At 42.8% G+C, this 72,089-nt stretch overlaps 2 protein-coding genes across 3 annotated transcripts in view; one reads left to right on the forward strand and one right to left on the reverse strand.

Moving 5' to 3' along the window:
- Window positions 1-15,211: 15,211 nt before the first annotated feature.
- vopp1 (VOPP1 WW domain binding protein) lies at window positions 15,212-56,457 on the forward strand. Of its 2 annotated transcripts, XM_042068612.1 has the most exons (6): window positions 15,212-15,624; window positions 27,379-27,437; window positions 43,858-43,935; window positions 46,210-46,343; window positions 53,551-53,708; window positions 54,265-56,457. In XM_042068612.1, exons 1-6 carry the CDS (start codon window positions 15,562-15,564, stop codon window positions 54,277-54,279), a joined length of 507 nt encoding a protein of 168 aa, XP_041924546.1. In that variant the 5' UTR covers window positions 15,212-15,561; the 3' UTR covers window positions 54,280-56,457. The 2 variants fall into 2 exon arrangements, with proteins under 2 accessions (XP_041924546.1, XP_041924545.1); XM_042068611.1 differs by having other exon boundaries at window positions 53,551-56,457.
- Window positions 56,458-62,767: 6,310 nt separating this feature from the next.
- The window catches only part of lancl2 (LanC lantibiotic synthetase component C-like 2 (bacterial)), a 41,258-nt gene continuing 31,936 nt past the window's right edge, over window positions 62,768-72,089 (reverse strand). The window contains exons 5-8 of the mRNA XM_042068827.1: window positions 71,844-72,026; window positions 67,803-67,979; window positions 64,535-64,607; window positions 62,768-62,991 (exon numbers count right to left, since the gene is read on the reverse strand). Coding sequence (XP_041924761.1) covers window positions 62,915-62,991; window positions 64,535-64,607; window positions 67,803-67,979; window positions 71,844-72,026 — 510 coding nt within the window. The 3' untranslated portion in view covers window positions 62,768-62,914. The remainder of the gene's footprint in view (window positions 62,992-64,534; window positions 64,608-67,802; window positions 67,980-71,843; window positions 72,027-72,089) is intronic.

Genomic DNA, 72,089 nt, shown 5'->3' on the forward strand with positions numbered 1-72,089 from the left:
GTTTTTTTTAAAGCAATTTCTCCAGTAATTTTTTTTTTCTATTTCCTTTCATTTTGTTGCTACATTTTCCTATTCCTACATTTCCTATTTTCCTTTATTTCTGCTGTTTGTTTTTTGTAAAAACTTTTGTTGCAAAAAATGTCAGCTGCATAAATTCTACTTTTGAGTTTCACAGAAGACTTGAGTCTGAGCGCATCAGTGTGTTGCTGTTGATTTGAAAGAGTAATTCAAATGGTGCATGTGTGTATGGTTTTGTTGCAATAGTTACATTTTTAGAAAGGATTGTTGGGTTTTGATTGCAGTGTTTTCATTTTATATGTGAGTTGTTTATCTCCAAGTGGAGATATTTGGCTGTGTGAGTTTTGACATAAATAGCCCAATTTTGCAAAAAATGTGTAAGCAATGGGCAAAAACTGTAACCTCCACAACTGGGCAGGTCTGCCTGTCCGGGAGTAAGGGGTAGAGATATTGTGAGTTAAGTCTCTCTCGGTCTTTGTGGAAGGAAATGACAAAGATTGAGCTTTCTCTTCTAGATGATTAGCATTTTTTCCCTCAACAATACTAACACCTAATCTCATGATGTGTGTGTGTGTGTGCGCGCGCACACACGCATTTGGTTGAGAGTTTCATCTGCCTTGCCACGTTATTCAGTCAAGGCTAATGCTACTGTTGTTCCCTCTGCCACTCACAACACCCTTCTGAGATACAAGTGGGTGGCTTGTTGATAGAAATAGCATATAGCAATAGACATAAGTCACCCAGTCCATGTGCTTCAGACAGCCCTTTATTCAGTTCAGTCTGATAAAAGAAGCCCTAATTTCAGAGTTCCCTCTGTGAAATTGCTTCTGTTGTGTACCAGTATCATGGTACATTTTTGGGCCTGTTGTTGTTATTCACTGGTGTAATCCCACCAGCTGGAATACTAATGATCTGACTCCGTCTGCTTTTTTGTCCACAGTGGCCAAAGACGAATGGCTCTTTGAATGGATAGTGACATTTGCATAACAAGCGTCGATTTGCAGCCCACATATCCCGTCGGCATTTAAAGTGCTATGAAGGAAAGAATACATTGACTTGATTTTAGGATAGAAGTGAAGTGTTCAGATTTGAAACTGGACTACTTCTTTTTGTTCAGAGACTCTCTGTTAGGCCACCATGTATACAATAAATATATTCCACTGCTTGTTCAAATACCCAGGATTATAATGCAGAATTATATGTTGGTCTGTGCATGTTCTCATCTTTCCCACCATTTGTAGCTATTGCCATGACAACAAGTGAATCCCAGTGAATGTGATTTGGGTTGTAAAGGTCTTCTCCTGTTGCTGAAAAATCCAGCTCACAATCCACTTACAGGTATGTTAGCTGTCCGTATAGTCCACCGACTTTATCTGTCTTTCTCCCAGTCAGCCTTACACATATTCTCATTCACTTCCTCTTTTATGTACTTGCATTGCAACCATAGATATTAGAAAGCTAGATTCCGCATTGGGCTCCAGAACGTAAATAGCGACGCCAACTTGGTGGGGGCAACAATCACTGGAGGCCAATGAAGGAACATGTGACTCTGACTGGAAATCAGACAGGTGTCTCTGATTGCCTGCAAGTGTTGCCCATAGACAATAAACAAAACAAACATAGACAGTGCCCCCAGCAATATGGCGGCCGCATTTACGATGCTACCTAATAGGACTCTACGGACAATGCGGTATCTAGCTTTATAATATCTATGCTTACCCCCCCCCACACACACACACACACAAACACACATGTCCTTGCTCTCTCCTTGTCCTCCTTTGTCCTTTACTCACACCCTCAGGATCTCATCCTTCGCATCTGACTTCTTTCATCTGTCACTTTCCCTCTCTTTCGTCTGACTTTCTCTTCCAATTTTTTTCCCTCCCACCGTTCTTGCAGTAAATTCAGTTTTGTTCTAATGGAGGACATGAGAGCTTCCCAACTGAGTTAAAGCATACTGTTCCCCGAGCTGCCTCTGATCAAGACAGAAGGACTTCATTGGCATCACCATGGGGTGGTAATCACAGCTTTTGATCGCACTGCAGTCAGTGCTACAGCATCCGGTGTGACTTCCAGCCGAGGACTCAGCATTGCGCAGCCAGGGACAGCATGCCGGTCCAGACTGCTCAATATCGGAGAGAACCTCTGCTAATACACAGTATTAACTGAAACAGTATTTCAGGCAGGGACAAATCTGGACCACAACTGGTTCAGAATCAGACAATATTTTGCTGTTACTCACAGTCTGGAAAACCACTCAAATGCACATAAATCAACAGATGTGTTTTTTTTGTGTGTTTCTTATACTAAGAATTCTTCATCAATCCTCTATTTCTTTATCACTTAGTCTCCGAACTGACAATAAAATGACTATTTCTCTAATTTATGCCAAAGATGAATGGCAAACATGACAATTTGACAAGTTGAATCCGAAATGTAATGTGATCCACACTATGTGCTCTGTCTGTGTGCCTGCTAGCTGAGGATCTGTTAATGGCCCTGACGAGAGAACAGCCTCCCTGTGATGACCGTGTGCAGAGTGGAGCCTCCAGGCTAGTTTGACTAAAGTGATTTTAAATCAGCAAATAGTCATTCTGTGGCTGAGTCCTTTGGTCGCACATATTTTGTTTGTTCCCAGTACTAAATTCTATTATTTATGCATATGTTCGTGTTATTTTCCTTGCCCATTTTCTTTCTCTGCCAAATCTCAGTCAGCCTGAGCTGCACCCCTGGAGCCAGGAGCTGTTCATGGTGCTGAAACGGGGTGTTCAGTCACTGGCTCCTGTGATGAATGTCTCTCTAACTGATCCAGTGATGCTGGCTCTGATGCAGTGCTCAGGAGAAACCGAAATCTCTCTTTCAGGACTGGAATCAGTGGCTGCTGTCCATGGTACTGAGAGATGATGTCAGCCGTTGGTGTTCATAGATTGTATCTAAAGATACTATTGTATGTAGGATTTCGGGGAGTGATTAGAAGAAATTGAATAATATACATCATTATTTTTTTCATTAGTGTGTGTAATCATATTCAATACGTAGTACGGATAATTGGGTTTCCGTAATCTAAGAGTCCTTCTATGAGCCCCTCACATCTACGTAAAGGGTGGGTCTATTTCCACAGAGTCTGCTACGTTGTGCTGCCATGTATATGCAGTTATCCAGAATGGGCAAATCATAACACTGGCTAAAGAGAGGGCCTTTCATGTTGCATAGGTGCTGAGAACCACTGTAGATTATTTGAATGGAGGGCGGTGAACGGAAAGAGGTCTTTAGTTACTTGCAATCTGCAATCTCACAGCTAGATGCCACTAAATCCACAAATCCACCTTTAACTATCACACCTGGGTCTCATGCATTATAGAGGACTGATACTTACGATGGTCATGTAAAATGTTCATGAACGATGTGCTTTTCAGTCTTTGCCTGGTTTTTAAGAACGTAGAGATCTGGTCTATGGCGGGAACACACTGACCAGTGGCCAGTGGTAGATTTTCGGCAGCGAAACGGCTGGCACCACTATTACTCCAGCAGCATGCTGAGCATCCAACTTGGTTCAACTTCAGAGCGTAACCCTAGGCTCATCAATGTGAGTTTAACATATCCTAGGGATATTCCAAATCAATCCAGAGTCCATGCACAACCCGGTTAGGTGCAGGTAGATTGCAGGAACAAACTTAAATAGCAATAATAAGAACACACTACTGCACACTATTGACTTTACTCTATTTTATTTAGAGCAAATAATGCGTTTCTCATACAGCGTCCTCAGATTTGCTCAGGTCTGGTATAAAATAGAGTTAAGTCAATAGTGTGTGGTAGAGTGTTCCTATTATATCCTAGGGACATATCGGGCAATCAGTAAAGTTCTTTGTAGGGGCCGGGCATTTATTTCCGTTGTACTTAAGCTTCAGTTTCAAGTTGACTGACAATTGTAACGGACTGGAAGTGCATGTTTAGGATTATCCATAGGATTCTAACAAGTTTCACCGAGAACACACACACATTAGCCTATTAGGTAATTTACTAAACCACTTTCAACATCTCCCCGTGTGAGCAGGGCATTCACACAACTGCGCGCACACACACACTCTCACACACACACACACACACACACACACACACAGTCATACACACACACACACACACACACGTACACACACACATACACAGACATTGTGCATCAATGTCAGCCCCCTCTGCAATATCCCTGCCTGCTCCAGGGGTGGGTCCTATTTCTGCTGCATCAGCACAGATTTTATGAATGACTATCAAACACACACACACTCGCACGCACGCACACACACACACACATTCAAAGGGATTACAGGACTTGCATATGCAAGCTCACTATAAACACTATTGCATGCAAATATTGCACACACACACAGTGGTGAATGCAATCACACTTTTATCATGAACACTCTTTTGATACACACAAACAAAGAGTCTGTTTTAAATTAGAGTGAAAGAGGAGATTGCAGCAGCCTTGCAGTCATACACACACATACACACACACCTAACAGACATTGCAGCAGGATATGCCCTGCGGTGAGTGTAGTTATTCTCAAAAAGCACACACACACACACACACCCTATCTCTCTCACACACACACATACACACTCTGTCTCTTTCTCTCACACACACTCTCTTTCTCTCTCTCTCTGGAGTGCTGCAGTGTAAGTGGCCTGCAGTGTGAGTAATTCATGAAACATGCAGGGCTGTTCTAGCAGCTCTCTAATGATCTGATGGAGGGACAGTAGAACCTTTTGTACCCAATCAATGCAACCGCACACACATCTACACAAACACACACACACACACACACACGTTAACACCCCTGACCACTCACTGACAAACACGTTAAGCTGAGAGATGAACTGCTGAATGGTGAAGGTTAGGGTTGAGGTTGATCCAATTGTTGACCAATTCTAACTGCTCATTTCTGACCTCAGCACAGCATGGCTTTGCACATCTGCTATTTTACAAATCCATTTACAACACTGTACTTAGGCTAGGAAATAAAATATCACCCCTCATGCTTATCTGGTACCAAGACAAAGTGAAGATCCGCACACTGTCTTATCTGGTGGTACCCACATGAATAATTAAGCAAACCTGGCTGGTTGACTCGTCTTATTCAACAAAGCCAAGTAAAACAGTTTTCCATTCTATGTCTGTTTCAAATAATGTTGCTCTAAAGTCGTATATGCACCGAAGCAAAACCATCTTTTGACAACATCTGTTTCTTCTGCTTTGACATCTTTTTCACTGGAAGTGCAAGGAGGTAGCAACAGGACAGCACTACAGAGACTGACCGGTCCGGTGGTGGGGCTAATTTTATGAAAAATATTAGAATATGGGATATTTACAGCAAAATATTAAAATGGGAAGACAGCAGGAAAAAAGCCAAAATATGTGAGATTCCCTGAAAAATGGGAAGGTTGACAGGCATGTGCACATACACATACACTCTCCTCATAGGCACACGCACACGCTTTCTCACTCTCTTTCTCTTTCACACACACACACACACACACCACACATTAAGAACCCACTCTGCAGTCTGTGTCAGGCTCTGAATTGCTCTGATGGATGCTGTGGTGGGAGAGTGGGTGCGCATCACCTTCAGCGCAGACCCCAGGCTCCGTCTCCGTCTCTCCAGTTGCCAGGCAATCCCGCAGCGCTGTCGCTCCACACCTGGACCCCCGCAGTGACCAGAGGCTCCAATCCTCTGATCAGATCCGACAGGCTCCGTGGAATTAAGCCTTTAAGGAGCCGAGTGTGTGTTTGTGTGTAATTGTGCATGTTTGAATGAGTGTGTGTTTGTAAATGTTAATGTGTGTGTGTGTGTGTGTAACGATGCTAATGGGCTATATGCCCCAACCACTTTCATCACAGTCAGAATATGGCAGGAGAGAAAAGGCCAGGTCTCACACACTGCTGTGATTCAAATGGCTGGTCATTTAATTTATTCGACTGGATTGCTTTTCCACATTTCCCCAAACACATGGGGCTCCATACGAACCCTAGGATGGTTGATCATTTTGTTCAGTAGATTGTGCTATTTATTTTCAGAAAGCAGATGGAAACATCTTGAAAATATATGTCAAAAATGTATAAAATGCAGCAAATTTAGAATGAATAAGCCTCTAAACATATGCATTGAATCCACCACCGCTCATCAATACCAATGGGCAAAATTGATTTTCTTGTTTTCTGAATTGCTTTTGTCTGTGGATGATAGGACCTTGTTCATCATTTACCACATGAGGTCAATGCTCAAACAGCTATAAATGATGGTTCTGTTCCACAGTCTAAATCAATTCACATTTGGTCCATTGACCGCATGAGGGAGGTAAAAACCAGGCACCTTGCTTCGCTTTTCATTTGAGCAGTTAAATTATCTTGATTATCTCCATATCCTCTCCATATTCAGCTTTGTATTTATTACATAGAAATGCATACTATTAGCTCCTCACTTTTGCTATGTGGTATGACTTCTTAATGCAGTATATCTACAGATTAACACATTATCAGACTTACTCCAGAAACAGGCTTTTTATGAGGACATTTATCTTTGAGCAAATTGCAACCCTTACACAAAACAAGTTGTGACGTGGTGTAAACTATAAACAAAAACAGAATGTTATGATTGGCAAATAAACCCTCTATTTAATTGAGAATAGTTCAAGAACAACATATCAAAGTGTCTACGGTGTAGAAATTGAAATTGTCGACCAGGCCAATCACATCGTGTATAGAGTCGGTAGGCGGGCTTAACATAGGGCTAATGATGGCAAAGTCAGACGGTTTGGCGTGAATTCCCTGCTATTTGAAAACAAAGAAGATGGATGCTGCTGCTGGCGAACAGTATGACATGAGTTAAGCTTTGTTTACGTTGGCAAAAGTTTGAACAACTAGCCAGCTAGCTCCGCTGGTGGGAAACGCATAGGACTCATGAGTTGTAGCTATCCTATTGCGTGCAGAGGGAATTTGAAAGACAACCGTTTATCCCACCCCTCGGACTGAGCACTGCGAATGGTGAGTCCCCAGACCCTACATCTTGATGTGGGTCTGGCTCGTCAGGCTAAGATAAGACAGTTTCTGGATCATGCCTATGGTTTCTTTTTTTAACCAACATTTGTTTTTTTGTTCTTTTTTCAATATTTTTTGGAGCTTTTATGCCTTTAATTCGACAGGACAGCGCAACGCAAAACAGGAAGCGAGTGGAGGAGAGAGATGGGGCGGGTTTGGACCAGACCAGACCAGACCCGAACCCGGGTCCATGGGCACATGGACCCAAATATGGTACAAGTGCTGTAGCCATGTGCGCCACAGCACCACCCCCACCCCCCAACCAACTTTTTGTGGATGGAGCATCAAAAGGAAATTCTTCATGCATCATTACTTCTGAGAGATTCAGGAGTTCAGGAATACTCCTCTAATGCCCAATCATGGTGCCAGTTTTAATCTAATTAATTGTGAAATGTTCCTCCTTGTTCCCCTCAACAACCCAACTTTTTTTGAGACATGTTGTTGGCATCAAATTCAAAATGAATATCAAATTTGTCGATTTGATATGTTGTCTATGTCTTTTTGCTACTGAATTTGATTTTACGATATTTGCAGTTTATCACATGGTGTTTTTGTTTGCATTTTACACAGCGTCCCATCTTTTTTTAAATGGGGTTCTATTTTCCCATCAAATTATAATTAGGTTTAAGGTCTACGTAATTTTAGAGATGCCACAAAGAATGGAGAAACTAGATGTACCGCAGAGCGGTACAAAATATGACCACCGCCCAGTCCAGCACATGTTTTCCACAAAAATAAGTCACGCTGAAAGGCATATATGATTCTAACTGTCTCACTGAATTGCATTATGCACACTCAATTCTCACTGGTATCTGCTAGACAACAAGTACCAAAACATGATTAGTTCATAGATTTCACATGTAATATACATTTTATACAACCCCACCCCCATCTTGCCTGTTCATAATTCTGAGAAATTCTTGAATTGTGTGCATGTACATGTTTATGTTTATATGTGTGTGGGTGTGTGGGTGGGTGTGTGTGCGTGCATGTGCATGTGCTTGTGTGTTTGCCTGTTTATGTGCCCGTGTGTGTGCATGTGCATGCATGCGTATATGTCTACTGTGTGAGTATGTGTCATACGTAGGATTACTGTGAATGTTTGTGTGTGCATGTGTATCAGTTTATGCACATGTGTGCATATGGAATGGGTTTACATGACCCCTGGAGGCAAACATACGCAAAAAATGGGTCATCCTAGGCCCTACGGTTCTCAAGATATTCACAGAAAACTGTGTCTGCCCTACCCTCCTTTCGGGGGGTCCAGTCCAGCGGGGGGGGGGCTACAGATCAAAACGAAAAGCGATGGTTCCATGCTATCCATGTGGGGTTACATGCCCACCAAGTTTCGTGTACCCCGGTCTTTCAGTGTCCCGGGAATCCTTGTTGGTGTACGGTCACTAAATGTACACATAAATTATTTTATTGTAAGGCCCCCCATGAACGAATGCATTCGGAGGGTGTCATAATGATCCTACACTTTCAATTTCGTGCAGTTTTGACCATGTTACCAGAGATATTGTGATGAAAACACCTAATGTTTTGCTTTTTAATTTTTAACTAGGTGGCGCTATACATGAAATAAGTGGTAATGGGATAGGTTGACATGCCCCCTTAAGACCAACATACAAAAAAAAGGTGGACCTCCTAGGCCCTACTAGGCCCTACGGTTCTCGAGATATTCACAGAAAACTGTCTCCGGCCACCTACAGGCCAGTTGGTGTATAGTAACATAAATTAATTTATTGTGTGGGCCCCCATGAACGGAATTCCACGAAACTTGGCGTGCATTCAGAGGGTGTCATAATGATCCTACACTTCCAATTTCATGCAGTTTTGACTATGTTAGGTCACAGATACCTGTGATTACAACACAGGAATGGGTTGACATGGTCCTTTGAGATTAACATACAAAAAAAAAATGGTCCTCCTAAACCCTACGGTTCTCGAGATATTCACAGAAAACTGTGTCTGCCCTACCCTCCTTTCGGGGGGTCCAGTCCAGCAGGGGGGCTACAGATCAAAACGAAAACAGGAGGTTCCATGCGATCCATGTGGGGTTACATGCCCACCAAGTTTCGTGTACCCCGGTCTTACAGTGTCCCGGGAATCCTTGACGGAAATTTGGACATGCGAAAAAGAAAAAAAACAAAAAAAATCTGACTAAACCTAGTTTATTATGACCGCTTCGCTGCGCGGCGGTCATAATAATACCAGGTTCATGTGAATATTTTGTGAGAGTGCTTATGAGCTGGTCTACTACTGTTCCTGCGGCACTCGGCCTGTATACGTTCTCTTGACTTCGGCCGAACCACAGCCGTGGTTTTTTAGTATGAGGTGTGGTATTGTGACTAATCCTGTATAATATTTGTTTTAAAAAACACGTTTTACATTTGTACAATATACTAGTAGTGATACAGTAACAATCTTGTTAGTTAGTATACAAAAAGCATAATTCAATTCTAACAGGCTAACCATAAAATGAAACAGGTAGAGCTTTACGCCTCTTTACACACTTCAGAACACCCCATCTGACTGCAGATGCCAATGCAGGATTGTGAAATCAATGTTCCTGTAGTTATGAATGGATCATTGGTTTACATGTAAGCCTCGGCTATGATGTCAGATTTGGGCTCGTTGTTGGCTGTGAAACTGCAGAGTCAGCATATTCCAGCTGTTTCCAGTGTGGGCAGAAAGTGCTACATCATGGCACGGCTGAAAATAGTCCTCGCATGCACACAAGGAGATAGATAAGAAATAGTCTGTATCTGGTCGACAAGCATGGTGGAACTCATTGGGAGTGACAGCTGTGTTTGCTTGAATAATTCAGGAGACATCAAAGTTCGCAGGGTTCTCCTGAATGACTGGGGACTCTAATGCAGTTAGCTTTAGGGATTCTTTCTTCTTCTTCCTAGTCCTCATCGCACTAGATGGACTAATCCTGAACCTTTCAGAATTCATACTTACAACGTACTCTCATACAGAAAAACACATTTGTTTTGTTAAGAGAATAAAACCTAATGAGAAAATGACTCATGTAGCAGTTAGATTAGGTCACAGATTCTACTCTTTTTAGGTATTTGTATACATAACTTCACAGATTAGCAGCTTTTAGTGCTCTCCCCATCCCGATAGCTTTGGACATGCTATTTGTGTTCATTTGACTATAGGAGTGTTTGGAGGTGTGTTGCTCTCTGCACCGTTCTGTTTCATTGAGCTTTGCAGTAAAACACTGGGATCCCATATGGTCCCGTTGTTCAGAGCAATTTAGACAAGAACAACATTAATCAGTGCTGGAGATGGGAATTTAGAGTTTTTAAGTTCCACAGCATGATGACTTTGCATACAGCCTGTGCTGTTGATTAGGCCAACAACATTTCTGGGTTGTGTATTGATAGATTTATGCTAATTTAAATGCACTCTACTAATTTTACATCTATAAAATACATAATTGTGCTTAGTGTGTATTTTTCTTTATATACTGAGAAATATAATTAATTCTCATCATATCAAAAATATCTGTTGTAAATCCAGACACACATAGCTTTGATTATCATTAAATTCATTATTCATTAATATTTGGTTGTAAGATTGGGGGCATGACCCCCTCTGCCAAACTCCCACCCTAAGTAAGCAGAAAGGGAAGTGGAAAACATTTGGCAAGGTATTGGTACAGTATATTTCTCCGCAGTTATGTTGGTCTGTTTAAATTGTAAAGTGGACCACCATGCTGACAAGATCATATCCAAATTAGGGGTAGTAAATAAATAGCCCTGGGCTTCAAATGAAAAGGCTCTCATTGCAAACCACTTGGACCCCTTCCAAGTATAAGTATAAGTACATATACTTTTTTGATCCCGTGAGGGAAATTTGGTCTCTGCATTTATCCCAATCCGTGAATTAGTGAAACACACTCGGCACACAGTGAACACACAGTGAGGTGAAGCACAAACTAACCTGCAACAACAGCAGCGCTCGGGGAGCAGTGAGGGTTTAGGTGCCTTGCTCAAGGGCACTTCAGCCATTCACACTGGTTGGGGCTCAAACCGGCAACCCTCCAGTTACAGGTCCAGAGTGCTAACCAGTGGGCCATAGCTGCTCCAAAGGTTGTCATGGCAAAAGCTTTTAGATAAGTTATCTTGTCCATATTTAGAAAATGAAAGAATAAGAAAGAGTCTGTTGAATGCCGTGGCCTAGGTTAGCGCTTCGGACTTGTAGCCGGAGGGTTGCCGGTTTGAACCCCGACCAGTAGACCACGGCTGAAGTGCCCTTGAGCAAAGCACCCAACCCCTCACTGCTCCCCGAGCGCCGCTGTTGTTGCAGGCAGCTCACTGCGCCGGGATTAGTGTGTGCTTCACCTCACTGTGTGTTCACTGTGTGCTGAGTGTGTTTCACTAATTCACGGATTGGGATAAATGCAGAGACCAAATTTCCCTCACGGGATCAAAAGAGTATATATACTTATACATTGAGTGTTTTTTCATCATAGGTATTTTGCATTCTTCTCGTGGCTTATTCCCCCTGTACACAATGAAAATGCTTTTGTTGTGGAGGTGAAGGATTAACAACAGGCAAAAACTATCTCCAAAGGTACTGACAAGGTAATGTTTCACAATTCTCGCGAGATGTCTTCAGGTCGACTATTCTTGAAGTTGCATGGCTAGTTCTCTCGTTAGTGACTCACTGCGGTTATGCTGTATGGCTATGCTAGTTGAACGATTTGCCGTTTGGCTTCGTAAAGGTTATATTAAAGAAGCCCTATGCAGGTCTGGTTATTCCTTCGCTGTTTCTGGATTTTCGCCGGATTTGGGCTCGCATTTTTCACGACACAGCTCCCCCTGCAGCTTCGGTAGCAAGTGACTGCTATGTTAAACCCCCACTAGCTACCGAGCTAGCCATCAAGAAACCAAGCTAAACACATACAGGGCTCACAATAAAACGGTCGAGCAAACACATTGCAAAACAGATGCCGAACAGTCTTCTTCGAAACTACAATCTGACTACATTTTCGAGGCGTGATTGGATACTTCTGCTGAGTCACATCCGGATTTCCTCGGACCGGGAACAGAAAGTTGCATATTCGTTTTTTCCGATAAGCGATAGGGGGAGACTAAGCACCCACCAAACGACCCAGAAAGTGTTGTAGAACCATCAGTTCTTGCATAGTGTACCTTTAACATAACATTTCCGAAATCATTTTGATGGCATATAACCTCATAAAATGACGAACGGTACTTCTGCCATTGTCTGAGCAGCCCTCGGTAGGTGATTACTGACTTTCTAGTTTTGGGTAGTAAACTAAACCCCCCTCCGAAATTTAATCGAAAAAGAGCTGCTAGCTACAGGAATTCGGAGATCTTTTTCTACAGACTACTACGGTGCATTCCCCCTATAATATCGGAGTTATGTTCATACTTTGCAAAAGACACATAGTTAGTTTATTATTGCGCTTCTCAACTGTAGGGGGACCCCGAGAACGAATCTTGTTAAGGATGCCTTTAAATGCCGGGCTGACTAAAGTTAAAACCTGATCCCGTACACCAGGTCTTGCACAACCCACCTCCTGTGAGGATATTGGTGTCTCCGGAACTTCTCAAAATTAAAAACTAGAGAACTCTAGTGCATCGGACCGCTGATGCATTCACAAGGTCAAAATACTTCATATGCAAAAATGGGGAGCAAGTCACTATTTATTAGTGCACATGCAAGAGATGCACTTTTAACATAGGGACCATACCTGTCAACACTCCCGTTTTCAATGGTATCCCATTGCTGTGGATACCTCTGCTGCCCTTGAGCATCTTTATAAATATATTCATTTCCTAAACAAATATTGATCAGAACCATTTAAAGACCTCCAAGGATACACCAGTTTACATATAAATGCTAAACAAGTGTGAAATAAAGTGTCCTTTCCAAGATGGTTGGCAGCTTTTATTGGGCATGGGCTCATATGACACATACGTTTCCACTAGATCCATTAGAGGTCTTTAGAGCAGTAATATCAGACAGAGGAGACAAATAAGTAACAATTACCCACATGGCAAAGAGGACACTTATGGAGGGAGATACACATGGATGCGATAAAAAAACGCCTTTTGTAATGGTGAGGCAGTCTGCTCATAACCTGACTCTCGCCAGATGAATTTCCTTCAGCCTAGCTCCACTCACATCCATCTGGGATCACTTCCGTTGAGAGTGATTTCGGCACCAGATTTTATGGTAGAGCCAATCAGGAGCTGTTCTCAGCGTCACGGGTTGGCTTCGATGTGAGTGGTTGAAGTAGCACGTCAATAGATGACGGACAAGTGGCTTATCCAATCATATGCAAGGATTTTTGATAAGGCCCAGCCTTCTGAAACATCTCTCCAATGGATCATTCCCAGATGGATGAGTGGAGCTAGGCGGAACGAAATTCATCTGGCGAGAGTCAGGTTAGTCTGCTCATGGATTCAGCTCCATTTGCGAGAGGCCTGTGATTTCCCCCTTGTGCTGTTAGATGCAGGACAGATGTCTTGATGTGAGCTGCGTGATGCATTCAGGAAAAATATTGTCCCAATATTTGTCCCGACATGACCTTCCAGCAACTACAACAACAACCACAACAACCAAAAAAAAAAAAAAAAACAGAAACTAAAACTTTGCCAAATGTGTGGTGTTTATCTTCATGCAGTCCAGATGGTCAAGTGTTGCAGTGTGTTTGTGAGGACCTGCTTTTTGGTTCCCATATGTTCTCTGCAATGACTCTCAATCTCAGTTTACATTCATAACAGAGGTCTGACAAGGGGCGTGTGTCTCTTCTCTCGTCTGTCTCTCTGCGCGACGCCTCCACATCTCACTGCCATGGCCACCATGTCATCGAAGCCGACATGCCCTTGCCAGGTTAAATTGCATCCATTGCCAAGCCCGTTTGGTGCGTGGGCATGAGACATGCTAGCATCTACCCTCCCGGTGGCATTGTTCTAGGTTGTCTGCTGCGGATCCTTGCGTTCATGTTCGTGCGAGCGCTCTCTGGCTGCCTGGGCTGTCACAAACGCTGAAGATATTTAGGGCGAGCTCCTCAGATCAGGGAAAACTAATTGGGCCCCGCCATTGTTGCCTTGGCGCTTGCTCTCCCTTTCGGCCTGTCTCGGCCCGAGACGAGTGAAGTGCAGTCAGGTGATGGAAAAGCTGGGCTACTCATTCATCAGTGCAAATTATCGCATCTCGTTAGTGGTCCGTCATTGTAACAGCGGGCCAATTAATGAGAACACGGCACCAAGACACCGAACAGTCCCTCTTTATTTCTCCCCGTGGTTTTCCTTTTGTTTTTGTCTCTCTGCCCATTGTGCCTGGACTCCTCTTCCAGACTCATCTCTTGTTCATTTTCTCTATTTCACAGCTTCCCTCTCTCTCCTGACCCGCTTGTTTCCATTTCTCTTTTCCACTTTCCTATCTTCATCACTTTCTCCCTCTATGTTGATGATATGCTGCTGCTGCTATGGAAACATTTACAGGCCAGGGTGGGGGATGTCCACCCCACCCCCCTCTGGTAGTCTACTTTGTTTATCATTTCAGCACAGTAAAGCTAGTGTATGAAACATTAGTTGGCCTATCAATATGAACTAATATTTGTTATAATAGATTAATTAGGTGTACTCTCCAAGACAAACCAGTGAATAAAATCATCAAGACAATTTAATCCTTTTGGCAAATAAAAGTAGGCCTATATTAAGACGAACACACATTCAAGTGCACAAGTAGGCTACTTCCTCCAAATGGGCTGTGCTAAGCCTATTCTATTCTATTATATTCCCACAGATCATTTCATTTTGACTGACTTGAGTGCTTGCAGTGATTTCCTTCAGTTTCCATTGGTCTAATTGTAGACTATTGTCTACTACTGATATTTCAATTTAATAGGCTATTTTATGGGACAATATTGACATAACGTCTAGATTTACAAATAAAAATCTAAATAGGGTTGTGGTAGCCTAATGTAGTGCTGTGTGCTAGCTGCAAGTTTTGAGATGGGCCGTTCAGCCTTCCAACCTGACTTGACCTGATACAGCTACTTTCCTAGACTGTCATCTTAGCGAGCTAACTGAAAAAGGGGCGTGGATTACATCTCCTGTACCGTCTTCTCTCTGTGTCCTGACGGCAAGCTTTTGACTTCATGAGGCTTTGTGTCTAGAAAAAGAGCATGTTCATCTCGTTACGAACGTCTTTTTTGGCGAAGATACCAATCTACAAAGGACTTTAACAAAGACGCGGTCCACGTCAGACAGGGTGCTATCCCGCATCGAAAGCGGACTAGGCAAGCAAGCACTCGCACTGCTGGATGTTTGTGGCGGCTATTAACAACGAATTATGAGGAGAGCTGCTTGTCCCGCTGACTGTGTTTATAAACCTACCGTGGCATGAAACTGATATCGTGATTGAGAAACTACATTTGTGCTCAGTCGCTAATGCAAGGAAAGATGGGAAACCAACTACTTGGAATTGTCCTGACGTTGGGGTTTGTTTTAGAGGTGAGCCGTTTGTTGTTTTCAGCAACCTGCACCCACCCAGCGGGATCTTTGTAAGTGTCCTGAGCAACTAACACAATATGATGTCAGACAATACAGTTTCACCCTGAAGATGGACTGTAGTTAAAAGACAATACTCACTTTGAGTGGTATCTCTCTAGATTTCTATCGCTAATGGTGCTCATCACATCACATCCTTGTAAGCGAAGGCAGGCGTACAGTAGCTATCTCTCTTGTGCAATTGTCCTTTGTCTCCTTACTATTAATCAAAGTATAACTCAAGGCATTTTACTGTAAACTGCGAATTATACATCTTAAGCTTAATGTAGTTCTGTTATGCGATCAGGTTAGTATAGTCTACGTTGATATGAAAAGAATGAGAAGAATCGCACACACAAAAAAACTTAACGGTTCAGTACATCCTGGGAACTCTTTGTTTGGAAGAACGTGCGTTACCTTAATGTTAGACGATTTCTAGCCTACCGGAAATTAAAAGGACAAGACAGTTCAATTAGCATGTGAATGAGCTTTTATGGGCATACTATATGCAATATTACGTGGATAAAACATCAAGATGAAGCTTATGACTGTTTTGCACAATATAACTGACCTCTTGCCAAGACTGTTTATTCCAACCGTGCAATCCAACAAGCATAAACATCACCATCTGCCCAGATAGTCCCATAACTGAAGCAGCCATATCTGTGGACCTAATGGTAATGATTATTTCAGATGGCTGCAGGGCACTAATGTAGGATAGAGCTGATAATGCAATGCCAATGCAATGTGGTCCACTGGATGTGCAATTCCAGTGCTGTCTTTGAAGGCCAAGGCAAAAAAGCTTAGATTGTTTTCACACCTCTTAGAGTGTTATAACCTGACTGATTTGCGCCAATTGCTCCAAACACTCCTAAAGCAATGGCCTGTTCAGCGGTTTGCGTGTTTCAGGACAGGACTCTCCTGCTTTCCTCTGATTTATCTGGCTCCAGCGTGCTGAGGAGTTCAGGCCTCTCCTTCCTGCAGCTCTTCCACACCCATTGAATAATGCAAGGACATTGTCTGCTTGTAGGCTCACAACCCGGTGAGTTATGCAGTGCCTGGGAAGTTGTTAGCCAGTGCTTGTTTTGTGACAGAAGCAAACTTGAGTCACTCTTTAGCTAATTATAGAATACGGTGTAATGTAGGCCTGCTGGCAATTAGGCATTAAGCTAATTGAAAAGGGATAGTTGTTGCCATTGCTTAATTTAGCTCTGACTCCTTTAGTGAACCTCTCTACCTTTCACTCCCTCATCCTTACTCTTTCTCCCCGTGTCTTCTCCAGTTATTTTCCTCTGATGTGCTGATATGAGTGACTGTTAAAAATTACAAGGGTTTCAGTGTTTCCCAGAGAATTTAATTCAATTTGTGGTGGTTGGTTTGCAGAATTAACTTGAATGCAACAGCTTTTAACAAATTAGCACACCTTGGTTATGATGCTAACCAGATTTAAGCACAATTTAGTACAACCTGGAAAATCATTGTGTGGTGGTCAATGTTGATATTGTGGTGGGCCGCCACAAATAAGTCAATGTATGGGAAACACTGGGTGTATTTCATCAGACCAAGCAAATGTAACTTCTGCGTTTCCACTGTTGTAAATTGGCAGTGCACCAAAATGAATGTGCTCACCTGTTTACATCTCTCGTGTTTGCAACGGCAGAACAGCAAACATTAAATTAATCTGACGTGTGTGTGTGTTCGTGAGTGTGTTCGACGACAAGAGTGCAGTGAAGAAATTAAGTGACTTTTAGGCATTAAATAAAACATTGGAGGCCATAAATAAATAAACAAGCCCGCCCACAGAGCTCTCCATCTCTCTCTCTCTCTCTCTCTCTCTTTCTCTCTCTCTTTCTCCATCTCTCTCAGGCTGGGGCCTGGGCTCTAGGCCTCTGTGTCGTGATGTTTCTTCCACATCCAGAGACACCTCACAGGAGAGCCTCTGCAGCAGACCAGAGCTTCATGGCAGGGGAGACAGAGAGCAATGATGAGGAATGTAGAAAAGGACATACAGTCCTCACAGGCAGCTGCTTAGAGCATGTATTCTTGGCATGTATTGAGATGTTCCAACTCCCAATTCAGGAACAGAGAGACAAAGACAAGGTATAAGTTCAGTACAAAAGTGTGATCAGGTGTGGTGTTGCCAAAATTGTCTTCCTATTAAAACACAGGTGACAAAAGGTCCCAGTTTGTTTATTTTCAGTTCGAAAGGAGGTGTCGCATTCATACGTATAGCCACATGCTCCTGATGGTCTCCATGCAATCGGAGGCAGCATTTCTATGTGGTTCATAAATGTCAGAAAGGGAGAGTTGACCAATCAAAGTGAGAACAAACGCCTGTGCTATGCAGGCCTAATCAAAGTGGCAAAATTCTGTTCTGAACAGTGAAGCACTAATGAGACAAGAGGATTTTTGTGGGGGGAGGATGGGTTGGGGGGGAGGGGTACATAAACAGAAATGACTGTGTAAACTGGAAATAACCCAATTAAAATGAAGGTTGAGGTGTCAAAAGTGTGGTGAAATGACCTATAACAGGAGGTGGTTGTCCCTGTTTGTTTGTGGTCTGGTTCACTAGCTAGGACCCAATGAGCATGTGACTTTGGCCTGGATCTGGTCCAGCTTATGCTTAACCCATTGGCGGCATGCACTTTTATTTAGCTTAGTTTGAAATCATGGATTACTTTTAGGGCACCATAACTCAAGCAGCTCAGCACATTCCTCTAAATTGTCCTTGAAGTGTGTAATGTGTGAGCCATCCCCTTCACTGTCACTCTATTAACCATGGAAATATAAAGTTTGAAGCATTAGTTGTCTATTCAGGTGTGGTTAAAAGTAGTTCATTAAGGGGTCATTTAACTTATGTAAGAGGAATGAATCACCCATATCATTGCACCGTAAAACCATATTTCCACTAAAGGATCTTGTGCTGTTGTATAAGTATAGCTGACTAAATCAGATTCATTCTCTGGTGAATGGCCCTTCTGTATTGAACTCCCAGCGGCAGGATTTTCATGACAAAGAAGTTATTTGGGAAAAGTCTTAGAACATTTCTAAGGGGAAACAAAGAAACAACTCAAGTTTTCAGCAAAGGATTGGGTGTGTCTTGTAGCATTAGTTTTGGGATTACTTCAAGTCTCTTTTGGACCAGTCCCCCCCACAACCCCCCCCCCCCCCCCCCCCCCTCTTTGGCGCGCACACACTTTCACATAAATTTACTCTCTCTCATATCAGCAACAGATGTATAAGACTAATGCTAGAGGTCAGTGCTTAGTTAACTCCCAGTTCGGTACCAGTGTCACTCTTACACCTCTCTGGCTCTCCTGTCTTTGAACAGGGTTCAGCCTCTTACAAGGACACTTCTGAGGCAGCAGACGTGACAGCCATGTTGAATGCTCTCTCCACTGTGCGTGTGTGTGTGGGTGTGTGAGTGAGTGAGTGATGAGACTTGGCCTTTACTGGGACTGTGCACACACAACAAAAACAAAGGCATCCTGTTTGAGGTCTAGCTGAAGTTGTGATGGGTAGTTTACAGTTTGTGTTTAAAGTTGAGATGAAATTCTGAAGGCAAGACAAAACTGCATCATATTTTGTCTCTCCTAGGTAGCCTACTAGATCTTTTTACATTTCCATGTCCCTAAAATGGATTCATAAAAATGCACAGAGGATTCACAGAATAACATTTGAACAACATTTGTCTCTGGAAGGATTACACTGAGCAAGCTAGGCGTGTTTATTGATTGACGTTGTGTGTTTTTGCTTGTTGTTTACATACAAAGCAAAGACGGGTCTTTCATGCAATGTATGCGGACCTCTATGGTATCTTCAAGCTTTCATCATACTTGTGTAGTCAGCCAGTAAATAAAAATTTAATCAAAAGGCTGGTAGTATGAACCAATCCTAATGCAATCAGCTTTTAATTATGTCAACCGTGAAGTGACATGGGTAAGATAAACAATGACCTTTTTTATTTCGATTTATAATTCATTTTCCAAAATTGGAAAATAAGTGGTTGACTGAGCTGATAATAGAATTTGAAATGACTATAGAGCTTGCCGGTTATTTCTGTATCAGTGTGTAATTGTATTGTTCTCACACTGTATGTTTTTAGTGGCCTTTCGATCCAGGCAAGCAATAAAGCTCTGCTCACAGTCACTCTATAAAAAGAGACTTTTGACTCACAGTAGTAGAGATATGGACTGAAATAAAGAGACCTGGTGAATGCGGTTCAAATGATCAATGAAAAATATTTTTTTAACGGATCCTGAGTTTTGGAATATGAGGTAGCCTTTGGCTGTGCAAAGCATCACCCAAGCATCATTTTTACATCCCAGCAGATTGAAATGTTTAACATCTTGCTCATGATAAAAACCTCTAGCTATAAAGATATTTTTTACGTGGCTCACTGCAGGGTTTCCAGTGTGAGTTTTCGACTCTCTGAACAGGCCATACAGACTCCATCTTAGTGAGTCTTGTTCACACATACAGCACTTTTCCCATGAAGTGCGAATGCGACACCAACGTAGCATGTGTAGCACCTTCTCTCCACTCTGTGAACATTGATATTGTGGATCTTACTGGGTAGAAGTGTGTTAGCCACTGCATGTGCCCATTCTGCTCTGAAAGATAGTAGATACTGTATAAGAAAGTGAAAACGTTTTTATTACCTTCGTCAAGGTTATGTTTTCCTACTTGAAACTTGGTGAAAAGGTGTAGCATGGATTAAATTAAATTATGGATCAGCTCTGACGCACAGGGAGTCCTTCTCTGATATTGTGAGATACAGCTTTTGACCTTGGTGGAGGTCTGCACTCTCCAAATGCACTTCTTGTTACTCCTTTATCTAACAGAATAGAGTACAGTAGATAGTGTATTTTCACCATATGCATCATCCATGGTTATCAAACCTGTAACTTTGGTGTTCATAGCACTTTGTTGAGCTAGTGAAGTGCATTTAAAATGCAACCATGGCTAAAATATCCCTAAGCAGTAAGATTAACAATAAGTGCCTTATGGCCTAGAGAGTGCCGGATGGCCTTTACTTGCAAGTTATTGAAGAAAGGAGACAACGTTTGCTAGAGACGCTAGCTCAAACACACTCTTGATCAAGTTCATAGACTTGTGTCTGAAGCTGAAGGAGGGAAAGCTCAAAGTTAAACACGAGGCTGTGAGGAGAGGAGGGGGAGACAACACTAATCCATCGCCGAAATTCTTTTCAGGGATTACTGGCTAGCCCACCAATAAGTGGCAACATAAAACACTGCAAAACGATCCTCAAGGGCTTGTTTGTGTTTGCCGGCAGCGACGCTGACACCTAAGCGCACAGAAATGATCCATGTTACATTGGTGAACAAGGAGGTGGACAGCAACACACACACACACACACACACACACACACACACACACACACTACCACAAAGAGATAAATGTGTTTTCGGGGGCTCTGCAGTGTTATATTCTCTGTGTCTCTCACCTCGATTGTAATAAGAATTTTTCTCCCCGAGTGAAGCAGTGGCTAAACAATGTTATCGCTTCCGCAGCCATTCTCCTAATTCTATTTTCTTCCGCAGCCAGGGGGAAGAAAATAGAATTGGGAGAATCTGCCAGTGATCAGATTTCTCCCCAGCTGTAATATCTGTCAGTTTGTTACAGCAGACTCCAACAATTACCCCCATTCATCCTGGGCAGACTAATGAAGGATGTTAATGGCCAAAGACTTTCCAAAGATACACTGCCTTCTCTGGCTTCGTGCTGTGCTGGTGGGAAGTGTGCCGAAAGCTAGCTAGTCTAGTTGTGTTTAATGAGGATTTGCTGCCCTGTTTTGCCATCATAGGTCAGGTTCAGTAAGTGACCTGTCTATTTGCACACTGTACCCTGGCTTTGTGACAGTTTAGAGAGATCAAGTTGACATGGCATCTCAAGGCATTTAAATTACTTTGATATTAGGGCTGCAACAATGAATTAGTGAATTGATTAGTTGTCAACAAGTTTTAGTCATCTTTCAAGGAAAATACATACACATTCTCTGATTACAGCTTCTTAAACTTAATCCAGGACATAATCCTGGGCTTTAGGAAACACTGATCAACATTTTTGTATGATTTTCTGATATTTTATCGATCAAAAAGATAATCAGCAGATTAATCGACTATGAAAATAATCATCAGTTGCAGCCCTAGTTGGTATTCTTACAAAAGAGCAGAAGTCAGGACACCAGCACTTTCCTAAATCAGAATATGAACCTAATTGAAATGATAGGTGTTGGTTATACAATTTGGTTTGTGTGGATTCAAATTTGGTGTGATTCCCTTGTAGGGACGTTTATACAGTAATGTAATTTACATTGTTGTTTCCACCACTGCAAGGCAACATAATGTTGCATGTATAGCCACTGGCTGTGTGGTTTCTGAGAGAAAGCAAAGAGCATTTAAACCTAATTGCAATTCCTTGCATGTACCACATTATCTCCTTCCACAGTCGCTTTAGCTCTGTGGATAAAGAGAGAGATCTGTGTGTATGTGTGTGTGTGTGTGAGAGAGAGAGAGAGAGAGAGAGAGTGTGTGTGTGTGTTTGTCTTTCTTCTGTGTTGCTCGAATAAGGATGGTCTCTCGGTGCCTGGCTCAGGAAATGTGCTTTTAGACCAGGAAGCTGGCATCAGCACAGGAGAATTTGAGTACACAGTGGGTGTATCGCTGGTACCCGCCTTTCCAGTGTCTGCCAGCAGTCTTCTGCCATGGCTGGCTGTTAGTGTGCACTCTGCTGCCCGTTTGGTTGCCCAGTCTGTTGCCCATTCTCCTGTTGCCCACCTCGATGACAAACAGCCCATTGTGCCCCCTGCTTTGTGCCCCTGTTTGTTTGCCCCAGAGCTGGAGTCCCTGTTCGTGGGCACCTTAGGAGGTGCTGGTGCTTAGGAGTATGGACAGGCCCTATTCTGTTCCAGTTTTCACGGGAGAAATTTCTGGAACAAATTGGGAAAGAACAACCTGTTTTCTTCTACTCATGCCAATGATCTGTAGTGTCATGCTCTGTCACTCTTCCATTCTCTCTCTCTCCATTTCCCTATGCTCTTTCATTTCCTCTCTCTCTCTCTCCATTTCATAATGCTGTTTCACCCCCCTCTCCTTAATTCAGTCTTTATGTCTATCTATCTATCTATCTATCTATCTATCTATCTATATGTCTATGTATCACTCTCTTGCTTATTCTTGTTTATTCCTCTGTTGCTCTTTCATTCTTTCTTTCTTTCTCTCTCTCTGTCTTTCTCTCTTTCTATCTCTATTCCCTTTGTCTTCCTGTGTGTCCCACACGTGTATGTTGTTAGGTAGAGATTTCTGCGTGTCAGGAGGTATTTGTCTGTGTGAGTGCTAAAGGAGCAGTCGGCGCTAAAAGATCGCACCTGACACTCTGTGTTAATTGAACATCGCTGACCTTTCCCATTCTGTCCACTTGCGTCTGCCCCTGCACAGAGTGGGAGGACCATCTCTGCAAACGTCTGATGCTGCCCTTATAAAAACACTAGGGACAACAGCAGTCTCACAGCAGCTTTGCGTTTGCAGAAATACAGTAATTAAGAAATTCAAGTAAAAGCTAAAGTAACATTTGGAAAGGTAAAGTAATGTTTTGGCATGAGACTGCCGCGGTGGGAATATTTTCAGACACGACAGCAGCACGTCTGGGAAGCACAAGAGAACCAGAGAATAAACCAGAAACAGATTGAACGTTAGATAAGTCTAACACTGCCTCTCATCCTCATAACCCCTCTCAGTCTCCTCTTGTCTATGTCAGAGTGATATATTCAGGGAATCAGACACACTGTGTCCATTGAGATGAAAAGAGAGAACATTGAGCGAGCATGGTCAGGGACCCCAGCAGGCATACAGTGTGCGGCCCACACAGTGCGGACGTCTCTGAACGCAAACATTGTCCATAGGCCGACCTCTCTGTACATCCCTGTCCTCCCCCGCAGCCGTGTAGGCCGAGGGGACGTGCCAGCGAGAGGGAGACGCAGGGCATGCAGAGTTATTTAAATCAGGGGCATTTATATTCAAGGGCATCAATGAGCCTGTCTTGTTTGGGCGCAGTGAATGGATGGGGTGTCGGAGGGAGGGGGGTGGCGAGCAGAGTTGGGCATAATTGAGGGTGACACCAGATCCAGCGGCGGGGATCCAGGTTGTTGTCACATAAATCACCACTTGGCTGATTGTAATACACACCTGCGCCCCCACTCCCTCTCCCACGCCGCCACCCACCCCCCCCAGCGGATGTCTCGATAAATTCTTGTAATACCATCGGGTTGCTGATGTTTCACTGGTGACGTTGGCCACTTTGATCTGTGGAGGACTTCTGAATGAGTATAGATTGGAACTGCTCTGGATATCCGATGGGAATTGCCATTTTTGATTTGTATCCCTGCTTTGAAGCACTTCGACAACTGTTTCCTTTTTTAAACTGGATTTTAGAATCAGTTCAGATGTTGATGCCAATGTCAGACTTTTAAACTCTCTCTCTGAATATTTGATGTTGTGGGTGCAATGCTTTTTCTTAATTCATTGTTGCTTCTGCACTAGTCTCATTCATGTTCTTTTAAACTGAATTTTGGCAAAGGTCCAGTCACCTATGCCAACTCTAGACTCATTTAGATGGGTTCTAAAGTGTGTTTCTCTGTTTAATATTCTATATTCGGCATTGTTTTCACTTGTTCCTCAAGCCTACATCTCATAATTCCTGCTATATAAGTCTATTGTATCCTGTGAGTATGCATAGCCTAATGCTTGATTGAACTCATGTGCTGTTTGTGTGTAACTCATGTAACTCCTAGCGTCAGCTAAATGACAAAATGTAAATGTAACTCATGTGTATTGAATTTCCATATGGCAACTGTGGTGTAATTGGGATAATAGACTTCACTGCATTGAAGGTTGTAAAAAAAATCAACATTTACATAATATTATTTTATAAAAATATGAAATAAATATAAATATTTATTATGCACTTCGAGGTGTCCCAGCCACTCAACTTTGTGTCATGGCTGCATTGCCATCTTGGCATAGACTATTTTCAGCTACCCAAATGTGATGCAATGTCATCCATTATCCCTTACCTGTCCTTCATATCTCCTACGGAGTCCTATCCCATCCTGTCTGTTGGCATCATGTCTGTCTTTCTGTCTGAATATTTAGACGTTTAGGATTCGCTGTGAAAGCTTAAGAACTATTGTCTCCCTGATGACCCATCAGATACTGTAACACGCCGGTAAGAGTCTTGGCATCATGGCAGCATATGTTCAGCAGAGGCCGCATGGAGCATGTTGTGCAGCTCGTAGTCTTATTGAGCTGACAGGCAGGCCAAAACACTGTCAGCATGAATGATAGGACTTAAGAAACAGAATTTACGTAAGAGAAGGAAAATGGTTAATTAGGTGCTTCCACACAGCTTGCAATCTCCACTTGGCCCCTGATACTATTATTATTGTTATTATGCAAGCTACAGAAAATGGCTTCATCACTGAGGAAGTCAGTTGGTTAGACTTACACACAGCAGCAAATAGATTAATGTCCATTAGCAGAGGAGAATTAATCTGAATAGCGCAGTTCAAAGTACAAGTTGCACTGACAGAACGCTCAGGCTACCTCTCAGGGTGTTTACTGCAAGTAATGAATAATGAATAAAAAAGGATACGAGATAAATAGCAGATAAGGCACACTGAGATAAAAAATTATGGCTTCAGACCTTCAGAGTAATGATCTTGCCTAATAGGGCCCTGTGTCAGTGTCTTGATGTAGAGTATGTTAAATGCTTGGGTAGCTCGGATATTGTATTTTTTCCCCCTTCACGTTGATTGTTAAAACTTTGATTCATCATCAGTTTTCACAGTTGTATTTTCTGCACCACTTCACATCACATCATCCAGCTCAAATCTGTGCCTTTTAAATACATCTACCTTGATGTGTGTGAGAGCTTAAAAGTGAGTAGGCTACCGTTTGTTTTAAGTCTGAAGTAAAGAGATTGAGTATATTGGATTGTAGGAGATGATAGGCTGTTGGGGTGGGTAAATACAGGCTGGCTCCTGGAAGAGGTGTGTGGTAGCTGTGTGTAGTTTGCACTGACAGTTATGCACCATCCTTGTCAACAGACCTCAGAGAATGGAAACTATGCCTGCCTATTTAGGATGGAATGTCTCTCTCTCTCTCTCTCTCTCTCTCTCTCTCTCTCTCTCTCTCTTTCTCTCTCTCTCATTCCTTTCTCCTCCGCCCACCACTATACTGACAGACCTCTGTGCACAGGAGCATATTTTAGGAAGGAAAAAGGTATGGTGTTTTCTATAGAGCTGCACTATGTGCTCAAGGTAGATACAAATAAGTATCTTTCTTTCTCCGAGATATTTTTTACCTCAGCTTGCCTCGTTCCTCATTTTTTCTGGATGTGTTTTCCTTGCAGTAGCATGCAGAGGGAAGTGTTTGGTGTTAGCCCCCTAAATGATCAAACACAGCCTTCCTGCTGCTCTGAGTTACCGGGTGCTGGAGGGTTTGTGTTGTTAGTGGGGCCCAGGCCTGACAGCTTTTGACACTTTTCCAGAAGTTTGTTGTCTTGTGAAACGATTGTTTGAGAGCCATTAACAGCGTCTATTTGCTGCACATCGATTTTCAAGAGCAAGGGAGAGATCCTCACTTACCCATCCTGAGAATGATGCACCTTGACAGGTACTTTTACTCCATACAGAGAGATGGAAAGAGAGAGAGAGAAAGAGGGAGGGAGAGAGAGAGAAAGAGGGAGGGAGAGAGAAATAAAGTGAGAAAGAGAGATGGACAGCACTACGGATGGTCAAACTGGGTTCATGTCACAGGCCATAGCTGTGTATGGCTCAAGTCATCCTCATCCTTAACTAAATACAGACTGAAAGAAAGGTTCTCTATTTCCTTTATAAAGGGAGGTAGAGATGTCTACAGACAGTCCAGTCTGTTTTAAATGTCACCTACATAAAGCTCTTTTGCAAATGTCTGTTAGATAAATTATTCTCAGCAGACCACTATAGAATTGATTATTCAGACCATGGACAATGATGTTTTATTTTTTCAGAGAATGTATAATAAATCCAGTACATAATAACAGTTCAGATAGTATCATCGGTTCCTAAAGGAAAATGTTTTGTCTCAAAAATGTGTTTTCTTTGTCTCACAAGAAATACATTTTGTAATCATAAAGCCCCCCTAGGAGAAATACAAAGAAATATGCATAGATTGAGAGGAAAAACTGGGTATTTTGAAATGAAATTGGACTTAAACTGACCCTGACTTGAACTGACTACTTATTTCTCCTATTTCACTTTAGAAGAAACAGATGAGCTTGAGCATCTCAACATCTCAGTTATATTGTTGCTTTCCTATGGGTTATATGTATGGGTTGTATTAAAGCAAATTAAATGAAGATAATAATGAAATAAAAAATAATATAATTTTATGAAAACATTAAATAGCTCACCCATGCATTCAAATACCTTGTAACTGGTTTGTGCTTCAGTGTTTTTACCCTCTTTCATAGAGCCTATTCATTTTAGTCCCTTTATTTTCCTACAGTGACTAATTATTTTGTTTAAATACATTCCACCCCACCCTGCAGTTGTCTTTGTAACAGTACCCACATTTTTAGTCCACAAAGTAGTACCGGTAATGATAAACTCAAATTAAATAATGGAAAGCTAACTTTTTTCTTTATCCTACATTGCAGTGTATCGAGGCCAAGAAATACTGCTGGTATTTTGAAGGCGGATACCCCATCTACTTCATGTGAGTAAAGAGTCTGCATAGCCAATGCTGCACTGTTTGGCTCTGTATTGTTGAGGGTATAATTATCTCCCAATCCATGAATAATAGTAATCACTCGTCTCAGCCACTATCACTAACATAATTGGCTCTTTCCCTTGTGCAAGACTTGCTGTGTTGTCTCATACAGTATGTCTAGGGCCTTGGATCATAATGGCTCAACCTGTGGGAGAGGAATCCCTAATGGTAAGGTCTGTGATCCAGTACACTTTTTGTAAAATTCAATGAATTGCTCCTCACAGTCCTCTAGCTGGCCATTTAAAAAATACATACAATGTGCACAGAGCTGGCTCGGTAAATGGGAAGCAAGTGGCTTAGATCAAGCTCTTTGCCAATCAGAATGTTTCTTGAGGAGTGTGAAAAGGAGCATTGTAATTTGATTGCCTGTCTACCTCAACTATCAACAACCTCTTAACAGAAATGGAGACTGCACCTTTAAGTCCATTACACGCTTCTGATGCCCACAGGGCCCTCTTATGCAGCCTCTCCAGCCGGCAAGTGTCCTTGTTGCACTGGTGCAGTTGGCATGAGGTGCCCAAGGTGGCGAGGAGAGAGACGGCCCTTGTAATGAGAGAATGCTGCCTCCCAGAAACGGCAGCACCAGCGACTGGCTGCCAGCCAAATGGAATTGCTTTGTAGCTATTGTTAGTGTGGAAGGTGATGTAGATGGGAGTTTGACATTGAGGAGGAAGATGAGGAAGAGGAGGAGGGCGTAGCTTTAAAATCCTGGAGATGCAGAAATATGTGGCAGTCAGGCTAATGACTAGGTAGTGTCATTCTCTGATTTTCATTGAAGAGATAGTGGTGAGGTGAGTGTCTGGTTCTTCTGTATGTAAACCTCAGTGTTTACAAACATTGTACTCCAAGTTACGCTTCCCTGCACAAATCTTTGTGTGTGTTGAGATTTGGTGCAATAACCGTTTCTCCTCTTCATAAACGTTGTGTTTGCGCTGAGATTTAGCTCAGTGACTCAGTCCTCTCTCTTCACGCACTGCAGTGCTGTTGAGGGATAGAACAACGACTGCATTGCCTCGCCATAAACTTGAGCAGCTACAGCCAGACAGAAGCAGCCTTGACTTTTTTCACGTGGCTGTAATGAAACATGTAGCATCCGCATTAATCTTTTGGAAGCCAAATCCCAGCATTTGCAGGATTTTCTGCTCTCGTTATTTTCCATGCCATTAACTCCCCCACCTCCCCGTGGCGAGACCTCAGACATGGGAAGGGAAGAGGGAAGCCGAGTGGTGTAGAGAGGAGAGGAGAGAGGGGAGGAGGAGGAGAGGAGAGTGCGCACTCTTCATTTTCCTGCCAGATCAGAGTCATCCAACAGTTCTTTCTTCCTTTATTCATTCATTTACTCACACAACTCCTCATGCAGAGAGCCCAGATTAGATAGACAGGCCTGAGGAGGAGTCTGCGAGGGGGGAAGGAGACAGAGAGGGAGGCAGAGAAGAGGGCACCTTGCACTACTCTTCTTAATAAGAAGCCTCTGTGTTGTTTTCATTTACTCACTAATCCTAATTTTCTCTCATTTGTGTTTTCGGCAAATGAACAATATATTAATAGCATAAGTAGCTTTAGATAAAGGCGTCTGCTAAATAAATAAATTACAGGTTTGTAAAGCACCTACAGCATCTGAGGGGCCTTAGAATGTCTGATGTAGAATGTCTTAGAATGTCTGTGTAGAGAGATAACAGTGTTTGTTAATGTCATCCCTATCCCTACATCTTTTCCCACTGTCTCTCTCCTTATCAACTTACCTGTGTGGTACATTTGAAATTCTGCCTTCTGACTCTCAGAGATCAGTTTTGCCTGACTGAATCACCTCGAGATAATCCCCTGCTTCACTCGGTCTGACTGTAGCAAGGGTATGATCATCTAAATCTAAGCTCCCTTTTTTTTCCAGCATGGGATTGGCTCTGTTTTTTTTTTTTTTTAAAGCCATAGACCAATGACATAGAGCTTATGGCTCACAGAGTCATTTCTGTCTTACAGTGCAATTCACACATACTGCAGCCTATTCTAATCACTGATTAGGGTCAGAAATGCAGTGAATAATGTTCTTTGATTCTTTCTCCAAGAGTCTCCAAGGAAGTTATAGCTAGTTTGTAACTGGCAGGCAAACATTTTAATCACAGTTAGGATGTTCTCCGACTAACCAAACCTCCAAGAGGCTCACTCTGTCACATGAGCTGGTAAAAATGGAGAAGTTAAGTATAGTTTTAGTTGCTGTTAATGTTGATGTTCTGTGACCCTGGACCATCCCTGGTGAAGGAGATCCAAAGGAGGAGATGAGAAAAGGGGTGAGGAGGAAAATAGAGGAGATGAAGTGTGGAGAGGAGGAGAGAAGAGAGGATAGGAGAAGAAGAGTGTGGAGTGGAGAGGAGGAGATGAGTGTGGAGTGGAAAGGAGGAGAGGAGAGGAGATGAAGAGTGTGGAGAAGAGGAGAGGAGGAGATGAGGAGAGAAGAGAGGATAGGAGATAAGTGTGGAGAGGATGAGAAGAGAGGAGATGAGTGTGGAGAGGAGAGGAGGAGATGAGAAGAGATGAGATGAGTGTGGAGAGGAGGAGAAGAGTGTGGAGTGGAGAAGAGAGGAGAAGATGAGAGGAGAAGATGAGGGGGTTGGGAGTGATCCAGTAATGCGCTCAGCCACAAGAGATGAGATGAGACCCATTAGCAGCTATCAGCGTTCAGACCCTCTTAACCCAATCACGGATGTCTAGAGAGATTGAGGGAGTTGGGTGGGGAGAGAATGAGTAGAGAAAGAGTATTTGCAACTTATTTTTGAGGTTTTGAGTACATGGACCACGTGCCTCTGTTTTTCAAAGTGAAAGACCAGGACTGGGAGAAGGACTAGAGTGAGGAGGGAAAAGAGCACGCACACACGCACACACAGTGGGCAGTGTAGAGGAACTTAGGCAGGTTGGAGAGGAGCCAGTTTATTACTGTTTCTCCTTTCCCCTGTCTCGAGTGATTTGTCCCACATCCTGGCTGAGACACACATAAACACATACATACACACAACACACACACAACACACGCACACGCACACACACACACACACACTATATGACTGTTGTGCACTGACAGTGGATGAAAGTATGAACAAGTAGATGAAGGAGAAAGAGAGAGAGAGAGGGAGAGAGGTGTTCCTCTTCAGCCAGTCACCTCTGGAGCTGTCAGACCAGCTCTCTGCAGTGATGATTGGGGCATTTTGCTCGCGCTGTCGGATGAAGTGGAATCCGTCTCAGAGAGATTGTGACGGAAAAGGGGAAACTCATGTTGTTTTCTTCAGAACCTGAAAGCACATGTTTTAAGGCTTTGATGATGTTATGTTCTAAATCACATGTTGTCAGTTTTTATTGACGGACAGAGTTGAGCTGCAGAAGCCCTCTAATACCTACACCCCACAGGGAACTGAAATACCCATTAGATGTCTCGACCAATTGAAAACACATTGCTGTTAGAAATGTACAAGGTATTAGATGGAGAGACCATAAAGTTAATCAGTGTTAGAAGGCTATTCAGACTATTTCTGTTGTGGATTTATATGGTGTCAGTAGCCATTCATTTTGAAGTACTTTTAAAAGGACTCTAACAGTTATTGGTAAGTACTGTGAATATGCGTTTGATAATCTTTTAATAAATGCTTAATGTTATAAAGTGGTTCTAAGTTCTCCTCCACTGGTGCTGTGGGGAGTGTGTGATGTGGAATAGATGCACAGCAAGGATTAGATTATAGAGACAGGATCATTCATTGAACATTTAAACAGAGGCTCAGAAAAATGGCTGTCCACCCCAATGGGCCCGGGCCATAATAACTTGGATGGCCAGAGTGGTGTCACTGAGCAGCAGTGAAGTGATCTGATCGGGTGCTTGTGTGTGCCAACTTTCAGTGGTTTTATAAGAGCTACGTGTCAAATAGTGTCTTAATTTCAGACATGCACAAGTCAAATTGCACCATTAAATCGTCACCAAAACAGTCCTTTAGTGCTCACAACATTGTAAAATGAATTCATCAATTCTAAGAAGCTACTCCTTTTGTCTGACAGATTCCCTTACCACGCCACTGCCAGATAAGTTCACAATCCATGGCCCCCTACACATATGAACAGTTGAGGAGATATATTATTCACTTTAGTGAATAATGAGTATGGGGGCCTTCAATCTGTAAGATCAGTACCTCTTTTGACTGTCAGCTTCTCTGTCTATGGGAAGATCTGTAAGATGGTATCCCTGTATCCGCTATACAGTATGTACTGCAGCCTCAAAAAGTTGAGAAGTGATTTGTGTGCTGAGAATGGAAATAGTGTCTGAACGCAGCTAGTTTACGAGAGCAAGCAGATCTTAGCATTTTTGTTTTTCTAGCTGACGCGGCACAAATTAGCATCTTCTTCACCCGCACGCCGCTTCGACGCCTCTCTCTCTCCGTCGGCGTGAGTGAGTAAAAATGGAAACATTACGGGCGAGGAACTCCTCCGATTCATCTCGGGATGATTGGACCTGACCCGCTCCGCATGCCTCGCGCTCGTAAATCACCTCCGACGCGCTCGTCCCGTTATTCAAATGCGACGGCTGCCAAAGGGAGTGAGTGGATCACAGATTGGCTCTGTCCTGTGAGACGCGGAGGGGCTGGTGGGCAGCCGCAATATCACTTCATCTCCCCATTCATCACCGGCCTAGGTGTCTTACCTGTCTGAGACCACCCCATCGATACCCAACTCCTTTTCCATCACAAAGTAATTTCATTATGCAACTCCAGCAAGTGTGTGTGTGTGTGTGTGCGTGTGTGTGTGTTTAAGGAAAGAGTATATCGATGAATAGGTTCTACATAATTTTATGAAAAAGCATAGCAGGCCAGAAAGTAAACTTTTTTGTTTGAACAGCAGGTTTACCTCTTAAAAGAAATGAAACAATGCACACACACACACACACACACACACACACACACACACACTCAAACGTAAGTCATCGTGAATTGATCTGAAAGGCTGGAAAATAAATCTAATGGTGCTTTTCTCCATGATTCTGTAGAAAACTGTGAGTGCTGGAATTGTCTCTTCACACTTTCATGGCTCAGGGTTTTGATTCCTAGGGTTTAGATTGTATCAGCATCAGATACATTAACGGTGGTGGCAGCAATTTCAAATGCAATCCCTTTGAGCCTCTAGGAAGACAATGTCCAGAATTGTTGACAAAACTTTTAAATTGGTCCAGTCCAGTGTGCAATATTTCCTCTAAGTATGACCATATATAAACAAATGTACATACGCATGCATACATAAATACATACACGCATTCATATGCATTCATGAGTTTAAACACAGTACATCTCTATAAACAGCTTATCCTGCAGGAGGCTGCACAAGTGGGATAATCAAGCTTGTCCAAAGCTTTGCATGGATTCTGTGTTGTGTGCATAATTCATGACTGCCTGCTGCAAATATAGAAGGCAATGTCACTTTGTTAATTATAGATCAAAACAATATGGAGGTAAGCCAGCCAAGATACGCACACTGTTGCTCTCTGTTATTGATGGAGTTCAGGAATAATAGGTGGTCTGACCACCCAGGCGAGGCAAGGAGCAGTGTATTTCACAGTGGCAGGGCCAGCGACGAGACCACTTGTCACCAGCCTCTCATCCTGTCTGAAGCAGCTGAAGGAGATTAGCTTTCACTTCTGAAGCGGATTCACACACCACTGAGAAACCTCCTGCTATTCTCTCCTCTCCTCTCCTCTCTCCACACCACACCCCACCCGACCACCATGCTAATTGCACTCCTCTCTAATGTGCCTTTGTGCTTGGCTTCCCTCACTGTGGAAACAATTGACCTTTTAAGCTTATCTTAATAGCCATGGCTAAGCAGTCTGTCCTGGCGGCCACATTAGCCCAGAGCGTGCACTTCTTTGCGGTGGTGGGAATCACTGGGTGGAGGACCACTAGTTCCATCCCAGTGCCTGCCCCGCCTGCTACCCTATCATATCAGAGGCCCAGGGGGGAGAAGGGGCTGTGAGGCTAAGATGGGGCATGTCTCGTTTCATCAACCAGTTTGTCCTTCCCACTGGTTTCAGCCATGTTGAAGCATTGCACATCACACACACACACACACACACACACACACAGACACACACACACACACACACACACACACACACACACACACACACACATCTCCCTTGGCTCTATTCCCCCAAAATAGCTCTGTGTGTGTGTGTGTGTGTGTGTGTGTCTGTTAGACAGTTGCCTGCTAGGATATTTTGGCATCTGCTGCAATTTCTTTGGAGCAAAATACAAGACTGGAACAAATTAAAGGGAGAGTGTACTAATATAGTGTGCCAGACTCTCTAGAACTACACAGGGGTTATTTCAGAATGAAGTATTACAGTGTCAAATACTGTTGATGGACTAAACTTTGGTCAAAAATCAACAATTTCATAAAGCCTCATTATTTATGTCTATTTTCTTTTCAGTGTTAAAAAGGCTAAATACACATAATCCTGTCAAACATTAATTGGCAGAATGAAATGATGGACATGCTAATTGCAGTCATTTTAAACAATTAATCCTATCTTACTGTGATGGCCTTTTTAGATACGTGGTAGGTAGATAAATGACTAGGTACATTCTGCAATGATAAATAAGTGTCCAACTTTCTTTGAGTCTGCTGCTTGCTTGCTGGTGTTGTTGCACTTAGGCTAATTAGACAGCTAATGGTTACCAAGTATTTTAGCTGTTAATTGTTTACATAGTCTTCATTGGACCTGCTGTGTAGTTCCCATCAGATAAATCACTCAACCGGTTATTATCGCTAGATGCACCTGGCGAAAATCACCTTTTAATGACTTTTTAGTGGACGCTGTGGATCCATCCTGCACCAAGTGTGACCCTGTCAACAGCAAGGCAGAGACTGTGTAGTGAGTGAATTCCCAAGAGATAAATGGCATTTGCAAAGGGGAAAATAAAGAATCCAATGCAGGCTAATTTCACCTTTCAAACTTAAATGCGCCATTGTCTCTGCAGCGTGGCAGACACAGGGAAAAAGGCATTAATTGCAAGTCGTATGTTGAAAGGTCATCATTAATAGGTAATTACACACCTCACCCTCCTCCGCACTAACATTTTCTGTGTATGCCACATTGACGGCATATTAAAAATGCTCTTTCTTATTTACGTCCACAGATGACTGTTTGATAATGGCTTCTGGTCTGTTTTCTAGTTCAAGTGGCCAGCCAATCAGATATGGAGACTGTTAAGGTGATAATGGATCCACTTTTTGAGCAGAGTTTCCCTCCAATCAAATGATTAATTCCAAGTGTTCTGATTGCACAATTACAACAACTTGCCACAAATTATTGAAGTTCTCCAGACAGACATGTGTAGCCCAATATCAGCCCAAACCACATTGCCTGGTAACCTTGCTCAAAAAGCTCTCATGGATCATCACCTTTAGAGATGCTGCTTAAGATTGGGACCCTCTGCAGAGTCGACCCTGTTGGACAAAGAGCCAATATATTAAAGACTTATCAGCCTCCCAGAAGCAATTATTAGATAACAATGACCTCAACATGCCGGTCAAGGGTATGACTACTAGGTATCTTATACACAGGGTGTAGTCTGTATTTTACCAATGTTTAAAAAAGCAGGCAACGGACTACACAGATTTTGGGTGATGCACTGGAGTTGCTGTAGATGCCTTGAGATCTGTGTTCTTGTGATGTTAACCTGTTTATGGGGTCTCTGTTCACCGTGGTGCATATTGGTGTGCTGTTGGGGTAACAGTAAGGCTCATTTGTTATTTTAGCACATTTTTGTTGAGTGAGAAAGATTAAGAAAGTGTGTGTGTGTGTGTGTGTGTGTGTGTGTGCACAGTGAACACACAGTGAGGTGAAGCACACACTAATCCCGGCGCAGTGAGCTGCCTGATTCAACGGCGGCGCTCGGGGAGCAGTGAGGGGTTAGGTGCCTTGCTCAAGGGCACTTTAGCTGCGGCCCAATGGTCGAGGCTCGAACCGGCAACCCTCCGGTTAAAAGTCCAGAGTGCTAACCAGTGGGCCACAGCGAAAGAGAGAGATATAGCTACTTATTGTAGCTATAGAGAAAGAGAGAGATATAGCTACTTATTGTTCCCTGTGCCATTACTGAGGATTGACATTTTGAGTGGGCAGGTTATGCTTTCCTAAGAGGCTGATAGCAGCACGGTGGCTGTGTGACAGGCAGGCAGGTGGCATTTGAAGTGTTAGTCGTCAGGACAGGTACCAGGCAGCGGTTCAGGAATCTCACAGCTTAATGAAGACAGAGGCAAAGCCCCTGGCTCTTCCTCATTTGAGCCGCAGTGTGCACCAGGGGGGTGGGGTGGTTCGGTGGCGCAGGGAAAACATCTACACAAATGAAGAAGTTGTCAAGAGGACTAACACTGGGGCAGCTCTGCTCAGGTTAAGAGCCGAGGAGTGTGTGTGTGTGTGTGATTTGTTGCTCGTCTGTTAGGGATGCTTGGGCAGGTTGCGGCGCCGTTCTATCTGAAGCGCCCCGCTGCTCTCTCAACACACTGCTGTGCAAAAACGAGCTACTCAGGGTGTAATTCAGAGGAATAACCTCACGCCCACTCTCTTCCTGGAGAGACAGAGCGAGAAGAAGATGGAGAGAGTGAGTGAGAGAGAGAAGAAGAGATATAAATTAGGTAACAAATGGTGATAGGAGCTGGTATATCAGCGGCTCTGGCCCTGATCTGGGAAGAGTCAGTGTTAGGTAATGGCTGGATGTGTTGCAGTGAGCTGCGTCTGGAATATTTAGGGGCCATAAAATAAAATCTATAGGGGTATATACTATTATATTAGAATAGTATTAGAAATATACTATTATATTAGAATAGTATTAGAAATACTCGGGGGAACCATTGTGGCAGTTGGCAGTATGGTGCATTTGGTTCTAAATTAAACAAGTATACGTTTAACATAACATTAACAAAAAGTGCAATTATAACAGGATATAACAACCTTTGGAAGTTTGTTCAATGATATTAAAATGTCTTAGTTCAAAAAATAATAATAGTCGGCTTATTTTTGCCATCACCACCATGATGGCGTGTGTGGTTCATAGCTTAGCCTTCTACAAACAGAAGCAAAAAGAAAATGGAAAAGAACTCTTTTCTGCCTTACATGACATTATGAGTGTAATACTTTGAGCTGTGGCTTTCTAAGATGCTTGTGTTCTTGTGAAGGTGGTGGGGAAGCCAGTTAAGACTGGTCCGCCCACTGCTGTGTCCTTCAGAGGCTCTCAGAAGTCTTCACAGGCGGACACAGGCCCGTGGGGCTGCAATAGAGGTTATTACCGAGCGAGCAATCCGTGTCTGGGAGTCTTCCCCTCAGTCTTATAAAACAACGCCAGTCAGAGCTTGCTCACTCTCTTTCACTCCCTCTGTCCCTCTTATTCTCTCTCTTGTCCCTCTTTCTTCCTTCCATTCCATTTCTTGCTCTCACATTCTCTCTTTTGCTCTATCATATTCTATCGCTCTTGTTCCATCTAGCTTACATTCTCACTCTGTTTCTGTCTCTCTCTCTCTCTCTCTCTCTCTCTCTCTCTCTCTCTTTCTTGCTCTCGATCTGTCGAGTTTGAGCAGCGGGGCTGTGTTCTGCCTCTCAGCCTCATTAGGATGTGAACTCTGAAGGTCAGTTTGAAGGGATGTAAAATTAAGTTACCCGGGTCAGACGTCTAATTATCAAGGGATGTCACAAGCAGTTTAAATGCATTTAACCTTTTTTTGAAACGAGGGAAACCCTGCACTGAAATGTTCTCTGTTCCTCATGTCAAGGCTTGTGTCTGGCAGTCTCTTTGTGATGTTAAATCTAGACCTTTTCAAAACAGAATTACGTCTAGGAAGTTGAGACAATTTCCCAGAGTTAACTTTATAGACTAACGCCTAAGGCTACATGGACGAATTTTTGTCATTTTTTGAGAGAATCAGTCCAGCGACTGTGCTAGATGAAAATGACTTAGCGCCATTGCCTGAGAGATGTCATTTGTGTTATCTTCCTGTGTGTGTAATAGAGTGTGAAACTAGCGACGGCGTCCACACTCATTTCTGCTCTGGTCAAGTCGCCCACTTCACCACAGCCCCTGGATTCAGATCCCAGGCCTTCTGCTGCTACAGGGTTTAACTCATCACCACAATTTTGCCATTTTTCCCCATTCAGTGTAAAAAATTAAAGCAACACAATATAAGAATCGGTCATTTTCTAATTTGTGCTGTGAACGTACTGGGCACACCTTAATTTGATGGAAAATTATGCTAAAGGCATACCCAGTGCATTGAAAAGGAACGTCACATTTCCAAAGTTACACAGATGTTCAAGGCACCCAGTGGCAGTGACAAAGAGACTATTCTCACTGTTACAAGCCAGTATAGTATCAAAATATGTTTGAATCTGTCATTTTAAGGAGTAGAAAGTACTTATCTAGTGTTTTTAAGTTACACGTTCATGTACAAGTTAAGTGAACCATGTTTGTCCTACATTTGATGAATGGTATTTTGTGGGGATGAAATGGAGCCGTTTCTCACTACTGTTAAATATATATCACCTTCTGTGCAATAGATGTGTTATATTACATTGTCACAGGAATGCAAGGCACAGGCAGTAGGGTGTTGTGCCTCTCTGATCTATAAAACCATGCCTGTCTATAAATAAAATAATCCAACATCATGAGAGTCATGAAGCATGTGGCTGGTGGTGCTGTTTGTGATGGCTCTCCATCAGAGGCGTTAGCACTCGGCTGCTGGAGCATCCTGCTATCAGGCTCCCATTACAGCACCACTAATGTCACTCGACGAGTTCCTTTTACACAGCCCATTAAGTATGCTAATATTCACCTCCAGCAGTCCTAATGGGGCTCATTCATTAGGGCAGCCAGGGCTGTCAGTCCTCATATGTCCCAGCCAATCTGGAGACACAGAACTGGATGAATCTCTGAGTCTTTCTATTTCTCTTGACGTGCTGCTCTGGTGTGCAGATCATTGTCTCTCTCTGACACAGAAGGGCGTTCTAGAAGGGCCGCTTTAAGCAGAGCTTTGTAATAACACGCGCACTTGTTTGTTAGGAAAGCTGAATTTTTTGTCCTCATTTTTGCTTTCATTATTATTCCACTTGTCAATACCCGAGGAGCAGTGAGGTGTCACTTTGTGTCGTTTCCCTGGCAACCATGCGTTAGTCGTTGTTGGGCTGCCTCTCATGTCACGCTTTGATCAGTGGCTTTGAACAGTGATCGTTAGAGAGACGCTGTGGAGGTAAAACTCCCAAGCAAAACAGCTTTTGATGCAGCTTCCTCGACATTTTAAAACGGTCGGGTTTAAACGGTCGCCGGGGAGGAGAACGAGCTGGTGCTGCCACTAATTCAGGTCCACCGCCCCCCATCAGTTCAGTATGGTGATTTGACAATATCCTAGTTGAGATTCTTATCAGGGGGAGGAACTATCATGATATAAGATAGTCAATGTGATGGAGCTCTACTCTGGGGATGGAGAAGTTGCAGCCAGAAGTTCAGGGTCCTCTCGGCCCCATTGAATCCCAAACTGCCATTGGTGTGTGAACACTTTGAGTGCTCAGAGGAGTAGAAAAGTGCTAGGCTATATGGGTTTAAAAAATACATTTTCTGATTTGTATCGATATTCCTTTAAATGATATTATGAGATCAATTCATAGGCTAGACATTTTTCGCATGGATGCATAAATCTACAGAGAGCCTGTTCACTTCCACTTAAAATCATAGTAGCACTGACACTGTGTGCACCTATAGAGTGCTCAATCAATGAAGGTGAGTGAATGGAGCTATCTATGATCATGACCATTCAACAACAACTGTAACATTACTGTGGTGGCATTAGTAGACATGTTCAGGGCTGAGGCAAGTAGGCTAAACCCAGTGCATCGAGAATGCAATGTAACATGCCCCACACAGCAGAGGTTATACACCACACAGCAGGAGGAATGGAATTGAATCGAATCAAAATAGAAATTGAATCGAATTGAGGCCTTGTAAATCGTAATCAAACCGTTTCAGGAAATACGCGGTGATACCCAGCTCTACAGGGGTACAGTTGCACACATTTCTCTCATTCTGAACTTCTTCTTTCTAGTCATTCTCTCTTTCTTTTTTCCTTTTTGTTTTGATCTCTCTCAGTCGGTTTCAGCTTGTGTTGGAGTCATTTCCCATATATCCCTGAATAAGGGTTAATTTTGACATTTCCGTCTCCTCTCATCTAAATGCAAAATATCTGCAGCATTCAGAAATAAATAATTAGGCTCTAGTGTGTGACATTTTGTTTTTGCCTTGATGAGTATGTTTAGCATGGAAATGTTCTAGTTGATGATCTAAGAAGATTCAGATGGCTAATGATTTTAGTTTTGTTAAAGGTCATGTGACAACAAATAAATGCACATGTTGTAATTTGTGATCAGATGAAAGCCTTGGAAATCACTGATTTTAGTGATTCATATATGTTTTAGTCAGGTTATTAGTACTATAAATGTAATAATTATTAGAAGTCATTTATATTAGTTTGGACGATTTTAGTCACAAAGTCACAAATAATACTACAGATATAGGATGAGATTAGTGTCAGGAAAGAAGTCACCTTGGACAAACTTTGAAGAAATTAACTGACAAGAGCTTTGTAAAAGTAATACATAAATGTATTGGACTAGGTTGATGTTGCTTTGCATAATGAAACCTGCCATAAGCCTTGAATAGATATTGGAACCCCTACTGAATCTGTAAATGGAACATAATCACAAAGAAAGAAATTGCTATTATCCAGTGATATTGAAGTTAGTGTAACAGTATCCAGGTGAATAAGGAGGTTTGAGTAGACATTAGGCCCGGGCTACACTGGGTCCTCAACTAAAGTGCTCCGTTCACGGAGTGTAAAAATGGTTTTAGAATACTGGTCTGATTTTTCCAAACGGATGCGCCGCTATCACGTCTGGTTCCAGATGCTTCAGAAACAAAGCGCTTTAGGCTACGTGCCCAGTGTAGCCTCCCTGTTACACATCAAAGACTCATGCTAGTGATCCAGAGGTGTTATGGTGTGATCCATTTGTCCAATGTGCTCGTCTTACGAGTAGTAAGTTGTGTGAAAAAACGGAATTTACACAAATGACGCGACGGCACACCCTCCCTAAACTCGTCAAACGAGAAGCGATCTCATACAAGTTAATGGACGCCCAGTTCACAGCGAGTTCTTACGACAAGGAAGTTACATCATTTCACAAAGTTACAAGTTGTCACAAACCGTCAGCATGTACAAATGGATCACACAATTAATCTACTTGCAGGGACACCCACCTCCCATGTCAGCGTGTGACTATGGCTTGCGTCTTCTGTGGGACTGTTTCTCACAGCTCAGGTTCCAGCAGGTTCAGCAAGAGAAAACAAGGGGTGCCAGAGGCAGAGGAAGTACAGCTCTTTAAAGGGGAAGTGCGTTATGAATGCAATATTTTATATTTACTTTGTATGCCTTCACATCACCATCACCACATTTCCAGGAAATTTGACCGAGAGTTGTTGCTCTGTGGCACACTAATGCAGACTGCAATCTACTGTAGGTGTATCTTTCCATGATGAAACACTAGTTCATTCTGTGTTTTATCACACATCTGCATTACTGCTAACGATGCCCCAGTGACACTAATTACCTTTCCACTGAATATCATCAATATCCTCATTCTTATGATCAACATGATTCACATGTATCATTGCCCTCATCTTGCCACCACCATGTCATCATTATTATAGGAGTCATTATAATGCACACAGACTGAAACACTGTGCTGAATAGGTTTTACTGTATTATAAATATGCAAGCAATATGCGTAAGTATTCAGGTTTTTGTAAATATAGATCTCAAATTGTGAAATTAAATTTCTTGTGGAACAAATATAGTACAGAGCCCAACCAATAAATCGATGTCAGTCCTTTACGTTTATTTTAGCATGGCAGCCCGCCATGGTTTAAATTAATACCGCCACGGTATCAGAATCAGGGCAGACGCACAATGTAGCAGTTGCTTTTTGAAATAATCCTGCTGACATATCCTCCCCTGCTGGCTGTCGCTCACATTGCAATTTAACAATAGTAGCCTAAAACAAGGGCACAACGGTGGAAGCCGGGAATTGAACCCACAATTTTCAGACTACTGCACGCTAGCCCAGCTTTTTTCATGTTTTCAATGGTAACCCAGGTGTCAGTCAGTAGTGAAAGTAATTAAATGTGTAGAGCTGTTTAGTCGTTGACTATGAGACCACAGTGAAGTTAGTTTCACTTTGCCTATGAGTTCAAATAATAGACGAGTGCAGATGCATGTAGGCTATACGTTGAATCCCTGTTCCATATGGTCTAGTACAAGCAGATTCCTTCAAATGTACCGCTGACTATCAAAATACTGATGCGATGTTTGAAGTTGCGCTGCTTGCTGTTGTCATTCTCATTGGTTTAAAAACGTACAGTATGACTGATTAAGAAACATAAGAACAACCCTTTTGCACCAAGCGCCCGACTTTTGACCACATAATCGCTCCATTAAATTAGTGAATGTGGACTGGACACGCCTTTAATGTCTATAAACTTTACGTTTCTGATTGCCAAAATAGGGCCCTTATACAAATTGTTCTCCTTTCAACAGTCTAGTTGGTGGTCACCCTATTTCTGCTACCTTATAGTACACATGTGGCCTCCACTTCCCCTTTTAAACATAAATTATGTATAACCTGGTAACCTCTGACCAGGTAACATGGGCACAGAAATGAAAATCAACAGGCAATGGAGCTGCTCAACAGATGGAACGCAGGCAATATGCTCAAGCTGTAAATCATATGAGAGTATGGACATTATCTTACATTATGCAATTTCCCTTTGCAATCACACAATGTATCGCACTATCATACTGAAAGGTATTGTGGCAACAAAGACCTGACGCTATTATTCATAATAATTATTTCACAATATATTTTATAAGAGCCTTTCATTAGGATACCAGATAGGTCTATTTAAAAACTATGTCCGACCATGATCATTTATTACCTTGTACATTTTTACATCACTGATTTATTTATTATTATTATTTTTTTTATGCAACTTGTTTGTCTCCATGGTTCCTTTAAACTACGCTCCCTGATAGAGTGGTGTAGTAGTACGCTCTGCTTTGGTACATTACAGTAGCTTTTATCACTGGCTGCTGTGCATTACAATAGCTTTGATCAGTCACTGCTTTTCAAGCTCTGATTCAGGCTTCAGTATATTACAATGTAAATGAAATATTATTAAAATTATTAGTGGTAATATTATTAGATGGTAATTAGATGAGGTTTAGATTTACCTTAAATGAGATGCTCTCTGTTTTGTGAAAGCCTAGCTTGTGTGTGCAACGTATTTGTGTCTCGATTTGAAAAAGGAGACAACAGTTTGAAACACTGAATTATGCAGTTTCTATGCCATCTTTTATCACTCTCTTCGAAACCGGTAGAGTCTCTGTGCAAGGTGTACTTCTGCATCCATAATTGATACACTGGGGCTCAGGGCCAGGCTGAGATGTTACATCACAACCAGAGTGCCAAAGTTCGGCTGAGCCTCAGCAAACTGCAGTCGGCCTTAAAACTGTGTCTGAGCAAATCTCTGCCTGTTGTGATCAAATAGATGTTTGTACACAAAGCATTAAAGTGTTCCTTTTGACTACAATGTGCATTCCATATTGATTGTGCTGCCGCTATCAAGTGTTTTAAACTAGGATGCAGGTGTTGACGAAGCCCTGCTCTGCTCATCTTGAAACAGTCCTTCAGGACCTTAACCTTCTGACCATGGCTAATCTGGCCATTTAACAGGACACGTGGTCTCCTGAGCACCCTCTTATGGAAATACTTAACCCCTTGCACCCTCCTCATCGTCTGGATATGGGGCGGCATTGCCATGGATATGCTTGGCCCCTGAACTTTATCGCTCTTAAGGCCTCTCTTATGAGCAGCATAATGGTCATGCGCCCACGTGCCTGACACCAGATCTCCATTACTGATTCTGCACAGGCTTTCAAAAGGCCGATGACCGCTGTAAAGACAGGCATTTGGTTTTGTGAAAGGTTGCTCATGTTTGTGATATGTGTGGCCAACACCCAATCTAATAGCACCCCTCCCTTGCTTTCTCCTGAAACCCTGTTGAATAACTAGAGGACTGCAAAGAACAATTTTCTGAATGTGACAAAAAGTGTATGATAAGAACCTTGCACAGCACCTGTTCCAGGTTTTGTCAGCTGGTCTGTGAGGACAGCTCTGATCCTGGTGTGAAGGAGTTTGGAATTGTATGTATTGTTATTTAATTGTTATGTCATTTTGTATATGTTTCAGATGTCGCTCCTATGAAGACTGCTGTGGGACGCGATGCTGCATCAGGGCCTTGTCCCTCCAGAGGCTGTGGTACTTCTGGTAAGAGACCCCTCCTCGGGTGTTTGTATTTGCCCCACTTCAAGAGATGGAGCTTTCCTCTGTCAGGATGCTGGAAGACACAGCAGTGACTGAATAGAAAAACACTCTATGCCTCTACTATCTGCTCTAGGTGCTCTTCCAACCTTAGGTCCCGCTGTTCCCAGCATGCATTGGTGTTCTGTGGAACCTGCATAGAGGTCAATGCTTTGCCCTCCCTAATCAATATGGTGCATTAGGGGCCGTCCATCCTGCGCCAGGCCGACTCCAGAGAGTCTCTGAGTTAATTTCCTTCCCCATTCCGCACCCTGATTATTCCTAAGTGCTCCATTGTCACACAGCTTTTTTCTGAGCCATTCAGGCAAAAGTCCTTGATGCAGCACTTTAGGGGGAAAAGAGGGGAAAGCATTAGTCAGTGCTGATGTGGCATTGAGACATTTGAGTTGAGAGATGGAGCGAGCGATGAGTGTATGTCCAGTCACTATACCTGGTTTAGAGAAGGGAAAAGTAGGTGGCCCTAGCTTTCTTCTTCTTCTTCACCTTTATTTATTCAGGGGGGTCAGCAAGCTCTCTTTTCCAATGACGCCCTGATTACATACACAATATACAACAACGATATAAAGCAACAATCATAGTTCACACATACAAACAGTCTGCACAACACCGGTAATAAGGTTTCTAAAACATTCCAAGGAAACCCAAGTTTCCAATTTCAGCCATTCCATTTTTTGGCAGCATAAAATTCAAAAGCTGTTTTTCCTAATTCCGTTCTAACATGAGGGACAGTCAAGGTTAGGACATTTTGTGAACGAGTGCGCAGATTGCAAGATCTAACGGAAACCAAACTAGTCAAATATTGAGGTAACATACCAAGTAAAGCTTTATAAATAAAAATCATGCAATATTGTTCTCTTCTTGTAGGTAATGATGCCCATCCAACCTTTTCATATAAAACACAGTGATGAGTTCTAAACCCATCACCAGTGATAAAGCGAAGTGCAGAATGATAAATTGCATTGAGTTTGATAAATTTCAGTGCGGAAGAGGAAGCATGCATGTAGATAACATCGCCATAATCCACAACAGATAAGAACGTGGACTGAACAAGTTGTTTTCTACAATTTAAAGTAAAACAAGCTCTGTCTCTGTTCCGGTAAAGAAAGGATAATTTACCTTTCAGTTTTCTTATTAGTTCGGAGATGTGATACTTGAAAGACAACACATTATCTATCCAAATGCCCAAATATTTATAATTTAAAACTCTTTCAATCGAAACAATTTGAAATTGCTGACAGATAATAACTCGTATCAGAGATGTCAGATGAGAACCAAGGGTTCATTCTATTTTTAACCCTAAACTTCTTAAAAGGGGCATGCTTGTCCACTACCAAATTAAAAATCTCAATAAAATGGTTCGAGAGCAATGTGGGGATCAAGATAATTAGTAGAAGAATGAGAAATATTACTGCGATACAGGTCATGCAGAAAGGCTTGCTCAGAGAAATTTCTAAAATTCCTTTTGGTAATTATACAGGGTTTAGATTTCAGCTGCCTAGCATCCCTTATACAGGCAATGGGGCAGTGTTCACTGAAATCAAGAGGAAAAACACCACTAGCTTTGAACTTATGATGGTTTGGTATGATGTGAATGATTACATGACATTTGAGCATTTGCTATTTTTGGCTGAAGAATGTAAATGATAAAAAATGCACAAAAAATTAATGTTATCATTCACGTCATACAAATGGCAAGGCATTTCACTGGCGTTATGGATGTGACAAAAAGTCAATTTTCCGTGGAATTGCCTCTTATCATCCCTTTTTGGCACCCTGGGAACTTCTTTAGCGTAATTAAAAAAAAAACAAATGCTACAAGTAAAGTATATTCAGTATGTTGACACCAGTAAAATTGACACCAGTGGGCAAATACTAATTGTTACAATGTGTTGCTTTAATAATCAGAACTACAGTGAGGACTAGTCTCTCCTGGCATGACTTGTAAGTGAAGGGGATACGCAGAGATATATGGGCTAATTACTCATCTATGATTCATAGTCATGCCATGGAGCAGGAGTTTATGTTTATTGTTAATCAAACGGAAATACATTACCATCCACATATGTGCTGTATTTAGTGCACTTGCTCTAGTGTGTATCTGGAGTGGCAGGTTGGGGCTGTAAAATTGATTATCTCAGAAGCAGCTGTTCAGAGGCATTTTAATTCTTGTAACGTTCATCATACTGATCACATGACTCCCCCTCCGGCTGTCTCTGATAGGCTGATGTTGATGATGGGCGTGCTCTTCTGCTGCGGTGCCGGATTTTTCATTCGCCGACGCATGTATCCCTCCCCCCTGAGCGATGAGCCGGCCTTCAACGTGTCATTCACCAGGCAGCCAATCAGCACTCCAGGTGAGTGGGAGCAGTGGGTTGTTTGGCCAATCACAGCATCACAGCAATGTAAAGTCTTGTGAAGACACAATCCCGTGAGGGAAATTTGGTCTCTGCATTTATCCCAATCCGTGAATTAGTGAAACACACTCAGCACACAGTGAACACACAGTGAGGTGAAGCACACACTAATCCCGGCGCAGTGAGCTGCCTGCTACAACAGCAGCACTCGGGGAGCAGTGAGGGGTTAGGTGCCTTGCTCAAGGGCACTTCAGCCGTGCCTACTGGTCGGGGATCGAACCGGCAACCCTCCGGTTACAAGTCCGAAGCGCTAACCAGTAGGCCACGTCTGCCCCAACAATTGTAGTTGTAGATGCATATTGGATGAAAAAGAGAAACGGTATCTTATAAGATAGGGGAGATCAGGTATAGTTGTAGCAATTATGCACATCTCCACCTCCACTTACACCTATCCTATATACATACAGATCTTGTCCCTATAGTTCCCACCCTGCTGCTGCCAGTACAAAGTACAAATTTGACTGCCAGCCGTCAAATTTTCCCCACAAAAATGACGGAAATGATTGCCATGCAAGCTGAAATTTTGAACATAGCATTATGCCATCACACATGTTGTCCCTTTGCATGCATGCATGTGTTTTAGACTTCTAAATAGTAAAACAGTGGGAGCCGCCCCTTACTGCAGCAAACAATGGCCCAGTGAGAGACTAGTCTGATGAACTCCATTCCTTTAGGGTCAGTGTGTTTGCAGGTATTCTCCTTGGAGTGTAATTGCCCGATCAATTTCCTATAGAGGACTTCTCACCGCGCCTCTCCAGAAATGAAGTGCTGTCCTCTTCTCCTGCTCGGAGTGAGAAAAAGAGAAAGGCAGAGAGAGAAAAAACTGACTTTTTTTAGCTGCTCTTATCAACCAACAACCACTCATACATGGCCATCCCCAGAGCCATTGTGAATCACTGGTGATTATGAGAAGAAAGAACAGAGGTATTCCTTTTATGTCATAGCAGACACCCAATTCTCTCAGCTTTTGTGATTTTGCAGCTTTCTGTGCACTTAGAAGCACATCATCTCTCACACAGTTAAAGGCTCTTTTTTTACACATGGGCATGAGGTGTTTTTTGAGGGGGTCATTGAGGGTATGTTGTGTCTAAAAAGAGTGCTCTTACTGGCCTATCCACATAAAGGCAAGAGCACAGTAATAAGTATGACAGTGTCTGTACCACATACTGTACTATAACAGGGTACCCGCAGGGTCTTAAAAGTATTGAACAAGTATTAAATTGAATGTTGTCAAATTAAGGCCTTAAAATGTTTGAACTTTGTTTACAAAGTCTTGAATTTAATTCGCAAGGTCTTATTTTTTCCTTTGTTAGAATTAATGGATACCGTAACGTCAATTAATTTTCATAGAGACCATGATATGGTAGATCCCAAGGGGGAAAATATGCGCAGGTTGCATCACGGTTAATATCTAGGCAACTAAAAGGTGCAGCCACAAAAGTGTACTCTTACCTGGAGCACACACTCATAAGAAAAATATCTAACCCTTTAGGTGAGGGCAACTTTTTGATTTTGCAGGGTCAAAACTTAGAAATCGCCCTTCCCACTTAATACATTCTAGCATTGTGATGGGTAAGGATATAGAAAAAGTATTAATTTCATTTGAAAGAGACAGGACTCAGATATGTTTTGATACAAAATTTGTAAGCCTGTGGTGACTGGTGCTGGCGGGTTAACACCATTTCAGTGCCGAGGAGTGTCCAAATGTGGATGGGTCAGGTTGGCACACTGATTTTGGGGTTGGTTGGCACTGTGTATTTTACACACAAAAACATCATCAATTTTTATTTTAACCTTGTTATTGTAATTACTGAACATAATTTTACATTTGGAAGCAGACATTCAGACATTTTTAAACATTTGAAGTTAAAGGGGAACTTGGCAACTATTTCAACGTAATAAACCCGTTTAGAAATCATTTGGATGGTTAAATGACCTGTTCCGGTGAAAATGGTTTCACCGCTGCACCTAGCGTCCCCAGGCGGAAAACCAACCTTGCAACATTGAGACTACCGTCCCGGAAAGAGAAGTGAGAAACAATAAACTCGTTTTAAATCGTGTTTCTTACCTTGTAACATCCACATAGTTATGCCAAACGTATGCTAGCCGTTCGCTAGCTTGTAAACAAATCCATGTGCTTTATCGTTACCTTTTCCCACAGTTTAAAATAGCATAATGCACAATTTCTCCAGCAGAGGGGGAAATCCTGCCAAGTTTCCCTTTAAAAAAAAAATCGGTAGGGACCAAATTGGTCTTGAAAGTGGGTCCTACTGAAGAAAAACACACAGGAAAGACATCAGCAAAGCCTTACAGGCAGTGGGTTGGATGAGCACTTCAAATAAAAGCAAAACGAGTACTGCACAGGACTATGACATAGTTGTTCCAACCAACTCCGACTACATGTGTCAACCAACCCCGTGTCTGGGGCAGGTTGGCACAAGTGCACAACACCACTTTAATTATAAGTAACTCAAAACAAGGGATCATTTGTTGACATTGAATGCACCTATTTTTTTAGCTGAGATCCCAAGCTTTCAGTTAATCACACTTTTGAAAGTTTTATGGCATGGTAAGATAGAGAAATACATACACATACATACGGTGCCACCGAAGTAGGCTACCCTGGTTGTAGCCCATTCACTTAGGCCTGTAGGGAAAAAAAACGTGCCTCCCATCATGCCTTGCATCTCCCCCACTCTGCGTGTCCTGTGCAGTGCACCCTAGCACAAAGCAATACTGATGGGTCCCCAGGAACAGCATGGAAACCAGCTATTATTAGACACTCATCGGAAGACTGGCGCCTTGCCACAGGTGATGTTGCACTTTTCCTGGGTGTCACGTAAGCAGTAAAGGCTGGAATGAAGTTGGCCTGACTGGGAACAGAGGCAGCAACGCTGCCATACGGCTGCGAAAGATTCACAGCAACATCTCTCCTCTCAGCGGCAGAGAAGTAGAAGCCAACGAGGAATTGACTTGCCACACACACAAACACTATTAATTTAATGCCTCCAGCTCTCTCTCTGTATGTGTGTGTGTGTGTGTGTGTGTGTGTGTGTGAGTGTGTGTGTGTGTGTGTGTGTGTGTGCAAGCGTGTGGGAGCACTCCTACATCTTACATGGTCATATTCTCTTTCTTCTCTTTCTTTTTTCAGTATCCATCAAAATGAAAAACCTTGTTGACATCAAACATTTATTGTGAAACAAACGCTATTCGTACAGTGCCTCCAGCTCTGTGTGTGTGTGTGTTTCCATATATCTTACAATGATAATCTGTTTTATCTTGGTTTGAGTTTCCTCCCTCGCTTGTGTTCTCTATCCATCACAATGAAGCCAGTCTGTTGACATGAGGCCTTTATAGCGAGATAAATAAAAGACCTGTTGGAGGCCCTGTCTGCGCTTTGTGTCCTCGGCGACTACACCCCGGCGAACGTGGGCATCTGGTGCTCTGAATCCTTCATGACCCGAGGAGCGCAGCCAGAGCCGGGGAGGAGAGCAGGGCGGAGGGGAGGGGAGGAGTGGAGCTGCTGCTCCCGCTAAGCCCCGTCCCACGGGGAGTTGGGGGAGATAGCGGGGCTGAAAGCGCTACATCTTCTCCCTCTGTAGAGCGCCATTATAAAACAGCCCCTGGTCCGCAGATTCGTCAGTGACAGGACCCAGAGTGGGTGATCTGTCATTAGGACATGAATATGGATGGCACGCTCTCTCGCTCTCTGTAATATCTTCTGGGCTGGTTGTGTGTGTGTGTGTGCATACGGGGTGTGTGTGTGTGTGTGAGTGTGCATACAGGGTGTGTGTGAGTGTGTGTGCATATGGTGTGTGTGTGTGTGTGTGTACAGTGTGTGCATACATACGTGTGTGTGTGTGTGCATACAGGGTGTCTTTTTATGTGTGTGTGTATGTGCAGGGTGTGCACTTGTATGTGAGTGAGTGTGTGCATACAGGGTGTGTGTGTGTAGTGTGTGCATACATACATGCATACATACATACACTACCAGTCAAAAGTTTGGAGACACTTAAAAAATGCCATTCCACTCCATTATAGAATACTAGCTGAGGTCATTTGCATTGTTTTTTTACCTAGGGCAGCAGTTTTACTTTACAAATTACATTATGTGCTTACTTACAAAAGGGTTCTCCAATGTTTTCTCAGTTAGCCTTTTAAAAATGATATCAGATTAGTAAACAGAATGTGCCTTTGCAACATTGGATAAATGGTTGCTGATAATGGGCAATGTAGATATTGCATTAAAGATCAGCCATTTATTTCTACAACAGTCGAGAACCCTTTTGGAATTATGTAAGCACATAATGTAATCTGAAAACTGCTGCCCTGATTAAAAACAATGCAAATGATCTCAGCTGGCATTCTGTCTATAATGGAGTGGAATGGACATTTCTAAGTATCTCCAAACTTTTGACTGGTAGTGTGTGTGTGTTTGTGTGTGTGTGTATAGTGTGTGTGTGTGTGTGTGTGTGTGTGCATAGAGGGTGTGTTTGTGTGTGTGTGTGTGTGTGTGTGTGTGTGTGTGTACACAGTGTGTGCATATGTGTGTGTTTGTGTGGGAGTTTGTACAGTATGTGTGTGTGGGAGTGGGGGTGTACCCTTCTGTTATCACATATTTTAAATCAGACATTTTTTTTTAAGAGAAGACTGCTAGGTCTCAGGCTTACTCAAAGCTCTTGGTCTATAATTTTTAGAGTTTTTTTCAGTACGTTATATTTACAAAAATACTTTTCTGTCTCAGTGTATTAGATAACCATATTTATTCTCTTATCTCTCTCTTCAGTCACATTAAGTAGTGAGTTGGGTAGATTCACCAACAAATCGCTTCAATTCTAAAAAAAAACCTTGTTGCTGCATTTTCAAAGTTCAGGCTGATAATCAGAAGGCATCATAAGTAGGCCACCGAACATTTTTCTCCGGCTTTTCAAAGTTCTGCATCACTTCAGAGCAAAAAAAATAAATCAGTCATTATTTCACTGTCGCTCAGAAAATTGAATTCCAGGCCAGAATAATATGTTGATGTTTAATTTTGCTCCTTGAGTTCTATGCATATAAAGTCTTGCACGCTGGAGAATTGAACTGAACAGAAATATGTTTTTTTTTCTGGTTTGTATTTGTCAAACTCTCATATTCATCAACACATAGGAAATTCCCAATTTTCTTTGGCTAAATGGGCTCGAAATTACTTTCCAAAAGAATGCCAGTGTTTAGCATTGAATCTGTGATTAAATCTCTGTATTCTTAGCTAATTTAATGTCACATTTTCTTTTTCGGTAATTGATGTTCCTGTTTAGTTTGTTGAAAGGTGCACAAACTTAAGCACAAAAAGGTATTTAAACAACAGAACAAAGTTTAGTCTCGATAAAGACTAAAAAACATTAGTATCATAATGCTGTAGCGATTCTCTCTACCCCATAACACACACACACTCTCTCTCTCTGTGTTTTATCTGGTCTGCTCACACTCTCTATCTCTGCGGTGTGTGTGTCACAGATGGGGAAAGGCACGGGGGAATGTGGGCGCACAAGAGAGAAATCTTGCTGCTGCTGCTCAAGTGATATCTTCCTCCTCGAGTCGGGCTTCATGTCTCTCTGAAATGTCAGCCCTGTTGTACTCATAGATAGCTGGACGCTAAATCATAGGCTCCTCAGTTTCTGTAGGGTGAAAATACTATAGAAATCGTCTCCATGACGACATACTGTAGGAGATAGAAGAGATGAATTGTTTCAAATAATTGTTTGTGTTTGAAGCCGAGTTAGAAGTGGAACACAGTCACACACACACAACTTATTTATTTATTGTTTTTTGTGTGATGCCTTTTTATGCCCTCTTGACATTAGAACTGTAGATACGGCAGCGAAACGACCGGAAGTCATTCATTTCCTATGGAGATTCGCAGACCGCATGCGAACAGGTCCGAACCGCTGCGAACGAGTGCGGTGTGAAAACATTCGGGTCTGTTGGTCATCCAGATGCGCCGACAACTCGTACCGACATTCCGACCGTTGCTGTGGTGCTGATTAGGGTTGCAAAGGGTTTCCGGTAAATTTCCGGAAACTTACTGGAAACTTTCCATGGGAAGTTAACCTGGGGAATTTTGGAAATATTCCAAATTGGAAACTTTCATGAAATTAAAGGAAATTATCGGAATTTACGGGAATTAACTGGGAATTTTTGGTAATTCCTACTGTTTCATATACAGACATTAACATTTTGTTTCGTAATAAGCAATATGATTTGCTTGTTCGTATTTTCGCTTAGCTTAGCATACAAAGCTAGCTACCATGCTAGCGGGAATTCCATTCTCTGCCTATGGTTTACTAGTGTGCTAAGCTAGCAACACTGAAACCACTAAACTGCCCAAGAGACACCACGCCACTCAACAACAAAATCAAACTGGGATTGGGAAGAGCACTAAATGCTCTACTGAATAAGCACGAAGTCAAACCTTTAAATGAAAAACACTCTTTAATAATCAAAAAAAATAAACCGCTAATGAAGTAAACTTGTGACCATCAAAAATCGTTTATCGCCTGTAACTCCGTGATAACAGGATGTAACAGGAAGGCATTTGGCTGAGCAACGGAGGTTAATATGCTGTATATTTTGTCCAAATGATGTCTGTCTATCATCGTTGCACTCGGAGAAAACCAGAATGTTTAATTTGTCCTGCGTTTCTTCTATGGCTGCAAACGGGATTCACTCGCAGTTGACAAAATATTTCTTTATTATGGCAGGGCAGGCATATTTCTGGCTATTAAATTATTTCTAAACCAGTCTGCTAAAGTCTGTAGTGAAGTCTGTGTAGGGTTTTCCAGGCTCCATTTCTTTTTACGAGACACCCTGCTCACTTGAGCAATCTACCGGTTGTTTGGGTTGTTGCAGCGTCTCACTGGGAAAATACAAATTAAAGTCGCGTGATACCGCGTGATTCCACGCGCGGACCGCGAGTGAAGCTGGCCAAGTCGAAGCACTGCCCACTGTATTATCTCCTTTGTTTCTTTGTACTTCTTTGCCTCTATGATTATCTTAATGTTATCTCACTGCAGTCATCTCATAGCTCTTCAGGTATTTAAACCAAAGATTCAGAGTCCGCTCCGCTCTAGAATCTTTGATTTAAACTCTCTCTTTCTCTTTCTCTCAGTATCCCAGCAACCAGGACCTCAGATGTTTGGTGACCCGGGAGGTTCTGCCACAACGCCAATAGTCCCCGCCTACTCTGCCACACCTGGCCCCCACATCATGAGCTCGTACCCGCCTCCTCCATCCTATTGCAACCATCCACCCCCCTCCTATGACCAGGTAGTCAACAACACAGAAAAGAAGTAAAAGAAGTAGGACTGATGGGCACTCACAGCTCCTTGCTCAACATGTAGGGGGCGCTCTAGGCTCGGCGCTCCCTCTGAAACTCTGAAACTCTGATCAAACAGATCCACACCTAAGAGAAGTCAGATTTGTATGTGTTTGTGTGTGTGTGTGTGTGTGTGTGTGTGTGTGTGTGTGTTCGCGAAATGCTCAGAAACAGATCCTGTGTGTGTGTGTGAGATCAGTGCACTGTCCTCAGGATCTTATTCACCTATTGATGTTTCTGAGGCCAAATTACAGCCTGCTCTGAACTAGTGATGGACCAGACATGACACATGGAACATGGAACAAACTTACCAAGTTGTTGGAGAACTCTAGCAAATTAACAGAAAATTGAGTTAACTTTAATCTCTCTTGTCTTCCTTTTTAAACTGTGCTTGTGTTGTGTTTGTGTTTGTGTGTGTGTGTGTGTGTGTGTGTGTGTGTGTGAGTGTGAGTGTGTGTGTGTGTGTGTGTGTGTGTGTGTGCGCGTACGTGTGTGTGCGTGTGAAAGGCATTGTTCTGCTGAGGAGTCATTAACCACAGATACACAGGTGGGTGCCCGGCTTCCTTGAGGCAGATGGGAAGGAATGGGTTCCCACGGTAACCGAGTAGGTGCCATGGGAGCCTCGCCAGTTGGCATGACGAGGCCTCTAAGCCGCGCATTTCTCACAAAACAATGCCTTAATTTGCAAACACGTACGCCTATTATCCTTTCTGTTATCAAATGGATATTCCCCATGTTGGTTTGTAAACACAAGGCACTGATTCATAATCTGTTTGCTGTTCAGTCCTTCAGCGTCATCATTCCTGGGGCACGTCTAGCAACCAGGTCTGAGAACAGCCAGCAGAGCCTCAGGCTTTTACTTTTACATTTATGCATTTAGGCCATGATTTTATTTCACGTAATGCAAAGTGTAGAGAAGATATACCTTTCCCTCAGTATGTGTACCACACCTATAAGTGTACCAATTAAGTCACAGAGGCTTGTGATACCCTCCCCAAAACAACAGGCATCAGAGGCTCCCACTACTATAATCTTGGAAAGGCCTGCTGTGCAGAGGCAGCTGTATGGTTTACACAGTTCAAAGGCACCATGTCAGGCACAGGCAATGAAGGGGGCTGCTGTTAATTGCTTCCGTCGAAGCATCAGGCCAGCTTCTGTCGAGCGATTTGCTGCTGGCCTGGCTGTTCCAGATGATGCTTTATGGAGATGTTATATAGAGATTAGGAAGCACGCTCCACAGGGTGCCTGGTGGCCCGCACAAAAATCACTCTCCTCCAAACGGTGCCAATCAGAGCTCACTGGACGCGACTCTGCACCAGCTGTGGTGCTGATGTGGCAGATGTACAGCCAGATTTGCTCCAGAGTCGATATCAGTTCCCATCTCGCGCTGGGAAATGCGGGAGAATAACACCAGAGTTATCTAAGCCATCATGTTTGTCCCTGTGCCATGTTTTCCGTGAAGAAAAGAGAGAAAGGGAGATTTCAGAGACTTGTTTGTTTGTGACGATCAATGACCTCCGGATGCCAACCAAGGGGACAGGATAGATTAAGACGCTGCACTCGTAAAAGTTATATTCTTTCCCAAATAATGGTGTATCACTAGAACAGACATCTGTCATTCATAAAAACTGAAACATTCTGTTTAATCCAGCCTTTATGGACTGATGATGAGATGGAACATTGAAACTTGAAACACGACCATAGAACAGCAACATGTCTGACTCTCTGTGTTTTGGTCACAGTCTATTTGGTGACTGTGACTGACTCCACCTCTGGAAACACAAATACTCATACTGTAACAAGGATCAACAAACGTGAAATGTCTGTTTTGAAGGTGCTGGATACTGAGGTTTTAGAAAGATAATGCAATGTGGTCTACTGCTGCTGAACTGCGTAGGCAAAATATTTAGTGGTGCAATGACCCTGAAATCAAACATAGTAGTTGCAACAAATGTTATCTTCATCACCCATGGAACTAACTGACTGATAATGGCATTGATCTGGGAAAATGTTTTATTTACCTGACGCTGAAGATAATGTTATATAATACAGCACACTTATCATTATTATAATTTCTCTCCCTTGCCTGTTAACAGTGATACAATCTGCACTTTTGAAACCTGCATATGTAAACACCCATCTCTGGTGAATGAAAAGCCCATTTCCAAATTGACTCATTGTTGGTGTATATGTTTTTCTTTTTTATCCTTGAGTAACTGTCTGGTGGTTGAGCAGCCTTATTGGATTCTGTTTTGACATTGCAGCTATGAAGAGATTATTGCTGTATATGGCATAATGGAAGCTGTGCGACTGAATTGTTTCTACATTGTGTGTAGGGGTCAGGTGAGTCAAATATGGAAACCTCCAAAGTAACAGCTAAACAAATGTGATGCAACATCGAAAATGACTGGATGTCAAACGCAAGCTTGTGTTGTTTTTTCTGCAGTGCCAGAATTGTACCCAATAAATGCCAGAATTCAAATTGAGTCAAATTTATGAGGAAATAAATGTTTTATGCTGTGTAATGTTGTGCTTCAGTTTTGCTAATATATTTCTCTTTTTTTTTTACATTTTTATCTATGCAACTGACAGACGTATTTGTATAGCTACATGTTTGGTTAATATGTTTACCAGCCATAATTTGATTCTACTGTTACAATGAATTAAGTTTAAAACAGTTGCTTAGTAACAAAAACAATAAAGCTTTCCTCCATAAAATATGCCTCTTGCTCATGGCCAGGCGGCTCATCCAAACTGCATGTTGCCATAAGGAATAGGACACTTTATCCCATAAAGAATCACGCTATCTAAAAGTATTGGAACACTTAATCACTGAATTAATTTGTTTAATTCAGACCCATTGCCACAGGTGTATAAAATAAGGCACCTAGTCATGCAGTCTTGCATTTTTAAATATTTGTGAAATAATGTGTTTTTCTGAAGAGCTCAGTGAGTTCAATCTTGGTATTGTCTGGATGAACTTGACTGGCCTACACAGAGTTCTGGCCTCAACCCCATCGAACACCTTTGGGATGAACTAACAGAGATAGTGAGCCTTCTTGTCCAACACTGGTGTCTGGACGCCTTTTTTGATGAATGGGCAAATAAATACCACCTTCAGCACCAACAGCCTTGTTGTAGCAATCCTAAGAATGGGAAGTCATAAAAGTTCCTGTTGGTGTAATGACCAGCTGTCCAAATACCTTTGTCCATATAATGTATGTGTTAATCAAATCTGCCAGGTGTTCTTGATTACAAGGCTGTAATGTGTGGTATAATGCCTTTATAATGAGGTTCTAAGGGCTAGACTATAGGCTGTTAATGGTTGTTAAAGGTAGCGGCCACACCCTGTGAACAGGGCCGGTTCTCCCTATACGCACACTACGCAAGTTGCGTAGGGCCCCGCAAGTAAATGAAGGCACCCTCCCCCGTCTCCCCTTCAGTCAACCTAGTAACAGACCGGTATAGCCAACAGTTATAGCGACAGTGTCTCACTCAGACTACATTAAGAAGATGAGCATGAAACCGAATTGCCATTCATGGCATGAAAAACGGAAGAAGAGACTTCACGTGAATACACAGCGGGAACAACAGTCGGGTAAACTTGTGTTCGATCCATGGTTTGATATAGCCTATATCTCTCCAGCGCGTGTTACTTTTGTAGCCTAGGCCTACCTAACAGGGTAGTGAATCCCCTGATCTGTCTGCGGCTTGCTTGCCAGCCATCACCAGTCACTGTAGCCTACATGGCAAAGTTGTGAAATATAATCGCATTAAATGCGGGCGACTATCTGTTTATATATAACGGCATTAAATGCGTTCATAATAATGTGCAGCTCGGGATGAAACTATCAGTTTTTCAGCAGAAATACAGGACCCGTCGAAACTAATCGGCGATTTCACTCTTCCCATACATCTTTAAAAGAAATAAATGGTTTTACAATATTTCAGTCAAGCTTTAGTTGTTTAGATAGCCTACAACTGAACGCATGCAAAATGGAAAGTAGCCTAGCCTTATTTATTAACTTTGCTGTGCTGCACAACGTAAATTAGACCTATATGAAGTATTACAATGATTGTTTAAAATAGTATGTTTGAAAAAATATTGAAGGGAATCAGGGGGGAGCCAGTTCAGTAGGCCTATGTATGCCTTTGGGAAGTAGCCTACAGAGACACAGGTGAACTGGAAAAAAAATAACTGCATTAAACTGCAGATTTCCGAAACCACATCAAAACCACATTTTTGGAGGAAATATTTCCAGTTCTTATGCAGTATTTTGGACACAACAAAACAGCATTGTACTGCATAGTAGCCTACTGTACCAAAATGCAGTATTTTGGACATGAAAATACTAGGCTACTGCACTATAGCTTACTGTAGTATAACTGAACTGTACTTAGAAAAAACTGTAGTATTTTGTAATGGGATAGCTGTGAAGGTGATTCACACACAATTATTATTCATTCTCCTAGTCCTTTATGGGGGAAATGATTGCATTGGGAGCACTGAGGTGTCAGATGCTACTGTTAAAAAATGGTTACAATATCCCTCAGAGTTTAGGTTGGAGGGCCCCTTAGGAAGATTTTGCTTGGGGCCCCATGGAGGTCTGAACCTGTGAATGCTACAGTATAGGCCTATTATGCAACTATTTGAGTCTTCCCCATTGAAACAAATTGATACAATTCTTAAAATTATGCAGACATCGTTTTATTTCCTGGTGAGGCGAGATAAGCACTAGAACAAAACGCTGCTGAGCTCGTTCGTTCCTAACGGCAGTGCAACCACGGACTAAAAGCCTGAGATGACTCATAACTGTCCATTACTCTAGTGCTAACGCGCTCCACATAACTTGTACACATACTGGTACTTGTAATGCACCCATTCAGCGTGGGTGTAATTGTTGCTGTCACATAAAGTCTCGTTCCCTGAAAACTGAAGGAAGGTGGCTTAATCCTCGCGCTGGCATCCTCCCACGAAAGTATTCCGAGGTGCTGTCCAAGGTCAGGTGGAAGACGCAGGTAGTTGAGGTGGCGCGGCGGCCTATTAATCAAAGCGGTAGGCCTACCATTTTGAGGGCTTTGTCTGAAACGAATAGAGCGTCCTTGCGTAGGAGGACCGGCGACAGGTAATGGACGGTCTCGGATGGTTGACACGCAAGGGAAAGAAAAAGACAGAATTTAATATCTGAGCTGAAAATACTGAGGTGGAGCAGGGCCGTGGGAAGTGAGTTTTGGTTGGGGGTGGGGTAGTTTGCCAGGAAAAATAGGCTTTATTGAAATGGTAAAAAAGTTATTGTATTTTATTTAAACGCCATTCTCTGTTAATGGACAACAGCATACTGGCATTGCATGACACACAGCACAGGCATACATCACTGTCAAGAACATGGCTACACTACAGAAAAAATGCGACAAAATGTCGCAAACCACAGATTGATACTAACGCAAACAAAGTAACCGTCTGCTATCTGACGCTACACTAGTAAGGTAACAAAGTTGCTGTAGCCTTGCACCGAAATCGACGGTGAACACGTGAAATATAAAACTGTTGAACACCAACATTAATAAAACGTAATAATTATTGACGCTTCTGACATGGGTGTCAAAACAATAAAAACAAGCTAAAGACCCTATCGCACAGCATATTAGACAGAACACATTGACTCAAAACATAATATACATAACGCAATATTCATAGGCTAGCCTACATTGATCCACATATCACAAATATAGCCTACAACAAATGCTAACATCATAAACGCACAGTGTAGCCTTTAACCTACACTTTCAAAAAGAAGAGAAAGAACGCTCTGAGGAGGCCACTGAAACAGGCACGCAAAGACACAGATGAATAAGTTCATCTACCTCGCTGAAGAGAGCTCTTGTTTGTGGATGGAGCTTACTCAATATCCATGCCACCTTTCACCGTGGTGCACCGAGACTCCCCGATAACACTATGCATCATTTTAAGCTGAAGATTGAGGCGGCCCGTGTTCAGCTCCTTGGGAAACTCACGGTAATATTCAGCTACTTAATATGGCATATTGTCATACCATAAAGCTCATAGGATATCTCCCTCAGGTTTGTTGTGTTAATTTGTTTAGTTTTTGTTTAGATAGGTCTAATGTAACATTTTTAGTGCGTAATAGAATAATAGACAGGGGGACGGAGAGCTTCTTTTTTTTTCTGATCGTGAGTGGTATGACACATAAATACGCGTGCTTTCCTGCACCCCCACACTTCCCACGGCTATGAGGTGGAGTAAAAAAAAAATGACAAAGGAGGTACGAGGCAGTCATTTTATCCCTCTAATTGCAGACTTCCAACTGGTTGTAGAGTCACTGCGCAAGGACATTTATAGTTAATCAAGACTTCGCAATCCACATTACCTGCCATGAAAAATCCACCAAGGGAGAGGTGCCTTAGTTCATGTTCTAAATCAGTGCAATCCTTACTCTAAGCCAGTGGTCCCCAAACTACGGCCGCCAACTCATTTTAGGTGGCCCCCCAAAACATGTCCGTGGTATATATAGCATCTGGCTCGCACGGGAGTACGACATCGTCAAACTATAACCTCCGTAATTTCCCCATTCATTCTCTATGGCGAGTCTTAACAGTACACGTGTAATACTCCTTTTGTCCACTAGTGGTTGTTTTGGCGCTGTTTCACGTTTGCCATCGAAAACGGAATGAAATGTAGGCCTAACTGCAAACAATGTAAGAGGCCTATGCTGACTGCATCAGTGCTCAAAGTATTCTAAAAGTTTATCAATTATTTGTTAATAACTAACTTCTATTCAAGTCATATTTCTGGGACTTTCTGGGATAATTATTTCTATTTTTTATTCACACGTTCAAATGTTCATACAGAGTTCAAAGTTCTCATCAGGTGAGTAAAAGTTAGAATGGTGGTCATTTCAGATGTGTTTGCCAGCACTTCATAAAACTCTCATAGTTTGATAACTTTAAATTATTTGTAGGATATTGCTTGTTCACAACTTGAGTCTTTTTATTAGTATTATTTCATTTGAGCTACATTTTACACTGATATGGCATGGTGGCAACATAAACACAGCTAGCAAATGTAATGGAATATTCAACTAAGGTAGACTGCTGTTGTTCACAGCACTAAGCTATTTATGGTTGATATACTCTGGCCCTCTCTTAGAGCCAGGCATAGTGAGCTGGCCCTCGGAAGAAAAAGTTTGGGGACCACTGCTCTACGCAGTAGGGTTTGATGTTCTCTAATTAGCCTATTGGGACAAATAGCCTTCAGCCTCCTTTACCAGCATTTTGCTGGCATTCATCATAACTTATAAGTTACCAAACCACAGTTCTACAGTTAGTGTCCTTGATCAGCAACATTGAATATAAAGCGTGATCCTACATCCTGTTATTCTCAACTGAGTAATAACGGTGTCAACTGTTGAAATACACATTGTACATCTTAACCACCCTGATGTCTATATGTTTAACGCAGAATGGCCTAAATACTAACTGATTTATTTGTTATGCACATTTCTTCTCTGAGAAGTTGATAAGGAAACAGGCCCAGTCCCCTGGGCAAGCAGTGCCCACTTCTCCATTATGCTTTTTTTTATTAAGCACATTTCCTCCTTCAGGACTGCATGGTTCTGGTTGAGTGGACTCCCAGTGGCTTTGAAATTGCCTTTAGTTGGACTTATTTGCTGGGTTCCTGCCGTGTTCAGAGCCAACAGGGTTCACTTCATTAGAAGGGAGCAGCAGATCTGAGAGGTTAATGATGCAGCTAAATGAAGTCCTGGTTTCCGCCCCTCCTAAACCCAGAAGGCTCATGGAAAAGAACAAAGCCAGGGTCGAAGCATTCACAATGCCATTATTAACCTTCCTTTTGCATTACACAGCATTTTTTTTTACTAATTGTGTATGGTCAAGATTTGCAAAACCAAATAAAAAAGATCTATTTAAAATGAAACAGAGGAATTTCTAAGCCCTGTAAAATGAAAGGAAAATAGGCTACTCTGTGTTCAAAGCAAAAAGAATCAGCTCTGATATGTGCAGTAGATGAGGCAACATTGCTAATGTTGACATGTTCAGACAGGTACAGTATGTGTGACTAGCTGTAAAGCTGGTTGAAGACACAGCGCACACAATATAAACAAATACATAATTAGTCAAGAAGGAATCAAGAAGAAAGAAGCCCAGTTTATTGCAACATTCAGAAGTAACACTGTTTGCCCAAGGAAACAATACTTACTGGAAAAGTCATTCTTTTGGCTCTGCCAACAGGACTTATTTCATGAGATTATGTTCACCAACTTGGGTCACGACATACTGACACACATACTGACATTACTGACGGAACAGTACAAACAAGACACGACACAACCAGGACGCTCAAGATACATGACCATTGTTACAGGGACACCACGAGTTTGGTTTTTGAGCCGTGCAGGGAGAACATTCCGGCAATACGCGCTGCTGTTCCATGCAGCAGATGACAGCAACGGGACTGAGAGTTGGGCTGGGGGGGGGTGGGATGGGGGGGGCAGAATGGAGACGACCAAAGAACACAGACAAATACGAACAAGGACAGAGGCACAGTTAGCCTATGAGGGCACGGGCATGCAGAAGCAAAGATCAATACATAAGGAAGCCACAGGATCCCTTTTTCGCCAATTACTGAAACTAAATCATCCATATGCAAAGTACAGGAAGAGAAAAAGTCTTATCCTTATTTTTTTTTAAAACAACAGTCTCACACGACAAAAGACTATTCACCACCTGCTCCTCAAATGAACAAACAGCTAACATCTTCATCAGGGGCAAAGACTTCAAGCAACACATACAGAACTGGAGGTGGCCACTTGTAGGCGTTTGACATTAAAGGCTGAAGGTTTGGGACTCGTTCAAGGTTTAATTTTTTGCATCAGTGCCTGCGCGAAGACACTAGGTGGGTTGCCAGTAGCAACAAAGAGCCCCCTTCCCCCTCCCTGCTCACCCTGACACCCCCCCCCCCCCCATCCCACCCCTCAGATGGAAAACCTGAGGAATCATGCCACCCTCATGAGCCAGACCCCATTCCTGCTCCAGCGCGCCACCCGGCTGCCACCGTCTCATGAACTCCAGGTCAGTCCTTCTTCTTGTGCATCTCTCCTAACTCTAGCCCTCCCGGGGGTCAAAGTTCAAATGCGGGGAAGCAGGAGGCCTCAGGCTGGCTGATGTCAGAGAGGAAGTGGATAGCTCCTGCCATACCTGCACAAACACACACACACACACACACACACACACACACACACACACACAGCAGAGTTTAGACGAAAAACATAATAATACAACAATTGCAAAAATTACAAAAATGAAACAGTAAAGTTTAGAGAAGAAAAGAGACAAGTTTTAAATTCACCACACAGCCTGCCTATCAGGTCCACAGTCAATTACACTGCAGATTTAAGACCAGTTCAACATTTCAAAAGATCTGTGGAAAGTTCAGTGGATTCACAACAGGTGCAAGACCTTGAAGTGCAGTCTGTAAGAAACGATCTAATTAAGAGCAGCATTGGCTTCAGCCTCATTGTAAAACCATATTCTTCCTCTCAAGTCCTAGGACTGCCGGCAGACTCCGGTAACCTCGGCAACCTGTCTCTGGCGGGCTCATCCATAAAACATGGCACAGGTGCTGTGCTGAGAGGTGAGTCGTGATGCTCTCCACACACTGGGCATCGCAGGCACCACAGAAGGGAATAGTTGGCCTGTGCTTTCAAGTTGCCATGGCAACGACGGCAAGGTATGGCAGAGCCTGAGCCATGCCAACTTGGGTTGGCAAAGATGGCACGGCAGTACAGGGAGATAAGGGACAGGTAGATGGCTCAGGGGAGATCTTCCCGCCAGGTGAGAAACCACCTCCCCATTACATGATATTTTCTAGGGTGACAAGTGATACTGGTAATAGCCTACTGTCTGGGACTGTCAGCATGGTAGACACTGAATTAATTTACTCAGTCACCCAAAAATGCCTATTCCTGTCATAAAACACACACACACACACACACACACACACACACACACACACACACACACACACATATATATATATATATATATATATATATATATATATATATATATATATATATATACTGTGATTCCTATGAAATTTCCCGGAATTTGGATTTTGCATTTACTTACATATGCCTTTCGAAATCATAATCCTAGAGAAGCACAATCTATTGAAATGAAATATAACTATGTCTTCCAGATTCAACTCTGAAAGCTGGATCCCCCTATGCTAACCAAGAGATCACTATGAGATGACCAGCCTTGTTCCTTTCTCTACCATAGAATGTTTACTCTTCATTTCCTACATTTAAAAAGGAATCCATGGAATGTGAGTCAGTGTATGTGTCTGTGTCTGTGTGTGTGTGTACTGTATGTGTGTGTGTGCGTGTGTACTGTATGTGTGTGTGTGCGTGTGTGTGTGTGTACTGTATGTGTGTGTGTGTGTGTGTGTGTGTGTACTGTATGTGTGTGTGTGTGTATGTATGTATGTATGTATGTGTCCCCAATAAAATGAGCCCATCGCTTTATTCCAGAATGAAGACGGGCCATGGTGAGAGGGGATGCACAGTTGCATATGGAGTCTCTGTGAGTAATTGGCCTTAGTGAGCAGCAGGGTTTAAGACCCTAGACAGTGACGGCCTCGTTTGTAGGGAGGTGATTGCATTGATCAGACAGACAGGGATGCAGCCAGAGGAAGAAACGCTACAGCCATCAGGGCCGAGTCTGAACGCTTGTTTACCTTCAAACAGCGAATACGGCCGGTCAGGGATGCGGCATCCATGCGTCCCATAGTCCAGGCACCACTCAGCAAACTGCAAAACACAAACAGGAATTGACATTCATGGGGGATTCGTGGACATGCACTCACATTGACATTTAGTCATTTAGCAGATTTCATCCAAAGCGACCTCAGTCCGCTAAGGGCCTGTCAGGCAAAGCATGGATGAACGGAATATTTTACTTCGTTTTCTGATGTTAACATAGAAGGCATGCAACTTTGGTCTGTCAAAAAATATGCCAAGATGCTATTTTACAAGCCTATAATTAGGCTGGGAAATAAAATTGCCCATTTGAACAGATATCTAGCGCCCTTTATGCTTATCTGGCACCCATATGAATAATTAAGTGAGCTTTACGCTGATTGGCTATGATTAACATGGAGTAACATGGCGTCACAGTCTGTGTTCAGCGTCACACTGTCTTTGTTCAGACTTGCCTGTTTTTAGGGGCCAAATTTAGTGGTCACAAAGTCTAAGATTTGCATTTGAAGGAGGAAATAACTTTGTTTCCAGTTCAGGTATAGCTTTGTGGCCATGCGTCAAACTCTCCTTATTCAACAAAGCCAAAGCTAAAAACGCTTTTGCGTTCTATGTCTGCTTTAAATGATGGCTGCGGATGAATAAATGGAAAGGACAAGAAACAAATGAAATGAAAAGGAAACACGCAAATTCTCCCATTTTAGGAAAATGAGCTCCACTCTTGCTGAACAGTGTTTATTAAACACACACTGGACTCACTCGGCAAACCTGGATCAGACCTGAGGACATTTCTTTCCAGAGCCAGCGTGCAAGAGAACCCCCCCGCCACACACACACACTTCCTACCCGCCAGCCTGACTAGGACAAAACAAAATTACCTCAAATGACCTAGTGCGAACACTGCTCATCTGAGGTCATTCATTCATCAGAGTGAGGACATTCCCACCCGGCCAACACACAGCCTCAGCCTGCTTATGCTACAGCTGGGTGGGTATTAAGATGTGTCAGTTTCTCCCCCTCAATGGGAGCTCAGGGAGATGTGGTTAGAGGAGTTAGTGTGTGTGTGTGTGTGTGTGTGTGTGTGTGTGTGTGTGTGTGTGTGTGTGTGTGTGTGTGTGTGTGTCTTGCAGCCTTCATACATAACTCAAGTACTGTGTGAATGAACATGATGCCAGTTTCAGATTCACAGGAGCTCCTGGTTCGGAGATCAGAGGAAGTGATGGGAATAAAACTGTGTGTGTGTGTGTGTGTGCCTGTAGTGGGTTTGTGTGGGTGGTGAGTGAGTGAGTGTGTGTGTGTGTGTGTGTGTGTGTGTGTGTGTGTGTGTGTGTGTGTGTGTGTGTGTGTGTGTGTAAGAAAGAGAGAGAGAGAGAGAAAGAGAGAAGAGACCGGAAATGTCCCCATAGCATAGCAAACAGTGTGTAAAAATGTGCCATTTTGGAATACGGTGGCCATATTGGATTTTTGGACAAAATTCAACATGCCCCAAATTTTAATCTGTTCCAATAGGGGTTCTGACCAGGAATGCATGCATGAGGCAGACAGCCTGATGTGAGTGGTGACATATGGGAGTCTGGATTAGACCAGTAGTGTGTGAGTGTGTACGTGTGTGTGTGTGTGTGTGAGTGTGAGTGTGTACAGCATATGTGCAGGACTGACTGAGAGACGACTGGGGTTGCATGGGAGGTGGTATGCATCTGTGCGGCACCAGCTGTGTTCATACATCCACACCCAGCCACCTACATACCTGCACACGCACACGCGCACACGCACACGCGCACGCACACACACACAGCCTGCAGCAGAAACACACTCACACACACACACACACACTATCAGAGAGAAACAGAGGGGAGAGACGGACACTGAAGAGCTCATGCATTTTACATGAATAAGAACACGCAGACAGACAGGAATATATTTTGGTAAACTCACACACCGCCTGGCGTAAACAAGCTGGCAAAGCTGGCATTACCACTAGTTTTTACAATGCATGTAGTAGGGGGGTGAATCTCTCATGTAAAAGACGATACGATTCGCATCTAGATACATGGGCACGATTCGATCAAGAAAAGATACATGTTTATAAAAAACGATTCAGTACGATTCGATGCGATGCGATGCGATTCGATGCAGTTCAAGAATGGAAAGCATTCTGAAATATTTTTTATCATTTGCTCATGGTGCACATTAATTTTATATTATTATATTATGGTATTATATAAAATTATATTATATTATATTATATTATTATATAAAATGAATATGCCCCTAATATTATATCAATTATCATGGTCATGGTCAATTAGGCAAAAAATGTGTGAATATGATTATCTAAACTGAGGTTTGTTTCATATACTGTATTGAAATGAAAAAAGAATAGTCTACATTTAAGTCAAACACAGCAGCCAAATACAACATAAAAATACATTTTCATAGACTTTACAGATTTTATAGAGTTATATCTGATTGTTTTCATGGAGCTGTAGCCTTGTTGAGGTAAGACAATACCGAAATAAAATAAAACAGTGCTTAAGACACTCTTGGCCTTTTCTCATATAGCCTACCCTACAAGAATAAAATAGGCTTATAAATCAATAAACTCTGGGCTTATTTTGTTCCAACAGTAGACCTAATGCAGAAACCTATAATGCCACAAGTCTGAGTGAATATGAACAAAATAATTGGCTAATAATTTGTGCATCGTTTTAGCAGCAAGGGCCAAATTATTATTTAACATTAAGGAAATCCCTTCATCAAAGGTAAGGCTATACTCTACAGACTAAGCTATCGCTGCTGCTTAGGAATGCTATAAGTGTTTAATTTCGCGCTGGATTTCGAAAAACCAAAGCCGACTGAGTGCAAGTTGTCACATGCTTAAGTTGCAGTAGATGGGTAATGAGGTCATTTGACAACTTTGGGCAATGAATGTAACCAAAAACGAACTGCATTACCCACAATTCCTTGCCACGTATAGTTTCAAAGTGGGATGAACGCGCTGCTTGGAACGTAAATGAGAGTCTGAGCGAGCAGAAAAGGCTGTGAACCGATTCATAACAAGTAAATCGATATAACTACAGGTTAATTTCAGTTTTTTTCCGATACGGGGCTTAACGTATCGATGTAGCTGTATCTTACACGTTAAAAACGGATACCGATACGTATCGGTTAATCTTTACACCCCTAGCGTGTAGATTGTGTGTGTGTGTGTGTGTGTGTGTGTGTGTGTGTGTGTGTGGTGTTTTTTACCTTGCACGCGCGGTATAGGTACTTCTTCTCCTGAGTGGCTTTGTAGAGGGCGAGGAAGGCGTATCCGTTGCCGGCGGTGCCGTGGCAGATGCCGTAGCCCTTCCGGAGTAGACCCCTCTGCCAGATCACCTCACCACACTCTACCGCGTCCTTCAGGTACTTCTCCTCCTTAAACACCTGAGCACACGCACGCACGCATGCGTGCACACACACACAAATGCAAACACAAACACACACGCGCACACACACACACGCGCACACACACACACACACACACACACACACACACACACACACACACACGCAATACCAGGTGAGAGAATGCAATAACTCAAATCATGTCACAGTTCAATGCTTCCTTCAGGTTGTTATTCTCCTTGAAAAACTCACAAGTACACACACACACACACACACACACACACACACACACACACACACTCCAAGTGTGCTCCAGGCTTCTCTGAATTTCACAGCAGGTGGGGGAAACAGATGCTGCCTATCACACACTCTCTTCTCAAATCACTTTATCTTTGCCCAACAGAGTCTCAAATGTGGACTTAAATAACTGCTCTGACTGATTTTCTCTCTGCATGGGACTAGTGTGTGTGCGCGCGTGAGAGAGAGAGGTGAGAGAGAGAGAGATCATGTGTGTGTGTGTGTGTGTGTACATGTACAGTACATACTTGTTGTTCCTGTTTGTGTAGCAGCTTTTGGTGTGTTTTTGAGTGTGTGTGTGTGTGTGTGTGCTGTGTACTGCCATCTCCCACACCCTTTCATCTAGACATGAGCAGACAGGGAATTTGCAGTCAATATATCAATATATTGGACTACGACTTGTCACTATAATTACCATCACACACACACACACACACACACACACACACCTCTCCGATTCCTGCCCTCAAATGCAAGAACACACACACACACCCTCTCTTTGAAGCAACATGTATGTAAATGAAGGGCCATAAATCTCCATAAGCAAGCAGTGATGTCCAGTGGACAGAGAGAGGGAAACAGTGGGAGAAAAGGACACACACACACACACACAGTCATTGAGCACCTCTCCTGAGACTGCAAGGCTCAGTGAGCAAATGCAAATGTACCTGCACACTTACAGATCTCCGGGGAGTCTGACAGATAGTGTGTGTGTGTGTGTGTATGTGTGTGTGTGTGTGTGTGTGTGTATGTGCGCAGGCCTCGGTTTGTGTGTGTGTTTGTGAGAGAATGGGAGCGCAAGAATCTATCGATGTGTGGGTATGTGTGTGAGAGAGAGAATGTGTATGTATGTGTGTGTGTGTGTGTGTGTGTGTGTGTGTGCTGTTTGTATGTCACAGAGCTGTGACAGATGAAAGGCACCTTGTCATTTATCAGTGACCGCAGTGTTTAACATGGCAGACCGGAAATTCAGTTTCCAAATATAAACCCACATTCAATTCCCCATTCAGGCCTGCGGCCCATTACACTGCACTGGGGACAGGGGCAATGATGGAGAGAGAGAGAGAGAGTGGGGGGGAGTGAGAGAGCGAGAGGGAGAGAGAGAGAGAGACAGAGACAGAGAGAGATAAGAGAGAGAGAGGGGAGAAGGGCGAAAGAAAGAGATATAGGAAAGATAGGAGAGAGAGAGAGAGAGAGAGAGAGAGAGAGAGAGAGTAGGAGATAGAGAGAACGGGAGAGAACAGAGAGAGAAATAGAGAGAGGAGAGAGTGTGGTGCTGAAGAGAGCTGAAGATGAAGTATTTCCTCAGATGATAACTCAACACTATGGAGAGTAGTAATTGCCCAACAACGAATAAATCTCTTTTTGTATAATCAGTATAAATAATGTAATTCCCAGAGACAGTTTGATATAGTGTGTGTGGTGTATGTGTATTTGTGTGTGTTTAAGGAGTTGGTGCAGCAATGCATTCCCAATAGAACACAACATCACTGCACCATCAGCAGGAAGAAGTTAGTTGGGCTGTGAACTAAAGAGTGTGACCACTTTTCTGTAATAAAATGTTAACGCAGGCAAGCGCGCACACACACACACACACACACACACACACGAACTCCCAACACAATCAAGCGCACACACACACAGACACACGCACACACACACTCTCTGAGTCAGCTTGCCTAGGCAGCAGTATTTCCTGATGACTTCCCAGCCCTCCTCAAATCCGTGCTGCAGGAATCAATAAGGAAGCGGAGCAGACAAGCATGATGGGAACAGGAAGACCAGAGGACACAGGAAGTAGCAGGCGTGGAGCAGTCAGCAGGGAGCAGACAGAGCCTCCCTTCACAACGCTGCTCTTCACACCCTGCTTCAGCTCCGCAAACCCACCAATACATGAGCCCACCTCAGAGCTACCGATGGCTGATAAATAGACCACAAACTATTTTACAATCATACTTCAAACTTTTTTTTTGCATTTCAGGCTTTACAATGTGAAATGGCGGCGTGAAAATAGTACTTTTCACCAATTGTGGCCATCTTGACACAAGTCAGTCACGTCGGCTTACAGAGTTGAGAGCCATGCAGACAGAAAGTAAAAAGTTCTTCCTTGATTACAGTGCAACTGGCACCTCCATGACAATAACCACAGCCAAGCTAGAACAGCCTGAAGCCCACTGTGTGTCCACTGCCTTCTTCATCAGTCAGCAGCACAGACTAATGCACATTTTTATACAATCACAGAGAACTGATGTGCTCCACTTCTTTTAATAAGGAAAGATTGCAGTTTTAAAATGTTTCAGACTTGCTATGAATTTATAATGATAAATATGTAGAGGAAATTTTCTAGAAATTACTATGAAAAATGTGTGTGATTTCCCACGGAGCCGTGGCTGTAGCTGTCGTGCAATTCTCTGTTTGGCCAGCAGGTGTCACTGTGGTTTGCCTGGAAGCGAAGGGGGATGACATTTAGCTGAAGCCGGCTTCACTGCTGGCCCCTCGTTAGCCAGGTCTGGACGGCTACGCTACGAGAGACACCAATCTGACAGTGTCAGGAAGCCCAGAGCATGACGGGTTACAGATCCCTCATTACTAGTAATGTGGAGAATCCTCCGAAACTTCACAGCAAGCCCGGAGGGACCGTCCACCAGCCCAGCACATGTCACTGGGGCGACAGCGCTGCTGTCAGAAAACACTTAATAAGACCAAAGCAAGCCAACATACAAGCACACCAGCAACAAGCACACAAGAGACTAGATTCAGTTATTTCAGCCGATGTGAGTGTGCTTGTGTGTGTGCCTTTCAACTCACATGCCCTTTAAGTCTGCGATGGTGTGTGTGTGTGTGTGTGCGCGCGTATGTATGTATGTATGTATGTATGTATGTATGTATGTATGTATAGCTCGATGGTGTTTTATGCCCCCAACATCGTCTTCCAGGCAGCGCTGCTACCGTCGACTTAAAGGCACCTTATCCTAAACCATAACCCTAATCCTAACGCTAACCTTAACCCATGCCTAACCATAGCACCTTCCAGGCAGCGCTGCCTTCAAGACAACGTCTGGGGCATAAAACACCAAGAAACTGTATGCATGCATGCATGCATGCATGTATGTATGCATGCATGTATGTATGTATGTTTGTATGCCTCATCACTAATCTAATGTGGTTTGACAAGCATGTGTGTTTGTGCAAGCACAGTAATGATTGTGCATGCATGCATTAGGGTTGGGCCATGTCTACCCAACTGGACGATGCCTACACTGAAACATTGTGATGGATGGATGTTGACATTGCAATATATTTATAGATGGATAGATAGATAGACTAATTAATGAATTACTAGGGATGGGTCAAAAAACGTATAAACGTATGCAATCATCATCTCGTGTTAAAAAGTATTCCCTTGTTTTTGCTTGTGAAGAAACGTAAAAGAAACGTGTTACTACCACCAGAAGAGGCAGAAGAAATCACAGTGTTGGGCACAACTAGTGTATCTGTTTTGTATGCTCATCTGTGTGTGTGTGTGTGTGTGTGTGTGTGTGTGTGTGTGTGTGTGTGTGTGTGTGTGTGTGTGTGTGTGTGTGTAAAGGTAAATGTGCTTCTCACCTTGTGTGCCATGAGGAGCATGTGAATGACGCCCGGGGCCCCGTGGCACCAGTGGACAAGCCTGTCCGTCTCGTTGCTAAGGGACGAGGGGTAGTTGCCGGAGCGGAACTTTTTGTGCCGGACATAGTCAATGCTGGGCCGCACCAGTTCATTCAGGATATCGGGATTCACTTTAGCAATGGGCTAGTGACAGAGAGAGAGAGAGAGAGAAAGAGAGTGAGAACAGGAAGTTAACAAACATGAAGA

The sequence above is a fragment of the Alosa sapidissima genome, chromosome 17 (genome assembly GCF_018492685.1).
Source record: "Alosa sapidissima isolate fAloSap1 chromosome 17, fAloSap1.pri, whole genome shotgun sequence".
Taxonomy (NCBI): domain Eukaryota; kingdom Metazoa; phylum Chordata; class Actinopteri; order Clupeiformes; family Clupeidae; genus Alosa; species Alosa sapidissima.

Bases quoted from the DNA above. Each gene is read 5' to 3' on its own strand.
- vopp1 (XM_042068611.1), top strand. From the start codon at position 15,562: ATGCAAGGAAAGATGGGAAACCAACTACTTGGAATTGTCCTGACGTTG. The intron at 15,625-27,378 runs GTGAGCCGTTTG...CCTACATTGCAG, and splicing joins CGTTGGGGTTTGTTTTAGAG to TGTATCGAGGCCAAGAAATA. The intron at 43,936-46,209 runs GTAAGAGACCCC...TGTCTCTGATAG, and splicing joins CAGAGGCTGTGGTACTTCTG to GCTGATGTTGATGATGGGCG.